Source organism: Octopus bimaculoides, chromosome 2 (assembly GCF_046866305.1).
Source record: "Octopus bimaculoides isolate indiv1 chromosome 2, ASM4686630v1, whole genome shotgun sequence".
Taxonomy (NCBI): Eukaryota; Metazoa; Mollusca; class Cephalopoda; order Octopoda; family Octopodidae; genus Octopus; species Octopus bimaculoides.
The window spans coordinates 52,145,883-52,217,971 of NC_142929.1; the positions used below are offsets into that span (position 1 = coordinate 52,145,883).

Here is a 72,089-nt window from a genome sequence, read left to right on the forward strand (position 1 = left end):
TGTCTGCTCAGCATCAATGTAAGAAGCACTGTTGGCTCAGTTGAGATCTTCCGCTATCTCTTCACAATCTGCCATGCTGCGGTCACATGACTTTGTTGTATCTCTAGCAGGGTGGCTGAATAGGTTCTATACCTTGCCAAAGGGCAGCCCATAACTATGCAGGGCATAGTTGTCACTCCATGAGGTATTTTCAAAATACCTACATACCATACTGAAAAATAAGTATTAACATCATTATAAATTCATTGAAGGGTGGTGGGTTGGCAGATTCATTATTATGCTGGACAAAATGCTAAGCAGTGTTTTGTCCATTTTTATGTTCTGAATTCAAATTCCAATGAGGTTTGTTTTGCTTTTCATTCCTTTGGAGTCAATAAAACAAATACTTGTTGAGCACTGAGGTCAATATAATCAATTGCACCCCTGCCTGAAATTTCAGCCCTTCTGCCTGAGTAGAAAGAATTATAGATCAGTTGTTGTTATAATGAGCATTTAGCTGTAAATTTTCTATTTTAAAACCTTGAATTTTTGTTAAATTAAGATATTCATTATTTATATAACTTCAAAGGGGGAAAAAAAAAAAAAAGCTTCACAGAGTGGTTACAAAATTAGCATATGAGGTCCAGATTTATTGTGTTTGTGATGTAACGAAAATAAAATTTGAATTAAATTAAGTTTAAGTAAATACAAATTGTAGAAAAAAATTAATATCTAAATATTTTCCAAAAATTGTGTTTACTTATGTATTTATTTAAGTTCAGACAAAACATTCTTTCCCAGATGTAGCTTATTATAACTATCATATGGTTTTAGGGTATATTGAAAAAGATTTCATATTGTTGTTTTTTTTAATGTAGTAAGCACAATGTCTTTAGTCCTTCAATCTTACTTCTGTTTGAAGACAATCTTTTAATTCCTTTTTTATTCTTAAACTAAAAACTTTGTGTTTTTGTTTGCTTTCCATAGATATTTTTAGAATCATTTTATACACCTGTGACAGCTTTCACAGTGGGACTGAACCTGGAACGATGTGGTTGGGAAGCAAGCTTCGTACCACGCAGCCATGCCTGCACCTATATACTGGATTAAAGTTTTCATAAAACTCTGCTTGTGAAGACCTGTTGAGGCAAGGGAAATCGAAATCGATGACTGGCATCCGTGCTAGTGGAGCGCTAAGAGCACCATCCGAGCGTTGACTGGCCTCCATGCCGGTGGCACATAAAAAGCACTATTCAAGTGTGATCGTTACCAGCATTGCCTTACTGGCACATGAAAAAATATTTGAGCGGGGTTGTTGCCAGTGCCGTTGGACTGGCTCCTGTGCAGGTGGCACGTAAAAAACACCATTTGAGTGTGGCCGTTGCCAGTACAGCCTGACTGGCCCTTGTGCCAGTGGCACGTAAAAGCACCTACTACACTCTCGGAATGGTTGACATTAGGAAGGGCATTGAGCTGTAGAAACTCTGCCAGATCAGATTGGATCCTGGTGCAGCCGCCAGTCCTCAGCCAAATCGTCCAACCCATGCTAGCATGGAAAGCAGATGTTAAACGTCGATATGATGATGGTTTGTATTAAAAACAATAAGAAAGGGCCCTAGACTACCTTTGAATTAACAGACTCTAAGTATTAATAGCTACACCTATTAGTCCATTAAAACATAAATTTATGCTTATGAATATTATCAGGTAGTAGGGCGGTGAGCAGAGAGAATCGTTAGCATTTAGTCTGTCTTTACATTCTAAGTTTTACCAGTTGAGCACTGGAATCGATGTAATTAATTTACCCCCCCCCCCTACAAAAAAAAAACAAAAAAAAATTGCTGGCCATGTACCAAAATTTGAAACCAATATTAGTAGTAGGTAGTCAAAAGACCCATTTTCCAAAGTGATATTGCATCAATATTCAGTATCATTACAGTTCATTGAATTGCTTCTTGGATCGACTCTAATATCTGTTTATCTTAGATAACTGGAAGATATGTGGTAGACCTGCTGAAAAGAGTAACTCAGAAATGTGTCTCCACTGTAGAATTTGAGATAAAAAATACTTGTTCCACGATCAAAGTGTTAAATTTATATTTTTGTTCTTTAATAATATATAACGAATATATTTCTTATCACTAACTCAAGTAACTCATTCGTTTAATTTGTTCTTGTTGATTCTGTGAAATCTGTCTGTAAAGCAACATTCATTTATCATGAAAACTTATTCAAATAAATTGTAAGTGTTGGCTAATTATCTCCCTTTACTAAGCTATCTCAATAAATTTTAATTGTTATCTCCCTTCAAAAATACACCAGACGTAATTCTGTGACGAACAGGTCGTTGAGTGTGGAAGTTCTGAGAACTAGCTCCAAAGGTGTGTGAAAATTAGACAGCTCCATTCTGACAACTAAATGCTATATCTGCAGCAGAAACAGAGAAAAATGAACGGTAATATTCTATGCAACAATATCATAAATTGCCAACAGATTTAAAGTTGAAGTGTCTGAGATACTTCAAATTTACATCCTAATAACTGCACATTTACTAAATGTGACAATTTATTCATTGTTCTTTAATTATTAAACAGTTCACATGAATGTTAGTTCTTGTTCAATTGTTCATAATACAATTTCATTTTATGTATTGGCAATTTTGTACAGGAGAGAGAAAAGATACCCCATACTTTTTCCGTCTTACAAAGTAAAGTAATCTCAGTTAATTTGTTGTTCAATTTTTGTGGCGGAAGGTAAAGAATACGCACACCACCCGTTTTCGGCGTAACAAAAATCCTAACCCTAAACACTAGGTGTGCATATTCTGTACTTTCGCCCAATTTAGTTGTTTCTGGGAGGTGGATGCAGTACTTCTGTACTTATTTATCGTTAGTAGAGTGCATTCCAGCAGAGTTTAGTGGGCTTTAAAAAGGTTAGTAATGCTGCTAATAGTTAAATCTATATGCAAATTTTCTTAAAACTTGTTTTGTCCTTCTCAAAACTAAGACATAGGCACACTAAACACACACACCCAGGGTCCAACTCTATGTAAGATGATGCTTGTTGTCAAGAAATAAATGTAGAGGCTCCAGTGCAATGCTTTGCTAAGGAGTCTATTATGCTGCTAAAACAGTTCAGATGGCAAGCCTACCAAATAAAAAGGGAAATTGTTTGCCTCTCCATTTTTTATTAATAAGAAGTCAAATTAGAGTTTGCATCCACATAATTCTTTCTTATATCATGAACAATTTTAAAACCATTTTAAATTTTATTAAATGTGGCAATATATCCACCCACTTTTTAATTCTTTACTGGCCCCATAAAATATTTCCCTCACACATCCATATCATCTTTCATTATTAGTATTTTGATTTCATTGTACTGTTGGGTTGTGCAACATGTGATGTATGTGATTTATAGTTTATTATGGAAGAGAAGTCTTTGAGATTGATAGCAAGACTGATATCCAGCATAGATCTTGTATATTATTTGTTTGCATCATTAACATTTAAAAATTCCAAGAGGTATGAAATAAATCATTTTTAACAGTAGAATAATTCAAAGTAGATAAAGCTATAGATAATAGCATGTTGTAAGAATATCAGGTTAAAAAACCCGTTCAATTAGAAAAAAGTCAATGGAAAGACTTCACCTGTTTTCTGTCCAAGGGTTTTTAAAACCTACATGATATTATTTATGGCTATATAAACGCTACAAGCTGGCAGAATTGTTAGCTTTGTGGCATTTCGTCCACCTTTACATTCTGAGTTCAAATTCTGCTTAGGTTAACTTTGCCTTTCATCTTTTCAGGTTTGATAAATTAAGTATCAGTGAAACACTGGGGTCAATATAATCAACTAGCCCCCTCCACCCTCCAGATTTCAGGCCTTGTGCCTATAGCAGAAATGCTTTGTCTACTTTGAGTTCTATAGTTAAAAGACAATTTATTTGTTTAGTTTTGAACACTCAGACTAGTATTTAAAGAGTAGATATGGCAAAGGATGTTCTGTAGAGTAGTAGTTTCGTATTCATATGAAATAATATTTAGCACATTGATGGTAAAGGGGCCATTACTGTTTTCCTCACTAGTACAGCTTTATGAAATATATTTTTTACTTAATAATTTATTATTGAACTACTGACTAATATGTTGTCTGCATAGTTGTCATGTTGTGTTCAAATTAATTTATATAGGTTAGAAAAGCTGTTGCAATGCCATCTGTTTTACTTTGAATATGAATAATGACAAAATGTACTAAAAAAAGCATTTTGTTATTGTTGAGTACTCTTGGAAATTTTGTTCCTTGTTTCTTCTACTAATTCTCCACAAAAATCATTTCCATTCCATTCACATTTTAATTCCTAAGTGTCCTTAGTGTCAATTCAGTTGACACAGCTAATATATCATTCTCTCATCTATAACTGCTTACTGCATTTATTTCAGAGCCATTCAAGAGTTGATTAATAATGATAAGATACTCTCTTTGTCAAATCTTCAACAAAGTGGTCCAACAGCTTATCTAGTCAGTCATCTATCATCTCTTTGGATTAATTGCCATTATTTAGTTAAGAGGAAATATGCTTAATTTAGGTTTTGAAACTTTTTTGATTTTCTTTTTTTTACTTTAAAAAGTTTGACTTAATCTTATCAAAACATTTCAGGTTTGAAATCTAGTACTTGTCAACTCCTTTTTACATAAATAATTAGAATTATTTATTTTCCAAACTATTGTAGGTCTAAATTATACAGATTTATATTGAACAAGTCCCCCACCCCCAGAAATTCTTATTAATTCTATAAATATTCTCTAACATTTTCAACAAAATTTCTTTTAGCAGTTCTCATGTAAGTTTTTAATAGATTTACAATCAGTTACCCCCAATTAATTTCCTGTTGACCTAATCATATATTAATGTATCTGCAGGCTGTATTAAGAGTTATTGATTTTATATGCCTTATACATATGCAAGTGATTAATCGAATATTTGTTTCAGAAAAGAATTTTTTTCTGAATCTATATTATGTATTTTAATCTTTTTTTTTTTAAATATTATTTGTATTCCGTTTTCATTTTAACTGACATTTTCCCATATAATCTGAGTTACATAATTCCGTCCAGCTTGCACATGAAATGATACAATCTTATATATTTTGGCACCAATTCAGTCTGCAGTAAATGATTCAGTGTTTTTGTTTTTTTTTCCTTTCCTTCCTTTCCCCTGTCAACACAATGCCAAAGAACAACTGCCTGAAGGTATCCATTAAATAATAAGCTGGTTTGTTCATTCATTATCATTGTAATTTCTCTGTAAATGAAAAAAAAAAATATCATCCATGTAAAAAAACAAAAAAAAAGATTTAAAAAAAAAAAGGATAGAATGTTGTATCCATCAGCCCAGAATTTTATGGAACCAGTTACATTTTCACTTATAAGAATTTCTTTTTTGTAAAATAACTATGTAAACAAAATGAACAAAGATGTTTTTAAAAATTTATGAATGCAAACTGTAATTTTAAACATTTCATCAGTCATTTATATGTCCTTAAAATAGTTTAATGTTTCTAAAAAAAAACAAAAACAAAAAAAATGTTAAGATTTTAGTAATTCCCACCTCCCTACCATTGTCACTTTTTTTCTATTAGAGAAATGAATTCTTGCAGGCAAAATTCCCAAAACAAAAACAATTATTCTCACTTTTCCATTATTCTCACTTTTGTTCATATTTTTGTAAAATGTTTTAAATGTCTATTTACAATTTTTTAAGCCTAAATATTAAAAAAAATACTCTTTGTATCATACTTCCTCTATCGGTTTAAATATCCAATCTCTAAATTTTTCTCATTAAGAAATATGGTTTCTAAGATACTAATTGTTTCTTTTCTGACAAATAGTTTTTCCCCCTCAAAATGAATAAATGTTGAACAAATTCTAACAGTAGTTCAAAAAGTTTTCCTTTCAACAATGTATAATTTATCTATATCTTAATGCTTTCATCTTTCACTGTCAAGTTATTAATGCAGATTGATTCCATTTTAAGACCCTTGTTCGTATTAAACCAAAAATGAGTTTTTTCCTAATTGTCAGTAGCTCATGAACATTTTGCAACTAAAAGCATCAGAATCTTTATAATTACCAGACATTTTGTAAGTACAGTAATCTCTTATCATATCATGGTTCATTATTTAAGCTTAATTCGATTCCTCTGTGGTGTTGTTTTGCATTTATAGATTAAATACACACAAATTATAAAATAGCCAGTTTAAATGCTGAAGGGTTAAGTTTCTCTTTCTGCTAATGTTATTTTACTATCAAAATCATACAATTAATATTTATAAGAAAGAAATTACGTTATGCTATATTCATGCATTCTTTCAGATATTAAAGTTTTGGTAAAGTAGCAATTAAGAATAAAAAATGAAATTACTAACTCAGCTCTGTGCATGCTTACTTTTCTCTACCTGACTTTAGTTGCTTCATACAAATTATAATGTAATAATTTTAACTATTTATAAATTGCTATACTCAAATGTTTTACTCTTTTTATGTAGAACAGCAGGTCTTGAAACCTGTAGTATATTCATTTAGTAATTGAAATAATAAAAATAGCCTTGTAGTCAGAAGTCCTTTCCCTACCCACTGTCTTTGGTGCTTGACATTTTAATAGAGAACTCATTTCTCGTCACTATTTGATCCAAAGCTTCTCTGCTAGTTACTATGGGATTTTGCTCCACAAGGGTTTGCAGGACATCCTCATCGAGCTCTACAGATCTTCTAGGCTGTAGTTTCGGGCTCAGACTTTCTGGAACCACTGTTCACACTGGCTTATACTTATTGTCTGATTCCCCGTACTTTCTGTTGCGTTGTTGCCTTTATTGAACTCATAAAGCAAAATATGCCCCTTTGTCACCTCCATTATAGCTTAATGCCTAATATCAATAAAAAATTATGCATGCAATAAAATAAAAACATAACTTGGTTATTATTTTAACATGATCCTTAGCAAGCATGGTGACACTTCCAGACTCCCTTTGCAAGGCATTGCCAGACGTATTGTTAGAGTACTACTAGTATAGATGTGACTGATGGAAATTACCCAAGGGCGTCAATCTGCATGAAAGTATAATTCAGGACTTGTATAATGTGCAGAAAAGAAAAAAATTAAATGATCATTACCGTTAAAAGTAAACACTAGTTGAATAAATACAGTAATACCTCACTTTACAAGACCCCAGGTTTACGAGTTATATTTTTCAAGCACAATATCCAAATTTTGACCGAAGTGCAAAAGTTTCTACTAACATAACAAATGCTTCAGCATATCACCGAGAAATTTATAAAGAGCGGGGGGGTGGGGGTGGAGAAGCTTCTAAGCTAACAACTATAAGTTTTATAGGCAAAATATTTTTCTGGGAACGAACATTGCTACTAGGGGAAATTGCTCTGCTTTACGACCAACCTCCGGGGAATGAATTAACTCGTATACCCGAGGCACAACTGTTATTAAATCCGTCACGGGAAAGGGGCGGTTACTCAAATCTTAAAGATTACACATGCAGTGAAGTGACGGTTACTTCCCTTGTAATTAGAACCTAAAAAGTCTAATATAAAGACAAATTGTAATGTTTGGTGCCCAATGGAAGCCATTCATATTATGACAAAACTGTCAAAAAAAAAAAAAAAAAAAATTTGTTAGGACAAATTATTTGCTTCAATATTAATTAGTTCACTGATCTATTGAAAACAAACTAACACACACGATATATTTTACTCTTTATGTAAACCCCATTAGGCTATTAAATCTGAGCAATACCAGTTTCAAATTCTAAGCTGTATCATTAATTACTCTAACAATGAATGTAAGAATTTTCTCAAAGACAGACAGCAAAATAAAAATCAAATAAATTATGAATACATTTTATTTTCGGACAATATATCTTAGTTTGTAAAATTACATTCATTAGAATAATTGGTCTCCAACATAAATTTTAAAGAATTAGTAAGGTTTATTTATTTTTCTTTAACGTCCTTTGTTTTTCTGCATGTTCTACAATTTTTTCATTAACCTTTAAACCTTTTCGTTTACGCACTGCATTCATATATGACCGAGCCAAATTCTCTGAATCAGCCTTTTCTCCAAAATGTAGATATTCCTCCTCGGTTTGAGGTTCCCAGAAGGGATCCATGTCAACAACCTAAAAATACAAAAGAACATTAGCTATCATCAATTACTTTTACAAGACATTGTCTACAAGAAATGACTTGAATCCCACAGGCAGACTTCAATATTTTCTACCCAAAAGGGATTTTCCACCCACTATTAACATTTATATACATAGGAGTGACTGTGTGGTAAGTAGCTTGCTTACCAATTACGTGGTCCGGGTTCAGTCCTACTGCGTGGCACCTTGGACAAGTGTCTTCCACTATAGCCTCGGGCCGACCCAAGCCTTGAGTGGATTTGGTAGACAAACTGGAAGAAGTCCATCGTGTATGTATGTTTGTTTGTTTGTTTGTTTGTCCCTCAGCATCGCTTGACAACCAATGCTGATGTGTTTGCGTCCCCGTAACTTAGCAGTTCAGCAAAAAGACCAATAGAATAAGTACTAGGCTTACAAATGACAAACGAGAGTAAAAGTATATATATATATATTTAGATCCCCATATACTGCATTAATATTCCCCACACTTTCCATTGCATTGTTACCTTTATTGAACTTATAAAGTAAAATATGCCCCTTTCTCACATCCATTATAGCTTTGAAAACGTAAATGTTTAATTCATGCAATTGAAAAAAAAAAAAAAAAACACATTTATGGGATAACCCACTACACACACACACATGTATGTGTGTAACTTCATGTGCTTCAAGATCTACAGGTCCCAAAAGAATTATTACAAAGTCATTTAAGAGTATTTGTCAGCTGGAGTTGACCTTCTATCAAGGCTGGGGCAAGTTTTATTTTTTTGAGTGTGGAAGACTGACAGTTGTCCATGCATGAAAGGCTCTTCTTCATGCCACAGATGTTGTCCAAGGCCATTGCTTTAGCACTAGTGTTGTTGCCATAAGAACACAAAGGGCCAATCTACCATTTGGGGTGGTTTTATTTATCCAGAAAGGATCAACGACAAAGTTAATCTCAGTGAAATCTGAACTTAGAGCAGGTACCAATTAAGGCCCTCTATTGCATATGATAGTTCTGCTGGCCATAAAAGAAGTTTAAGAGACTAACCACCCAAAAGGAACTTCTGTATGTTGATAATTATCAAAAAAAAAAGTCTTAGCATGAAATTAAGTCCTTAAAGTAAACCTAGTAGAAAAAAAATAAATAAAACAGGACTTTGCTACCATTGGGAAGTTTCTCTGCTCAGTATGCAAAAAAAAAAAAGTGTACAAGAGGGGTAATGGGTTCATAGGCAGGTTATCAGAAAAGGAAGCCTTCATCTGTAATAGAAAGAGCATCCAGGTAATAAATATTTTCAACTGCAGAGAAGTTTCTCTAGAAATAGTTGATAGTTTCTGTTACGTATGTAATATAATTAACAGTGGTGATAGAGTTTTGAAAGTATAGTAGCTAGAGTAAGAACTGGAGCTATAAGAATGAAGGGCAGATTGCATGATATGTATGAAGTACAGTAACAAAACACTGGGCATTAAATGCAGAAGAATTGCAAAGGCTGAACATTAAAATGAGACAAATATGCTCTGCTGAGTATGCAATGTTAATGTGCACGAATTATGAAGCATGAATGATCTGGGTGAAATCAGATGTAAAGAGCAAAAGAGATGAACTGCACAGGTATAATCATGTGACGCATATACAGGATTACAGTTGAGTAAAGACATACCAAGCAATTCAAGTTAAAACACCTTATAGAAGCTAAAGATCATGGAAGATATAGGAGAAATTACAAAAGCTGGTCTGTAAAGTGGTTGTCATTAGGAAGGACATCCTGCTGTAGAAACCAAGCCAAAACATCTGGCCTTACCAGTTCTTGTCAATCCACCCAACCCATGCCAGGATGGAAAATGTTGTTGATGATGATCAGAGAAGGTGGAACCTCACAAAAGAATTGACAAAGAAACACATCAAGTGGTGTGATGCCCATGCTGGAGATAACCTATTCAAGGCATGCGAGCAGGAATGAGTGGATATCATGATCATAATAAAGTAATGAAGTGACAGTACCAGCAGAGTACTAGACAAAATACCTTAGTGTTTAGTAACCAAATCCAAAACTCACTGGCTTTGATCAAAAAGGATTAAGTCAACATAGTTTGGCTATGTTAGAAATCACTACATATAATCAGTTCTTTTAATTTATCCTTAATTAATCAAAATTTTTCCTTACCTCCCAATGACTAAAACGGAGTTGTGGACTGGCCAAACCACTTGTTTTTTTCCTGATATCTTCAGCAAAACCAAAGCTTTCAATAATTGGTAGAGCTGCTTCAATATTAAATACCCGAGTACCTTCTCTCATATCTTCATGAAGTACCTTACCATTGCGCTTTCCAAGTACAGCATAGAGTTTACCTGAAATAAGTGAATATGAACAAGGATTAACAACTACAATCTTTTTCAAATTAGTGTAGGTAGGATAGCAGTTACAAGTAATCTGACATTTTAAAAAGTACATTCTAAGATTTGCAATTGTAAGTATTTTTTTTTATCTTTGTTTCTTTTTTCTTGTGTCAGAATGAAGAAGTGTTTGAAACTAATATTTTCTTACTGCCAGAGCCATTGTTTAGACAGCAAAGTATTCTAACTGTTTGGCCGGTTGAAAGTTAAATGTGTTAATGAAACAAGCAAAATTATGTTTATCATGTACCTTTCGCATGAAGACAATACACTAGTTGTTGAAAATGCTGAATCAATGTGCAATCCAGTAATTTTACTGTCAGCAAAGTGTATGAGATTGCATGAAACACTTTTCACTTAACATTAGTGAACCAATAATTGAAATTTATACATGGTTTAAAACTGAGTTAGCAAGAGCATATTTTCTGACTTAAAAATTCCCAACTAGGAAAAGCTCATATCTATATTACAGAGTAATATTTTTTTATAAATCTATCTTGAATTAAAGAGTAACTATTTCATAAACATATGAATGCAAAAATTTGGAGATTTACTTTCAAAAGAAATTCGACTTACCAAGTACATCAGCAGTAGCTTGAATATCACATTTGTACATAGCAACCATTAAACGCATTGACTGAGTTAAGAATACCTTTCTACAACCATCTTTTATAGTCGACATTAACTGCCCTGAAAATGGGCCATATGCAACCTCATTAGTGTATGTTAGGTCTTGTTTTCTCTCCTCTGATGCACCATTTGTATCACCTATACAACATGATGATGTACCATTAAGACTGTCCAAGTAATCCCACTGTTCAATAATAAAACAGACACCATGCATTGGTTCTTCACAAAGAGGGCCCGACAAAGTAGCCATTTGAAAACCACTGATAATGCTATCATCATAACTACGCAGAATGCCAGTGGTATCATCTGTAATGTTCCATAACGAAGGTCTTTGGTAATTAGGGATTTTATTCACGAGTACATTTGGTCCAACATGCCGAGGCCCAAAGGACCATATATGATCAGTGAACCCCTGCCATTCTTTACCTGCTTGTGAAAAAGCATCATTTAACTGTTTCTTTAGATTTCGGACACCTTCATCCATAACATGATTTATTTCAGTACAATTTAATTGGTCTCCTTTAGAAGTTCGGATTTTTATTTGAACCTGGAAATATTTTAAGACCTCTGTACTTTTTTCCAAAATGTTTGTGACTTCTTCCGGGAGAGGTTTTGCACTGAGGTGAATTGTGCATTTTCGATTTGGTGTTTGTATTTCAATAAGACCGGGTCTAATCTCCTCTATATCATTCTCTATATTCTTCATACGTAAATATTTTGTATCAGTCATTTGAACAATAGCTTCATTGACCATATCAGTTTTTGGAGGAGTAATTATTGTTTCACGGAATGGCACAATCGGTGAGGAAGCAATGATCTGTACGTTAGCATACCTGCAATGAAAAAAAAAAAAAAAAAAAAAGTTTGAAACTGTTTTTGATCAATTTTCCATAATTTCTGTAATAAAGGCAAGAAGCCATATATACAAAGTCTAGTAATTACCTATCTGTTAAATCTTCAAGGCAACGCTGTAAATGAACTTCTCCTGCTGCAACAATAACATGCTCACCAGTTTCTTGGACAAGGACTTCTACACAGGGATCAGCTTGATTTAACAAACGAAGTCCTTTCACCAAATTAGGCATATCACCTAACAACAAAAAAAGTTACATTTCATATAAAGATTTTTGTAACATAAGACTCAAGCACATTCAAAACAATACTGATTTCAAATTTTGGCACAAGTCCTGCAATACCAAGGGAAGGAGTAAGTTGATCACATTGATCCCAGTACTCAACTGGTACTTAATTTATCGTTCCTGAAAGGATGAAAGACAAAGTAGACCATGACAGAATTTGAACTCAGAGCGTAAAAATGCTAAGCATTTTGCCTGGCATGCTAATGATTCAGCAAGCTCACTGCCTTTAACTTTAAAATAATACTGAAAAAAAATAAAATAGACTTACAGATATTTTGTGGCTCAATAGCAACACGTACAATGGGAGCAGCCTCGAAGTGCATGTCAGTGAAAGCAGGACATGCTATGGTTTCACATAACGTTGCTGTCTTCAGAACATATTCTTCTAAACTTCCAATTCCTGCAAATTTAACCAATACCACAAAAGTAAAAAAACATGTTGTTTAATAACCTTACATATTAAATCTCAGATTGAGGAAATTAAGTAACAACATAGGAGAAATTCCTTAGATAACTCTTATTCATACAGTAACTTCAACTACATACCTAACTTGAAAATAATACATCACTACCACCGAAATAAATTCATTATCGTAGTATTTATTCTATTGGTCTCTTTTGCTGAACCAGTAGATTATGGTAAACTATCTAAACTCACCAAGAACATTTCCTGCAGGTACTTCATCCATAATTTCCAGCTCTCTTCCCATGAATAAATATAAATCTTGTACTGTGAATGACATGATGTGTTGACTACTTGAAAGTTCATTAACAGTAAGGTCAGAATTTTCAAGTAAAGTTGATTGTTCATTCTGTATGGAAATAGAAAATTCATAATGAAAATGAGGAGAAAGCAAAAGCAATAAACTACAATAACAAATTAAACAAACAATTCAGATAACAGTATTATAAATTATTTACTTTAAACAAAAGAACAGCAATTCTACATGGTAGTGACACATGGGCCCTGAATGCAGAGGACATGCAAGGCTAGTATGTTCCCCTGGATTTGCAATATAAGCGTGCATGTATGACAGAGCACTGATGTGCTGAGAGAAAAGTTAGGCATGAGAGGAATTAGATGCAGTGTGCAAGAGAAAAGACTGCAGTGGTTTGGTCAAGTGATGCACCATAAAGAAGTGCCGATTATTCAAAATGGAAGAGGGAGTCTCAAGAAGGCCTGGGACAAAGTACGACCTCAGGACACAAACATATGAAGGACCAAGATATCTGGCACCTTATTGTACTCAAGAAGACCCATCCTCCACAGCAGAAGTGTTAGGGCTGCTCCCACTGCTGAAGAGGATTGGCCTGCAAGAGCTCTGTGCCAGAGCCATGTTAAATGCATCCAGTACACTCTGTAAAGTGGTTGGCATTAGGAAAGACAACTAGCCACAGAAACCAAGCCAAATCACGCTGGAACCTGGTGCAGCTTACCTGCTTGCCAGCTCTGGTCAAACCATCCAATCCATGCCAGCACAGAAAATGAACGTTAAAGGATGATGATGATGGTGAATAATTTTAACATCCACTTTTCAATGCTTGCATGGGTCAGATGGAACTGATGCTGGAAGAAAAGGCTTAATAGATTACACTGACCCTATCACTTGACTGGTACTTAATTGAACTTGGTGGGATTTCAGTTCAGAATGTAAAACACTAGAACATATACTGAAAGGCATTTTCTCAGACAAACAAATGATTCTGCCAACCCAACACCTTTGTTCACTGTATTTATAACAACATTCATTACAACTAAACCAAAACTGTATAAACACTAAGTAGTAATTAGTGTCACAATGGAAATCTAATTAAATCTAAGTAGAATGCTAGATTAAACTTGATAATTAATGTGTAAAGTGACTGACTGCTTACAAGATCAGTTTACATTTTTGCCTCCTGTGGTTGGAAAATTAACAATCAGTACCATTTGCATGAAACAAATTGAAGACCTGAAGTTGTAGCGCCTTGATCTCAGTGCCATGGGTTTGGAAAGTGTGGAATAACATCACCACCAGAGTCCATCATCTGACTAACCCAGTCTGGTTGCCAGACTTTCTATATGGATAGCATACAAAAATCCAACATGTACGTTACAACTGGCTTATATACAATTGATTTACAACTACAGAATCCTCAGTTTCTTAACATTCTATGTAATTTGTTTAGAACACAAAATATACTTATAGCTAATTCATTTATGTAATTACCAAAGAGCTGACTTTTAATATAGACAGTAATCTATTGATGATTACAGAACTCAGAACCACACCCCAAGTCGAGATCTCACTTGAATCAAGGAAATAAGATTGAATAACATAATGAAGTCAGATGTGGTTGTATGGTAAGTTTGCTTTCCAACCACATGGTTCCAGGAAAGTGTCTTCTATTAGAGCCTTACACCAACCAAATCCTTCTGAGTGCATTCAGTAAATGGAAATTGAAAGAAGCTCATCATATATATATGTGTATGTGTGCCACTGTCTCCTTGCCTTGATACTGGAAACTAAAAGAAGCCTCTGTGTGTGTGCGTGCACGCATGCATACATGCACATGCTTGTATGTGTTTGTTTACATCTGCACGTCTCTGGAAATCAGCAAGCTAGAAACAGTGATTTACCAACAACTTATCTTGGCTGACTACATGAGATCATTTGGAAAACAGATAAGGGCAACAATACATTCATCTAACCCTTGCTAACATGCTTAAAACTGGGCATAAAAAATAAGCAGAACAAAAATTCAAATTACCCCAAGGACTTCCAGAGAGCCCAAACAGACTACCCTCAATAATAATCATTTAAAAAAAAAAAAGTTAAGTAAAAAGATTATGCAATTTTGATTTGATAAAAAGAAAAAGAAAAACTTACTTGAAGAGCTTTTTCTGGGTCATGCTTTGGTCCAAGAACAAACACTTTACATCCTTTTCTCACTGTACCACTAAATATACGTGCAAAGGCAATAAATACATGCTCGGATTGAGGTTCTACGGCCCCATTTAAATCAGTGTCATTATTAACAGGATCACCAGCTAAAACAAATAAATAAATAAATAAATAAAATACAGAAATGACATAAAAATATGGACATTATAATATTCTGATGCAAGCATGCTGAGAACTTTGCTTTCCAACTACGTGATCCTGGGTCCAGGCTGACCAAAGTCTGTGAGTGGATCTGGTAAACAGAAACTGAAAGAAGCCTGTTGTATATGTGCAGGAATGTTGTTCACTGTGACTTTGAAGTCACTGTCAACAACATTCTTGTATAAGAAAAATAAATCCATACTCTACAAAAGTATAGAGCACTCTTGTATATGAAAAATAAATTCACTCTACAAAAGTATACAATAACCTATCAGACAAACGTAAAATTGTCTTTATTATAACTGAACATAAAAACAAACTATATATATATGCATATGTCTATGTGTCTTTCTGTTTGTCTCCCACAAGTTTGACAACTAGTGTTGGTTATGTCCCCATAACATCCAAGTTCAGCAAAAGAGACAGATAGAATAAGCACTAGGTCTTAAGAACTAAAACCTTTCAAGGCAGTGCCTCAGTATGGCTACAAATGATTCAAATAAGTAATAGATGACAGAACCACAAGGTTTCAGGTTCAGTCCCACTACTTGACACTTTGGGCAAGTGCCTTCTACTAAAGACCATACACAAACAAAGCTTTGTGAATAGATATGGTAGATGTAAACTGGAAGATATCCATCTTGTGTGAGTGTGTGTGTACACATGTTATTGACTGTGTCTTTGCCTTAATATCACATGATAATTGTAAATATGAGGGTGAGTCAAAAAGTAATGCCATTTTGTTTAGGACAGGTATAATTACCAACACAGGAACATGTATCATACATCAAAATGAAGCTGGTCTTCTGTGGATTACATCCCTACTTCTCAAAATAGTCACCTTCAAATGAGAACATGTATCTCAGCCCTGTAAAATTCTGTTGACTGTTCTTTGATTCACTTCTTCACTACAGTTTTCACTTCCTCGTCACTGAACTATCATCTCTTCGGCCCCATGAAAGAGGGTTTGAGAGGCAAACATTATTCCAGTGATGAGGAAGTGAAAACTATTGTGAAGAAATGGCTCAAAGAACAGTCAACAGAATTTTACGGGGCAGGGATACATGCTCTCATTTGAAGGTGGAACATTGCTTTTGAGAGAAACGGTGACTGTGTTGAGAAGTAGGGATGTGATCCACAGAGGACCAGCTTCATTTTGATGTATGATACAAGTTCCTGTGTTGGTAATTATACCTGTCCTAAGCAAAATGGCATTACTTTTTGACTCAACCTCGTAAGTACTCTGCCATGCAAGCCATGTCCTTCATTTCCAAACATCCATGAAAACACATCTAATCACAGGGAAATGCTGATTTCAAACTTTTATGCCAGGCCAGCAATTTTGGGGGAGTGGGGAAGTCGATTGCATCGACCCCACCCCACCCCACCCCCACCCACTTATTTTATTGCCCCCAAAAGGATAAAAGGCAAAGTCGACTGTAGCAGAATTTGAACCCAGAATGTGAAGACAGACGAAATGCCACTAAGCATTTTGCCCAGTGTGCTAACGATTCTGCCAGCTCGCCACCATAATCACAGGGTAATATTATCTTACGAGGAAAAATGATGATGACAGGAAGAAAATCCGGCTCACCAAATTCCATCCAACCCATGCAAGCATGTAAAAGATGTTAAAATGATGACGACGATGTTTTTCTCTTACTTCCAATGCTCACTTTTCTAAAATTGAACATAAATTTTAACTGCAATGTGAAATTGACCCAATAAAGTATGTAATGGATTAAACTGAAGTTTCTTTAAAATAAAATAAATGCTATCAGACTGACTTACATAAATTTTCTTTGGATTTTTGCTTGTCTTCTGCATTCTCAGTATTTTCTGTAGCTTTTGCAGCTAACCTTTCTGCCCTCTTTTGTAAAGCAATTCTTCTTTTCTCTTGCAAATCAGCTTCAGTCAAAGGCCTGAAAAATATACAGAAAATGTCAGAGTCAACATATTCAAACTGTACCAGTAAATATATTGTAGGAGTAAAAAAATTAGAAAAAAAACAAACGGTGGGGCGGCTCATTTTTTTTTCCTCACAATTAAAAATAGGCAGATATTGCCACTATCACTGACATTTAGTGTATTTTCACATATTTGTATGTGGGACTTAATGGGGAGAAAAGGTAGAAGTGTTACTTTATTCCAAAGAATTAAGGAGGAATTGCAGAACTAGTAAGTAACCAAATTGATATTCTTATGATCCCTTACATTTCATACCCTCTTGAGTTGATAAAATAAGCTATCAGTAATGTACCAGAGAAGATACAAATGACTACAATCCTTTGTAACAAATAAGTGAGCTTGTGCCAAAGTAACTTTATTCTAAATGCTTTTCTATAAGTCTTAGATTATCTCATGTAGGTTTATTCTAAATGGTTTTCTATTCATGTATTGTAATTCTCCTCAGCTCATGTTACGGATATGCTCCAAATATTACAAGCATTTTCATTTACAGAACATTTAATATAGTGAAATTGACACAAATATTTTCAGATTCCAAAAACATAAGTACCTTGCTTTATGCTGAGGAAGTGATTTTCTTTCAATTGCTACCATCTTTGAAACAAATATAATTACAGGAGCATCTTCTGATGAACTGCAAGCCAGAAAATCTAATAAATATGGAACAGAGTAAAATACTTAAGAAAATATTACAAACACAAAGAGACAAGAGTTAACTCATACAGAAAAAGAAGAAAAAAAAATGACAACAGTGCACTCTCACAATGGATCCAATAAGAAACAATATTATTTTGTTAAGGAATAATTATTCTTCTATTCTAATGTGTTGTTTCAGAACTTGTTCTGTGCTTGCCAATTAACAAGGAAATGCCAGTGAAACCATCATCATCATTTAACATCTGCTTTCCATGCTGTCAAAGGTTGAACAGTTTGACAGGAACTGGCAAGCTGAAGAGCTGCCCGTGTCTGTTTTGGCATGGTTTCCATGGCTGGATGCCCTTCCTAACACCAACCACTTTAGAGTGTACTGGGTGCTTTTACACAGCCCTGGCATGGCTGCATTTTATGTGGCACCAGCACCCATGAGCCCTCAAAAGCAATCAACCATCAAAAGTATGGTTTTACTTGAAATAAATTCAAGAAGCCCACATTGCAAGAGCCAAAGCAATATCTGAACCACACAGTCGTTTTTCGAGAAAAATTTCAATACCTTTTATTCGTTTCCCATTTTATATCAGATTTTGACCAATGTTACTGAAGTGTGTATTTTCTATCACTCTAAGTTCCATTACTTTTATAATAAAGTTGTTATAGCTCAGAGGAAGAACAGAAGAATTTCAATATCTTCAAAGAAGATGAATTTTGAAAGACCTCTAGACTATTCATAATGTTTGTAAGGCACTACATAATACCAAAACCAAAAGCTTTGGCACCATCTAGTGCCTTGAACAACTAAAGATAATTGTGATGATTTATTCAATGGCAGAGCTAAAAGTCTCTCTGCTTATGCCATGAATGGATGACAAACTCGACTGTACAGAATATATGGGTAATTAATAAAAGAAAGACACCAAGTAGACAATTTCCTGACAAGGCAGGTGAGAATAACAGAAGAGTTAAGTAACATTCCATGATTCCTTATTTAGAAAAAGAACAATTAAATGAAACAAGAAAGAATGATGATAAAATCTCATACCATTTCTTAAATCTTGGCTCTTCTGTGGAAGTGATTCAAAACTACGCGAGTTGCTGGACATGAGTTTCTCAATGCGAGCTTTTGACATATTTGTTGGAGCAGGGATTTTCTTGGCTACAATTGCTACAAAAAGAAAATATAAACATCAACACATTAAAAAAAGGTTCCATGTTAAAAATATATTTCATTTTTGGTTTGTTTGTTTTTGTACATGCTATTTCTCAAAGCAATATTTATAGACTTTATATGAGATAGAGAAAGTCTGTTCTGTTGCATGGTAAGACTACTAAAGTAAAAGTATAACAAATAATGTTTGAAGTCATACAAAAAGAAATTTTTAATGTAGTAATAATAGCTATGATGATAATCTTATTAACTAGTGTCTACTAAATTATGGAGCTGCAGAGAGAATTGTATAGCAATTAACAGTATACAAAACTAGTTCAGGCACTTGAATTTACATAAATTAGTAAAATTTAGGAGAAATTATCAATTGACAATGTGCTGCTGCCTCGTTAAAAGTACTGGTACAAGTATCACATCAAAAAATAACCAGTACATTCTGTGGAGTGGTTGGAGCTAGGAAGGGCATCCAGCTGTAGAACCCATGCCAAAACAAACAACAGAGTCTAGTGTAGCCCCTGGCCTTGCCAGCTCTGGTCAAACCATCCAACCAGCATGGAAAACAGATATTAAACAATGATGATGATGATGATAAAAAGTAATCTATCACAAGAAATAAGAAGCTAGCATCAAATATATCTTTCCTTTTCATTACAGTAGCAATATTCTGTTGCAATATAAGATGTTATTTCATTTTGGAACCAAGTATCAAGAAAATAGAATGGCATCTTGCAACATAGTAATTGTCTGTCTGGTTAATGTATCATTTGTTATATATCTAAATGATGATGCATGTTGAACCGATTGGACCTTTACATTTCCATCCCTGTTAATACTATTGTTACTACAAAACTTGCACTAAGAGTAAGGTCAAAGTAAAATTACTACCAGCTTTTATAGCAAGTTGATGCAGGTAGTTTATCCTGTCACTCTCCAACTTTTAGTTCATGCAATTGAAAAAATGGCATTATTTATGGGACGACTCAATATTTATAAAATGATAATCTTGTTATTCTGTTTATATAAAGCAACTTTAGAAGTACAGTAATTTATAGAAATTTCATTTTGAAATCTATTTATTTTTTGTTATTTTGCTGTCTGAATCCAAGAAGGCAAAACCCATAACACTGAAATAGTTACAGGAGCAACATATAACAGATTCAAAAAGAGGTAAAGAATAAAGTGATTAAGAGCTTACAAAGAACTGCATTTGAAAGAGGGAGCCATTGACTGCAAATAGCTTGTAAATGAACTTTAGGATCAGACCGAGAGTCTCTTGCAGAAATTTTCAGATTTAATGAATTTACAATCTTTGCAATCATTTCTTTGTCTCTGAAGAGAAAAAATAGATAGAATATACTTCATTATTTAATTGAATGCCTGAAGATAAAAAAAAAAATAACTAAAGATTTTAATAATGATATTGCACCCCAAATTTTCCAGCTAAATGCTTTATTATAAAAGAGTTGGGAGAATACTAGTAATAACTAAATAAGTAGCTAAATAACTAAGTAAGCTTGATCAAAATTTGTCATTCTTTTCAACAGTATGACTACCCACTGAATCCAATGAATTTAAATTTTAGGAGTTAGAAGAAATTAATAACTAAGATAAAGAATTCTTGTATCATATAGCTCAATGATAATAATGGTAGACGAAACTTAGAAAATGTGTTAAACTTCAAGAAAGAAGACACTTGAATATGAAAATCTTTTCTCTTTTAGGAATATGGAATTTTATTTAAGAAACACTTAAACATTTGTACATTATTTTGTTCATGCTAACAGCTGCATAAAAAGCACCAAGTACACACTGTAAGGTGGTTGGCATAAGGAAGGCCATCCAGCCATAGAAACCATGCTAAAGCAGATATTAGAGCCTGTTCCAGTTTTTTGGTTTGCCAGCTCCTGTCAAACCATCCAACCCTTGCCAGCATGGAAAATAGATGTTAAATGATGATGAGTTACGCATCTCTGAAAATTTGCACAAAGTGTGAATTAGTGCAGGATATTTTATCTAATATTGATTTCAAATTCTGGCACAAGGCCAACAATTTTGGGAAAGAAGTAAATCAATTACATTGACTCCAGTGTTGAACTGGTACTTATTTTTACGACCCCCTAAAGGATGAAATGCAAAGTTGACATCAGTGGAATTTGAACTCAGAAAGTAAAGATAAACGAAAGCATTTTGCCTGGTATGCTAACAATTCTGCCAGCTTGCCTATGTTACTTTATCTAATATTAATTACAATGAAGTGAATACGATATATACATACTTCAATATAATGACATATAAGTAGAATATAAAAATTAAAAGCAGGAGTGGCTGTGTGGTAAGTAGCTTGCTTACCAACCACATGGTTCCGGGTTCAGTCCCACTGCGTGGCACTTTGGGCAAGTGTCTTCTACTATAGCCTCGGGCCAACCAAAGCCTTCTGAGTGGATTTGGTAGACGGAAACTGAAAGAAGACCGTCGTATATATATGTATGTGTGTGTGTTTATGTGTCTGCGTTTGTTCCCCCAACATCGCTTGACAACCGATACTGGTGAGTTTACATCCCCGTAACTTAGCGGTTCGGCAAAAGAGACCGATAGAATAAGTACTACTAGGCTTACAAAGAATAAGTCCTGGAGTCGATTTGCTCAACTAAAGGCGGTGCTCCAGCATGGCCACAGTCACATGACTGAAACAAGTAAAAGAGAGAGCAATAGCAAACTGTTAACTAAACCACATTCATTAGCACGAGTTGATAATATTACCCTCCACCCAAGCTGCTCTAAACATATCACTTGTGAAAGTTCACTGAAACACTTTCATTGTCAGAGTAATTGTAAATGCTTCACTAAGCATGAAAAATATTATGCGATTTATTAACAGGTAAAACTTACTTTTTAATCATTACAGCTTGATACACAGCCCAGATGTTGTCGAGGACAAACTGAACAAATAAGGGTTTTTTATTTTTAGCCTGAAGAAAAAAAAAACGCATTTTTATAAATTTTTACCAAACCAACAACTCTTTCATATAGAATCATATATAAAAAGAAAAAAAAAAGCCAAAATAGGAATCTATGATATTAAAACTTTGCTTAAGATATCAAAGCAACTAACGTTCACCTTTGTCCTTCACACTAACCTCTTGTTTTCGATCGAGATTTTATCCCAATTACCACATACATACACTCATAACATCAATTCCCATTCTCCTCCAACTACATGAGCGGATGCTGAAAAGTTCCTGGCATCGGATAAAAGAAAATACAGGAGAATCAGTTAATTATGATTTTTTATACGACATAGTCCTGTCTCAGATTCACACACTTTATCGCAGCAGTCCTTCAGGTTTTCTAAGTCTTGTAAAAGAACTCAGAAGATTGGGCCTTCAAGCAGGTCTTTCACAATACCCTTAAAGCCAGGAATTTTTCAGCACCCCTTCATAAATATTAATAGTTAACAAATATGCACTATATCTTCTAGTGTTAAAAACATATTGTTTTGAATTAATAATACATTATCTCATAGCTTCAAGATTTAGATGTGATTGTATGTTTTTAGAATGACATAGCAGGATAGGTGAGAGAGACTGGATCTGGCCAGTTGGAACATAAAACAAGGTAGATTATTTGGACCAGATACAGCCAGTTTAAATGCTGAACAACAATCACTTTCCATTGTTCTCATTCAATAAGCATCCCAAGTAGACATTGAAATCCCACCATTCCAATTTTGGATAAAAATACTTATAAGAATAAAAAAGGATAGAAGGAATGAATAAAAAGAAAACACTCACTTGTGCGCCTTTCATTATTCTTTTGGCTTTTGAATTAAGATAATAGTTTCCCCACAGTGTCTTGTTTAGAGCTGCAGCACTGATACCTAGCTTCTCTGAATACATATTAACAAAGTGACTGATGCTAGAGAAAAGAGACAAAAAAATAATCATAATAAATTTAACAGCCATACATATTTATATGCAGATACTTCGTATTGGGTTGTTGAATTAGCTATCAAGAAATAAAAATTAACTAATATTCTTTGGGAATGTTACTAACACGGAGTAAAATATGAAATTTAATAATAAAAAATATTTTGATGTCTTTTTTCAATGAGAGAGATAGTAAGAAACTCTAAGGAGAGCTGAACAGCAGAATTCTTCAGAGAAGAAGTCCCCCACCCTCATGCAAGTGTTTCAGCCTTTAACACTTTAAAGGGACTGGGCTGCATCCAGATCATGGCTCCTGGAAACCACTCAGCTGCAACCTTCTGTGCCACAGTCTGCATTGCAACCGTACTAGGTGGTTAAAGTACCCCACAAACAAGGTACCTTGGGTGTTGTAACGAGTTCAGTCAAAGACACAAGTTGAGTGTAGGGTAAATCATACTTTTTGAAATTCTATGAGTGAATGTTGAGAAAACTTACCTGAAACCCCAGCCATCCAAGGCACTAGCAAATATCACATTGCCTTGGTCTGGGGAAAAGTAGATGTTGGAGTCATCACCTTCCTCCTCTAATACCATGTTCAAGTCAGCTGACCAACTCTATAATGTATATAATGTATTCAAAAATAAAAAGAGAAATATGCGACAACCAAGTAGTTTTTGCAGTCAAATGAAAATTGCCATTGCTGCAGCTAACATTGTTTTAAATCAGCTTAAGGATAAAATGCTCAATTTAATTTCTTCCATCTCTTTATGTTCTGAGTTCAAATCCCACCGAGGTTAACATTGCCTTTCATCCTTATGGGGTTGATAAAATTAAATACCAGAGAAGTACTAAGGTCAGTGATATTGACTACCGCCGCCCCTACAATTCTACCTCTGTGCCAAAAATTGAAACCATTATTTTACATCTACTTTTTATGCTGGTTTAGGTTGGATAGGTCATCACAATCCAAGTAAATTCATATTTGGAGTCACTAACCTCTTAAATGGGTCAGAGGACCTCATGTCATTTGTACAATATCATTTTTGGTTTAGTTTCAACCCCATTCTTAGAGGCACTACTTTACTGAAGCATTGGGTACATTTTATCATTGTACCAGCACTAAAGAGGTTGCCATGTTCTCAGCAACACTAAAAGGGTCCACTTGGCTAAGTTATCTCAGCTTGTTCACTAACCACTTTACAGAGTAGTTAGATCAATGGTTAGAAACCATTAAAATTAGTATTACCTTGATACAATTTTAGGCCTTTCATCTGTAAAACTTAGATTTCTAAAAATAATACAAGCTGTTACACTGTAGTAGAATGTTGACTAAATGTTTTGTGGTGTCTAATACCTCCTCTTACACCAAGTTCAAATCCTGCTAAGACTGATTTATTTTCCCTCCACCTGAATCTCTATTTAATTAAGTATTAATAATAAATTGAGTTGACTATAGCACTCACATAGATTTCATACCATTATTGGTTCCAGTCACTGGACTGTGACCATGCTGGCAATGCTTGATTGCATCAGACTCAGTACTAATCTTATCAGCCATGGAAGGATAAAAGGTAAATAGGTCTAGGTGGAATTTCAACTCAGAAAGTAAAAACATAATCATGCACTTCAAGGTATTTTATCCAACACTTACTTTTTCTGCCAACTAACCATCATATATCCTTTACTTTTAGTTTATGTATTTCTTTGGCTTCATTTAAATATTTGAAATACTTTCCCCCTTATTTGCAGATATACTTCAACCCTACACCTAAAAATGGAAAATTTTGAAAGTATTATATTTACCTCCAAGTCTTCACTTGCATTAGGTGGCATCTACAAAATTTTAAAATATGGTAGAAGTTATTTTCTCTTTCTTGTTTTCAGAAAATTTCCCTAACTTTTATTTAAAGCCAATCCATTAAAAAAAAAGTTAATATTTATGACATTATTGGGAAGCTGTGAGACGTCTAGATCAAGCCAGTTTGTAAAACAGTTTGGGCTAGATATGGCTGGTTTAAATGCTAAAGGGTTAAATAAAAGGAGTCCTTAGTAGTGAAAAGATTGGAAACCAACGAATTACAGTTATTCTGTTCAAGAAAAACAGATCAATACTCTGTAATTAATTTAGTTATTGAAGCTTCATTAATAATTTCAGCTCTGTGTAAGCCAAACATATAGAATTTGAACAGCATTACAAGTTAAAGAAATTCACATTTACTAATACTAAAAGCACATGCTGTTGATGATTAACCCTAATTAGCTACAATTAGGTAGATTAATCTGGGATTCACACTCAACATGCAGCATATACTCTAATCTGCAATTGGAGTGTGTCATGGATACTTATAGATATTTTACCTGCAGTAATAACAGAAGGCTATGTTATATTGCAGGGGGATGGTAACATTTGCATAATGATTTCATTAAAGCATCAATGGCTGATATCTAGTAACCAATTTAGAAAATTTCAGAGGTATACTTGCCAAGCAAGTTATTTGATCTGAGATCGTGAGTCAAAACTATTTTGAAAACATTTTCTAAAATATTCAAACAAATGATATTTCATATAAGTATATATCAAAAAATAAACTGAACTAATATAAATATATTGAAGACAATCTTAAATGCTAATTTCAAAATTAAAACACATTCTTAAAGTTTATAAAAATTACTTGCATTGGAACTTTTCTCCATCCATTCAGAAGTAAACAATTCACTGGTTAAAACATTGATCTAGATAAAAAAAATAATAAGTTTCTTTAGAAGCAAAACCAAGAACAGAAATTTTCTAAATTGTTAATTGTATTCCCATAAATAATTTTTGGATATTTTCAATTCCAAACAGTAATTACGCCTGTAGAGTGAATAACCGTCATGTCCCGTACGTGTCTTGTAGAATTTCCCTGGGGAACCGTTTGATGCAAAGAAAAACGATTGGGTTATTTCCCTTGGCTACGAAAATGAACGGGTTATTCCCCTTGGTTGTTAAAGGAATATATATATATATATATATATGTTGTTGTACTTGGGGATGGTCATATTGCCAGTTTAGCCAATAAAAACACACACACTGTATATTTGGTGTTAAATTGCTTCAGCTTTATATTACATTAATCTTAATCTTATTTCGGCCAGAGTTCTTTCATCACACTTCTGTGACCTCATCAGTGGTCCTTTGTTTCCTTCTTTCTTATGTGTGTCTCACCTTGCTAACTATCAGCCATTTTGTATATATATATATATATATATATATATATATATATATATATATATATATATGGGTTATATATGTGGACCCTTTTAGGGGCCCTATCCATCCAATTATAGACTTTTATTAAACTTCAATGAGTCTAGTAACAAACTGGATATTACTTCAACATGTTTGCAAAGTTTCACGAAAATTCGTTAACGGGCGTAGGCGGCAACTTGACACAAACAGACAACTTGCATTTATATATGTATAGATATGATGGGCTTCTTTCAGTTTCTGTCTACCAAATCCACTCACAAGGCTTTGGACAGACCAGAGCAGAAGACACTTGCCTAAGGTAACCCACAGTAGGACTGAACCCAGAACTACGTGGTTGAGATACAAGCATCTTACCACACCACCACACCTGCACCTATTTGAAACATTTCAGATATGAATTCTATCAGGAGTTAGAGCAGTTATTAAAAGCGGAGAAACTTACCTGTTCCAGAATTTGCCGAAGATGTAAATATGCCTCTTGAGGTTCCATGTGGAGTTCAAGTATCAGTCGATCAATTTTATTGAGCAACAACACTGGTTTAATACCTTCCAGCCAGGCTTGCCGTAACACAGCATGAGTCTAAAGAAGTAAATTAGAGCAACAACACAATGAGTAACAATTTCATAATGAAAAGTAGCAAAGACAATATTCTAACTTGTTCAGAGCTTCATTTATATAACTTCTGAAACTAATTTAAATAAAACTAACTAAATGTAGTTTTTTTCAGCTTTAACCCTTTAGCATTCAGATAATTGTCAAATGTAATGCATATTTATTCACATTGTTTTAAATTAATCATGCATTATCTCATTGATTTGAGATTTTGATGACAGTTTTTTTTTATTTTTAGAACATTGTAGGGTTAGTGTGAGAGGTCAGATCTGACAAGTTTGAACAAAAATAGAATATTTGGATTGGATATGGCAAGTTTAAATGCTATGGAGTTTATAGTTACTGTTAAAGCAAGAATGAGAGATATATACATAGACTGAACATCATCCAAAGTACAGTTATTGCTTGTAAAAAATCATAACCTTAGATAGCAAAGATTAAATTTATATTTAGAATATCATTCCTTCTATTTATCCACTCTACAACCATACCATGTTATATTGGTTTCAAATTTTGGTGCCAGACCAGCAAATTTAGAAGAGGGGACAAGTTGATTACATCAACCCCAGTGTCCTATAGTTACATATATTACTGATCCCAAAAGGATGGAAGGCAAATTTGACCTCAGCATGTACAGTCTGAAGAAATGCTGTTAGGCATTTTGTCCAACATGCAAACAATTCTGCCAGCTCACCACCTTTAACTTCTATGTAATAAAGTTTCCTTACAAAATCTATCAACTGTTTAAACCATTTGAATATTACTCATGATTTTATTTACTTTATATAGCAATTAGTGTAAAGAGCTTGTTGGTTACAGATCTTCAAGAAATCAACCACAAATTCTCTGGATTTCTAATAGTGAGAGTGATAAGGAACTATTTGTTAACTTGATGCAGAACAAATATCTCAAAGGGCTTCATTTGTAAAGCACCAGCTTTTCAGTTTCTCACTGATTTGTATATTCTTCACTGGTATACATGACCAAAAGATATATATGAGCTTCAGCACAGAATTCCACTCAGAAATTATTAATCAACACAAATACATGGTAGAAATGGAGATGTGCCCAAAGTAACATGCAGCAGGTTTGAGCGTGAAATTACTTGGTTGCAAAGAAAACATCTTAACCAAACAGCCAAGCCTGCACCTGTAAATTTTATAAAGCAGAAAACCACAGAAATGTTTCAATATTTTTGAAATAGAAAGAAAAATGAAAAGATACTGACCTGTGGGCTGACTCCTTCAATGACATCAACAATAATAATAGCACCATCACAAAGACGTACAGCTGTCGACACTTCACTAGAAAAGTCAACATGTCCAGGAGAGTCAATTAGATTTATCAAATAATCCTCTTGTTCTGAAATAAAAGAGAACCCATTTAGTGACTTAATTAAAATGAAAACTTTGTCAAGATAAAGAAAAATGATTATCAAATACTTGTGGACAAATCGTCTCCACAATGCCTGGCTCTCCATCGGTTATGATAACAAGTGTTCTAGTTGATATAATCAACCGAACAGCCAGCTCATGAAATTAATGTGCAAGTGGCTGAGCATTCCAGACACACACACACACACACACCTTTTCAGAGAATTCAGCATGATAAGGCTGGCCCTTTGAATTACAGATACAACTCATTTTTGCCAGTTGAGTAACTGGAGCAACAAGAATTCACAACTTTACTATTGTGAGCCAAGCCTCCACAAGGAGAAAAAATGTGACGAACATAGAATGGTGGTCAATGTGCTTAGACTGAATGCAAGGAAGGTTAAATGAAAAATCATAACTTGGATAAAGAAGATGTGGAAGCCAAAAGGTATTTTGTTCAATAAATATTCCTTGAGGATGATGATGAAAGGAAAACTATGGCAGAGGAAAACTAGTTTGATCTCTTTTCAGTTTGTTACACTACGACCACAGCCTGTATGCACACCAGTATTTTCCATTGGATATGTTACTGTAAGAGGTTGTTAAAAGCAGAATATAAACTAGATTGGAAGAACCTTGCCCTAACAGAACCAAATAGTGGGGTAACAGTAGAAGTGTTGGGGCAAGTCGATTACATCCACCCTAGTGTTTCTCTGGCACTCATTTTATTAAACCCTGAAAGGATGAAAGGCAAAGTCAATCTCAATGGAATTTGAAGTTAGTAAAAATATTAATGAGGAAACTAAGGATATGAAGGCAAAGAAATAACAAATACGTTACAGATTATTGATGCTAAAAATCTAATGCTGTTACATGTAGTGATTTGATAAGAATTTACTAGTGTATTAAATGCAGGAGGATCTATCATACTGACAGGGAACTAGGAGTGTAGATGTGATAGATGATGAATATTTGAGAGCATTCAGGAAATACCAACCATGGATAGCTCAGCAAATAGTTTCTAGAAACTAGGAGATAATTAGTTTTCTAAGTGAAGACATGTGGCTTAGTGGCTAGGCTTGTGATCACAAGGTTGTGGGTTCAATTTCCAGCAGAGCATTGTGTCCTCGAGAAAAACACTTTATTTCACATTGCTACAGTCCGCTTAGTTGGCAAAAATGAGTTATACCTGTAATTCAAAGGGCCAATCTTGTCACATTTTGTATCGTGCTGAATCTCCCTGAAAACTACTACACGTCTGTGGAGTGTTCAGCCACTCGCACAATTTCACGAGCAGGCTGCTCCGTTGATCAAATCAACTGGAACCCTTGTCATCATAACCAAAGGAGTGCCAGTTAAAGTTCTGGAATTATTGTAATAAACTTTATTTTTACAACATTTTGTTTTTGTAGTGTATGAAAAGAAAATTAAGTTAACATACCATGTACATAATGTAAAGAAATTGCACTGGACTTCATAGTAATCCCTCGTAACTGTTCATCTTCTCTGCTGTCCATGTAACGGATCTACAAATTTCAAAACAAAGTCTTATTACTACAATACAGTGATATTTCTAAAACAAAAATTGTTTTACTGTCACCAAACGCATTAAATAGTTTGATACAAAAACTAATTAAATGCAGGATAAAGAAATGCATTTTGGATATTGTGAACTTATTTGTAAGCTAGTTCTTTATTACATTCAGAATATATAAATAAATGTAAGACCTGAAGAGAATAGATAATTTCAAAAATAAAAAGACTTGTGATTATATTTTTTTTTTAAATTCAAACACAATCTATAGATGCAGACATGGCCATGTGGTTGCTTCTCAACTATGTGTTTTCAGGTTCAGTCCTACTGTACACTACCTTAGGTACTTCTACTATAGCCCTGGCCAATGCCTTGTGAGTAGGTTTGGTAGAAATATACCCATGTGTATATACTGAAATGCAACATGAATGTAGCTGCCCTGTGTGGCTTATGGCAGGAGTGGTACAGTTTGTTAGTTCAGTTGATGGATTACGAGCAACAACATAAAACAGAAGATAAAATTCATTAAAAAAAAAAAAAAACAGAAATGATTACCTTTCCAGACATCCTCTGGGAAATGATGCCATTACTAGCCACAAGAGAATCAGCCAAGGTAGTCTTTCCTATAAAAAAAATTATACATAATATAGATGGGAAAATGAAGCTACATAACGCAAATATATTTTGCTAATATAAAATAACTGTAAAATTATTATATATATATATATATATATATAATATTATTAGGGACAAAATCCAAAATTACAGGTAAAAAACTCAATTAAAATCAATTTATAAAAAATTAAAATTAAATTGAGCCTTATAGATAAAGTATATATAAAATATATATAGTTTTAGGGAAAATAACCAATTTTCAATTTAATCGATTTAAATTTCTTTTCTATTTGAAAATTGGTTATGAAACACGTGTAATCTTTTTATTATATTTATCTTATGATATTTACTTTACTTTATATTATACTCATTTATTGTGCTTTTAATTATTAATTTTTCTATATGTGATAGTGGATTTTCATCGATGAGTTCTTGAAAATTGGTTATTTTCCCTAAAACTATATATATATATATATATATATATATGTATATATATATATATACACACACACAAAAATATTATATTGCATGGCTATTGGGTTTTTCCTTCATATTCAAATCTAACAAAGCTTAAAAGAAATGTTTTTAATACATATTTGTGTATGTATGTGTGTGCACACGCACAGAAGTCAAACTTACAATAAAAAAGAAATAATACTAAGAGCCCATTTTAGAGCTCTAACACATAGGTATATATATAACTATTTAATTATCCAGATACAATCATCTCTCTTCTTACAACACAATATAGATTTTGACTAAACTATATTATAATGTATATCTGAAACAGACATAACAACTACGGTCAAACATCCAGTTAGAGAGCAGTCTCTCAATATGAATAATAATCAACACTTATATTCAATGTCCATTGTGCTGTAGGACAATTAGGTTATGGACATTAAGACCTTTTAGCCTAACTTTTTTTTTTGTATGGTTGAAATCAGTGTTCTTTAAAGGCACGTGTTTGGTGTTCATCTCTGTAAGTATACTGAAGAACTTATGAAAGCATATGGATGGGTTCTTGGTCTTATTTTTCAGTGTTGTTTCATAGCACATATGGACGAGGACAGCTGCATTAAGAAGAGCCGATCGCTAACTGTGGAGGGCACCTGTGGAAGAGGTAGACCCAGGAAGATGAGGGACAAGATGATGAGGTATGATCTTTGGATGTTGAGTCTCACAGAGGTGATGACAAGTGATTTGCTGTACTTAAGACATGTCAAGCTAAGTGAAATCATAGTCGTGGCCAGTGCTGGTGACATGTAAAAGGCACCCAGTACATTCTGTAGAGTGAGTGTTTGGCATTAGGAAGGGCATCCAGCCATAAGAACCAAGCCAAAACAGACTAGAGCAGCTCTGCAGCTTACCATCCTCAGTCAAATAGTCTTACCCATGCTAGCATGGAAAATGGATGCTAAATGATGATGTCTTGGCTCATAGAAGGCTAGATCACTTCCTTTTCCTCCCAACAAATTATCATCATCATCATCAACCCTTGGACATTACTATTTCAAGTCCCAGGATTAATAGGATGGGTAGGCCTGATTTCCATGGTATATAAGTGACTGAGATCACAACATTCCCCCTGAATGGTAAGCTAGTTTGTCGCAGAGTTACTCATTTACAGCTTAGTGGACTGGAGCAATGTGAAGTTAAGTGTCTTGCTCAAAAACATGATGCATCACCCAGTCAGTGAATCGAAAACACAATCGTGTGATCATGAGTGCGACTGCCTAACCACATAGCCATGTGCCTTCACAAATAATCAGCCATGCCTAATTTTTTCCCCATCACAGATTAATTTCATGCTGCTCCTCCAGTTTTACTTTCAGAAGGCAGCTGGTCTTGCCCTTATATTCACTGCCATGACTGCATAAGATGGAATACACACAGTTGTTGATCATGTTTTCTTCTGATGGTAAAAATGTTTAGGAAAATTGTCCCTGAGGATAAACTGCTTTTGAATATTGTTTCAAGGAACATCATCATCGTTATTTAAAGTCTGCTTTCCATGCTGGCATAGGTTGGATGGCTTGACAAACTGGTATGGCCAAGGGCTGCACCAGGTTCCATATTTTGTTTTGACTTGGTTTCTAGGGCTGGATGCCTTTCCTAATGCCAACCACTCCACAGAGGGTACTGGATGCTTTTTATGTGGTACCATCACCAGTGCTTTTTAAGTGGCATGAGCACCCACACCAATGCTTTGGGGGGGGGGGGGGGGGGGGGGGGGAGAAAAACAATAAGGCATAGCTGATCATTTATGGAGGGAAAAGGAAAGTTGCCAACTCATGTGAAACAAAGTCAAAATAATAGATAAGTAACAACATTCAGAGATAAAATGGCTCAAAGAGATAGATTGTGAACTAGGCTTTGATAAGTTCTTCAGGAGGGCTAGCATAGAAATGAACACCATATTGGTATCTTTAATGAAAAGAGGAAGAACATTAAACGTTTGACTATAAAAAGTAAAAAGGAGTTAGGTTTAAAGTTCCTAATTTACATCTCATAATTGTTCTGCAGTACATGACATAGTGAATACAATCAATGCTTATATTTACTATCGGTATTGACTAAGTGTTAAGTACTTTAGTTTACTCAGTGGATGGATATTCAATTGCTGATGTTCTGTCTTTCTCCCCATACATATACACACACACACACACACACACACACAAAGATGCACACATACACATTCATATATATATCATCATCATCATCATCGTTTAACGTCCGCTTTCCATGCTAGCATGGGTTGGACGATTTGACTGAGGACTGGTGCAACCGGATGGCAACACCAGGCTCCAATCTAATTTGGAAGAGTTTCTACAGCTGGATGCCCTTCCTAACACCAACCACTCAGAGAGTGTAGTGGGTGCTTTTACGTGTCACCTCCACGAAAACGGCCACGCTCAAAATGGTGTCTTTTATGTGCCACCCGCACAAGAGCCAGTCCAGGGGCACTGGCAGCAATCTCGCTCGAAAACCCTACAAGGCCAGTCAGGCGGTACTGGCAATGGTCACGCTCAGGATGGTACATCTTATGTGCCACCTGCACAAGAACCAGTCCAGGGGCCCTGGCAACGATCTCACTTGGCTTGCCGGGTCTTCTCACGCACAGCACATTTTCAAAGGTCTCGGTCAATGCACATCTATGCATACATGCTTTGGTTCAAGTGAATTAAGCAAACAATATCTCAAACAGGAAAATATCTAATATAAGAGCATCTGTGGCATGGACAACAATCTAAACCCCATGGATTAAATAAACAGTAAGAACATTATTGAATACAACAGGCATCTAAGTACACCAGACGGCACAACAGCCAGAATATTGTGACTATAACAACTAAGACAATAACACTGTCCAGATATATCAGTGCATAATACTAAATATTACACACTCAATGACTTTAAACACAGTTCAGTGGCTTTAAGTAATTTATCAGCAATACTTACCATGATCAACATGAGCTAAAATACAAATGTTACGGATGTTTTGAGGTGTCTTTTGAAGTTTAGCCAATTTTTCAGCAGTGGTGGTCCTCATCATTCAAGAATTGCAATCTGAAAAAGAAGTTTTATATTAATAATGTTTATTTCCACAAAAATCAAATAACAGTAGTATTAATGGTATTAGGAAGGGCATCCAGCCATAGAAACCAAGCCAAAACAGACTGTGAAACCTGATGTGGACCACGGCCTTGCCAGTTTCTGTCAAGCTTTTCAATTCATGCCAGGATGGAAAACAGTTATTAAATGCTGATTTTGGTGATGATGATTAAATTGACATGAACAACAAACAAACATTTTTTTTTAGTTGTCTTTAGCTGTATTAGTAAATTTGGATAGGAGACTGTGTTGAGCTTGGTCAATGGGCCACATTGCTTCTTGGGGAGTAAACTTAATCCATCACCTCTTGGTATTGGTGCCTTTACTAGAATCCATTCTATTGCAAGTCTCCACTTTCTTTCAGTCCCAGGGGCTCTTCAAAAGGTTCATGGGTGCTGCCCAGAACCAAGAATTTGGTACACAAAATTAAACTCCTATTCCAACTCCTCGATTTGTTTTAACACCAACTCCTACTTTTACTCATCAATATATGGCTCAGCTGACTCATTAATCCACACACAGGACATCTTAAGGTTATAACTTTGAGAATAGTGAGGTAGACCAGAAAAAAGTCATTCTAAGATTGTTTTTTTAACGTAAGCATGCCCAAACAAGGCGAATGCTTACACAGAGCAGGTTTTACAGCCAGCCACATCATCCAAACCAACCAGGTGAAACCGGGCTTAGCTGCTAGTATACACACACACACACACACATGTGTGTGTGTGTGTGTGGTAAGTAGCTTGCTTACCAACCACATGGTTCCGGGTTCAGTCCCACAGCGTCACACCTTGGGCAAGTGTCTTCTACTATAGCTTTGGGCCGACCAAAGCCTTGTGAGTGGATTTGGTAGACGGAAACTGAAAGAAGCCTGTCGTATATATGTATATATGTTGTGTATCTGTGTCTGTCCCCCCCAACATCGCTTGACAACCGATGCTGGTGTGTTTAGGTTCCCGTAACTTAGCAGTTCGGCAAAAGAGAACGATAGAATAAGTACTAGGCTTACAAAGAATAAGTCTTGGGGTCGATTTGATTCGACTAAAGGCGGTGCTCCAGCATGGCCGCAGTCAAATGACTGAAACAAGTAAAAGAGCATATATAATGTGCACACACATGTATATACTTGTGTGTGTGTGTGTGTGTGTAGACAAGAGTATATACGTGTGTGCATATAATATATATTTATATATATATATATATATATATATATATATACACACACACACACACACATCCCATATATAGTGAACTGAATTCAGGATTCGGCATTCTTGCCCAGGATTCCATAGAAACTCACATTGTTTCAATCATTAGACTGTGGCCATGTTGGAGCACCCTCTTGAAGGTTTTAGTCGAAGAAATCAACCCCAGCACTTAGTTTTTAAACCTGATACCTTTTCTGCTGGACCACTAAATTATGGGGAGGCAAACACATCCACGATGGGCTTCTTTCAGTTTCTGTCTACCAAGTCCACTCAGTAGAAGACACTTGACCAAGGTGCCGCACAATGGGACTGAACCCAAGGCCACATGGTTGGGAAGCAAGCTTCTTAATCAAACAACCACGCTTGCACCTATAGATCTTGAAAATGACTTCATACCATATGGTTAACTCAAACAAATGTAACACAACAAACTATTGTCTATTGTTCTATTTAAAATGATTCAACTAAATTAGATCATAACTAAAAGAAAACAAGTGATAAAATGTACATTTAAAATCGACATCTTCCTCACCACCCCTACAATACGTAGATAACATTAATAGGCGGAGTTATGATGTAAGCACATGTTGAAATCCCTCATAACATTTTTTTTTAAACAATTGCAGCGTGGAAGGTGTTTATAAGCCATTTAAGAAACACAAAAACCGTTAGATTCACTTCAACATTTAAGTTTAATTTGTCAAAATATTTTCCTCGCTTTGAGACCGCGACCTGTCCACTGACAAAATTCCGAGATGCAGCACAGAATTTTGTCAGTGGACAGGTCGCGGTCTCAAAGCGACGAAAATATTTTGACAAATTAAACTTAAATGTTGAAGTGAATCTAACGGGTTTTTTTGTGTTTCTTAAATGGCTTATAAACACCTTCCACGCTGCAATTGTTTTCCTTCCGGCACACGATCTCAGATCAGGTCACTTGCTATGCAAGTACATCTCCATTTTCTTTTATTTTTATGAATTTTCACAAAATGTTTTCAGTCAGGAACAAGTTGCAGGTAACCCTTTTTCACCATTCTTCCAACTTCATTTTCAATCTTAAAAAGGCTTTCGTCTACTTGAACTATATGATTCAGGCCACCTAATTTCTTATCTTTCAATAATTTTTGAGTACATACTTCCCTGCAATGTTCGTACCACTAGACAGTTGTCTGTCTGCTAATATTGTTCATGGACGTGCAGCTTGTCCTTGGTGTTTCACATATGAAGTCCAGGGTTAAGTGAAAAAGTGTGAAGACCAACAATTGACCTTTTTTTCCGTAGATGAAAGCCTTTTTAAGAGGAAAAATGAAGTTGGTGAAGTTTGGGATACTTGGAATATACGATAACACGGTAAAGAAGGGTTACCTGCAACTTGTTCCTAACCGAAAAACAAAGACACTACTAGCGATCATTATTGAAAATGTTGAAGCAGGAGCGATCTTTCGTAGGTTTCACTATTTTTACAGATATGTGGCCCAGCTATAAAAATCTACTTAAGAAGAGTGGACCGGAAGCAAGTCAGTGGCACCCACGATAAAAAAAAAAAAAATCTTTTAAACTTCACATGTATAAGCTGTAAATCGGGGGATGGGGTACTCCCATCATACTCTTGAATCTGCGTTTGTTCCTGGTTTTATATACTTTCTGATAAAGAGAAGCAGAATTTCGGAGGGACGATCGTTCACAAACACAGAAAGTCCTATTTTGTCTTTTCTGTCTATCTATCTATCTATCTATTTGCTTTCATTCATTCAGTCGGTTGTTTGTTTTATTAGATAGACAGACAGACAGACAAAATTCACCCCCGATTTAAAGTTTACACATATTTATACATGTGGAGGGGTTTTCTTTATCGAGGGTGCCACTGACTTGCGCGTGTGCGTGCGTCCGTCTACTGGCTAACGCGGGTGCGTGCCAGGTCCACTATTCTTAAGTAGTATCTACAAACAACATGGAATCATACTATGCACGAGCTAAACGAAGACTGAAGTATATATGTGGATCTAGTGGAAGGACATGGACCGCACCCCCTTTCGGTTATTTTTTTTCTACAGAAACCCGCCGGTCACATGTCGATCTACAGGGATTATTATGGCATGAAATGTGACAATTCCTAGAAGAATTACAATACGTTTATAAAGCACATAGCGGAAATTTATCCGCAACACTAGGTTAATGGGCACTGTCATGGTATCAGAAATGAAAGTAGAAAAATCCAAACAAGGAATGTTACTGCTGGTTTGAGTTGAAATCAGTTTCTTTGGCTACTGACTGGCCGGAGCTATCTGTCTCTTTCTCTCTCTCTCTATCTATCTATCACTCGTCCACCTTCGTTTGTTTCCGTAGAATTTATCAAATTAGAAAATGCATTTCCGTAGAATTTAAACAAATGAAATTCAGTTTAAACTTTATAAATAAATATATTTCATTTCATGTTCAGTTTAAACTTTATAAATAAATATATGTTTGCATTATTCATTATTGTTTTTAAAAACAAATCACATACACCAATCAGCACCACCACCACCACGCGTAATCCAAAGTTGGAATTAATCACCGCGATATTGCCATCGCCACCGCTACAACAGAAAATAGTATTAATTGGCTTAAGAGACATGGACTTTTAAATACCCCAAAAATATGCCCCTCGTGTGGAGCTAGCATGATGGAAGTAGCCAAAAAGTTTTTTTTTTTGTTTAGATTTTTCTACTTTCGCTTCTGACAGCTAATACCATGACAGTGCCGGTTAATGTTTACATTACCCGGAAAACCCAATAATTTAAAGGTATGTTATAGATAGTTTATTTTAATAACAAAATTTTCTGTTAGTAAATGATTTTCTCTTACGGGCGCATGCGCGATTGTTTAAAACTTTTTCACTTTTGATTTCGATGTATTTAAAAAAAATTATTTGGAAATTATAAAGAGAAACGAATGACAGAATCGGACTCAATTTTAAAACCAAGAATTAAAAAAAAATAGAAAAATTGTGGAAAGTAATGGGGGGGAGGTGAAATTTTCTTTTTTTTGCATAATCATATTAATTTCATTATACAGAAGACAGAATCGAAGCAAATTTGTGAAAATTCGTAAAAAAAAAAATCTAGAAAACTAGATAAGAGATTTTTTTAATTTCAATCTTTTATGTACTAACACTGACTATTATTTTATTTGTACAGGATACTTGTACATTAGAGATGTATAAACAGTAATTTACTCCTTTTTTCGAATATACCGTTATTCAAACCAAACATCTTTTGTGACGGACTTCTAAGAATAAGAAGTCTAAGGGTACCCTATCGTGATTGGATTTCATAATAAAAAAAAAAACTTATTACAAAATGAAAAGATATCGGTTTTAACTGCTCAAAATAGAAACTCATTTGAAATAAAATAATACGTAAAAGATCTTGAAGTTATTACGTTTATATAAATGACTATCTTGAAGTTAATTATTCACTTGTAAAAGACTTGAGGAAGAGAAGATTGACTTATTTTTGTGATTTTAAACTAATAACATTTCAAAAACATACAACACAGAAACTGATAATGTGAGCAAGTACGTTAAAGTGTATGGAATTAACGAAATCTCTGAGGAGAACCTCTAAGTGGTCACTCAAGCTACAAGAAACAGCAACCTAGTAATCTCTCTCTCTCTTTCTTTCTCAAATTACTCCATACTGTCTTGAAGGAAGAAAAGCACATGGAATAATGCGCTCTTGGATATACCAAACGACGGGACAGTCACAGCTGGACTGACTTTAATGTCCTCGGATTAAACTACATTAGGTAGAATGAAAGATAAAACCTGGGAAATGATTAATAAATCAATACGAAATCAAATATACCAACCGGTAATAAGTAAACTAAATACCTGAAACAAAAAAAAAAGTATGACTAACATAAAAAAGTGACTAACAGTATGTTTCATTACAAGGAACTAATTTCATTTTATAAACAGATCGAAATAGGAAAGGCGAATCAGGCATTTTACTAACGTGACTATTGAAATAGTGGTTAAATATACTTAAACAGCAAGTAAATATACAATAATATAGAACTTACCAGTATTGTAAACTTAGACTATTTCAGGAATAAACATACCACAAAAGATTAACGTTCAAATAGTTTTCTTTTCAGATGTAATATAAATATATTTGATAGCATTGCACAACATGTGAGCAATCGCCAACCATATTGACATTAACTGACACCTGGTGGGATAACTGCGAGTTATCTCCCTCGTTTAAGAGGTACGCTATTGCTTGGTTACAGATGATGACTCTCTTTTACTCTTTTATTTGTTTCAGTCATGTGACTGTGGCCATGCTGGAGCACCGCCTTTAGTCGAGCTAATCGACCCCAGGACTTATTCTTTGTAAGACTAGTACTTATTCTTTCGATCACTTTTGCCGAACCACTAAGTTACATGGACCTAAACACACCAGCATCGGTTGTCAAGCGATGGTGGGGGGACAAACACAGACACGCAAACATATACACACACATACATATATATATACATATACATATATACGATGGGCTTCTTTCAGTTTCTTCTACCAAATCCACTCACAAGGCTTTGGTCGGCCCGAGGCTATAGTAGAAGACACTTGCCCAAGGTGCCACGCAGTAGGAATGAACCCGGAACCATGTGGTTGGTAAGCAAGCTACTTACCACACAGCCACTCGTTAAACTTTTAATATATTATCTTCCAAAAAGTTATTTTAGGACTGCACCGTTTTCATTGTTTATTTATTTAGTTATTTCATTTTAAAATCAAAATTAGAAACTATCTTCGCAAAATACTTCGGCGGAGGTAAAGTTTTTTTTTTTTTTGCGATTTTTTTTCTTTTTTTTTTTTACAGGAACACACTATATCGATCGCGGAGATTCCGAATCTGCAAAAAATCTGCATTTCAAAATTTAAATCCCTCCCTTCACCCCCATAAATTTCTTAAATTTCCCCTTAAAAAAAATTGGGGCGAAATACATAGAAAGATACAGAGATTATGATTCTGGATAAAAAATTCTGTAAAATTTCAATTTTTCAAAAACAAAAATAAAATAAACAACCCCCGTCCCCTCGGCCCTATGACAAGAAGTGAAATTAAAGTGTTTACTCTAATGTTTCCTGACGAACATGTGGTTAGGGTCTTTTGGAATTAAGAGAGGTATGTAAAAATTACATTTTTTGCACACACACACACAACAAAATGACATTAAAATTTTTTTTTTCCTCTTTTGATAATTCGTATTTAGAAAGTTGATCGTCGGTTTGGCTGTTGTTTCTAGCTTGTCAGACTTCCGTTTGGGGTGGGTCTAAATTTTGAAATTTTTTCTTCTTTGGTAACTTGTATTAAAATTTTGAAAACGCGTTTCTAGCATGTCAGGTTTCCTGTTTAGATACTTTTTGCGTCTGCTATTTTATAATTCTATGCATGCGTGAAATATTAGTAGAGAAAACACTTTAATTTCACTTCTTGTCATAGGGCAGAGGGGAGGGGTTTTTATTATTTCTTTTTGAAAAATTGAAATTTTTACAAAATTTTTTTTTCAGAATCATAATCTCCGTATTTTTCTACGTATTTCGCCTAAATTTTTTTTTCTTAATGAAAATTTAAGAAATTTAGGGGTGAGGGGATTTAAATTTTGGGTACTACTAAAGCAGAGTGGTCCCGAACGCGCAGTCACGCGTCCGCGCTAGCTAGTTGTTAGTGGTCGATCCTAACCCTAACCCTATCCCTAAACACATGTATTCATTTGCACACGCGCACTCACACACGCGTGCACGCACACTTTTTGTAGGATCGACCACTCACGACTAGCTAGTGCGGGTGCGCGTTCGGTACCACTCTGCTTTAGTAGTACCTAAATTTTGAAATGCAGATTTTTTTGCTCATTCAGAATCTCCGCCCTCGATATAGTGTGTTCATATAAAAATACCCCCCCACAAATCCCAAAGAGGGTGCGGTCCATGATCTTAACCTCCGCTAATACTTCTTACACTTCGAGTTGCTATGAGATAATGTATTTTCTTTCTTTTTTTATGCCTATGACGGAATTAAATCTAAATCTGAGTTTCTAATGTTCATAATGAGGTTCAGGTTGAAATTAAAGTATTTCAAGTGTATTGTTCAGAGATCGTTTTTCATATTTAACACATAAAGCGCGACGGGCCACGATCGTGGTCATCAGGCACAGGTTGGCAGGCCCCGATCGTGGCCCAGATAGCTGCATTTAATTTATGGGCGTTTGTTGGGGTCTAATGTCACTCAAACGCTCCGATACCCCCCCCCCCCCCACAGAATGCAAGAAGACTAATAGTTCAACTTATGACATTTCAGATGATGTAAAACCATTATATACTAAGAAGATATTTTAACTTTTTTTTTTTTGTTTTTTATGTGCGCATGGTAGTTTCATTTTCATAAAATGTGCTCAGCAGTCCATGCTATGCAAGTGCAAACACCAGCGCTTTATGGGTTAACTATATGCATGCATCTTTCGATTCCCAGCCCGGGCGTTGTGAGTGTTTATTGAGCGAAAACACCTAAAGCTCCACAAGGCTCCAGCAGGGGATGGTGGCGAATCCTGCTGTACTCTTTCACCACAACTTTCTCTCACTCTTACTGTTGTGCCTGTAATTCAAAGGGTCAGCCTTGTCACACTCAGTGTCACGCTGAATATCCCCGAGGACTACGTGTCTGTGGAGTGCTCAACCACTTGCACGTTAATTTCACGAGCAGGCTGTTCCGTTGACCGGATCAACTGGAACCCTCGACGTCGTAAGCGACGGAGTACCAGTTATATGCATGCATCATGTGCGTAGTATGAACACAGCTGATGGGAGCCAACATGTCGAAACAATCAAGTTCGATAGTTTTATGCTTTTTAAGTATCATTTGTCAGTTTACTTTGATCATCGCATGTACACTATTACCATGTTCGAACACGTCCGCTTTTATTTCAGTTGAAGGTGAACAATCGAGTGTAATATTTAACTTGGGTTTCCCCAAAGTGATAGACTAATTATGTGCTAATGTATTTTCAATTATTTCTGCGCTTAATGCGAAATTCGTAATTTTATTATATACGAATTGCATATTCCCTAAGGTAAGATCCTGATGTCTGAAAGTAGTAAGGAGACTCTAAAGAAAAATGACTCCTAAACAGAAAATTGTAGATCAGTTGGATCTAAATACGGTCTTGGTTAAAGACGAAATTTCTAAAAAATCTTTGTAGCATCTGAGGGATTTAGCTCAGTCAAACCGTTCAAAGTCAGTGTTACGATTTGCGTAATCTCTTATGAAATTTAATTTTATAAAAGGTAAATGATAAGGACCTTTGTGATTTGACGGGCAGCATTTTTTTATGTAGTGTTTTTGGTACCGAAACACTTTCAAACTTCGTATACTTGTATATTTTGTGGTATAGAACAGATAATAAATTTTGTATTCGAAGTTATTTCACGTTAAAAATTGTCTTATTTCGATAATTTCAACTAATCACTGACGTCTATTCAGTTGAATACAGTTTGTGCTGTGACGGTGTATATGGTATTAATCCCCGTTAGTTCTGACATATTCAGCTGAATAGACGTCAGTGCTTGGTTGAAATTACAGAAATACGACAACTTTAACATGAAATAACTTGCGATGTACATTTTTTTGTTAAGAAGGCTAAGAGAAAAAGTTGTTTTGTATAACACATTCTACCAGTGTCCCAAGTTTGAAAGTGTTTCGTTAAGAAAACAAGTGTTGCCTGTCAAATCACAAAGATAAATTAATAAAGATATATAATTTTTTTTTACATACAAGTTCCTTGAGACATGGAATGTATTTCACGTGTCCAACAAAAGTAAAATCGTTAAGAAACACTGGACGAACTGTCTGCGTACTTGAGGAGAATAAAGTTGTACCGTGTAGTTGCTGACTAAAATAACCGCGCTGACAGTGGGCGGTTATGCCTTGCACAGTGATGTTGGGAGTAGCATAAAAAACTATTGTAAGTTTAATATCTTCTAAAAAGCCAAAATGGTGTAGGAAATCAGTTCCTAAAATAGGACTTGGCAATTTAACGATGGCAAAAATCTATAGAAAAACTTGACGCAGGCCTAAGTTAAGAGTAAAAGACTATTTGCCAAAGTTGGAATCGAAGAATGGTTAACTGCCTGTAGAAGAATTGGTGTGGGTTTCCTGATAAATGGTGTAAGGGAAATTGGTATGATGCTTACTTTGGCGCCTATGCCGACAAGGTTGTTTGTGGAACGGTCGAAAAAGTGACTTTGAGATTTTTGATGTAGACAAACTATCAACCATAATACGAACATTTGTCTTTTTTAAAACTCGTTGCAGTTGGTATTTAATAACAATTGAATAAAACCTGAAACAAGCTATTGATTATCTTTCGTGACTTCATTTAATACATGCTGTAATTATTTAGTTTGTTAGAAGCCTGGCAATACTTCTAGAAACAAAAAGATTGAAAAGATCCTTGTAAGATGACATGACAACAGTCTCATTCAACAGCACTAAAACGTAAACAGCTCACAATTAAAAACCTTCGCAGCTTTTCCATGCCAAATCTCACATCTATATAACCTCTGATGGAGACTGCACGTTTATAACAATGTCATAACAAGTACACCGAAGGACCTTTTTTTCGTGAAGTCAGAAACTTACTGGGAAGGTGAGACTAATATATATGCAAACAAAGACTGCATCAAAGAAAAGTGGTTAGGGTCTGATTAATAGGCAAATTTCCTATCACTAACACACTGCACCAATACACTGTATTTTCTCTCGGTTCTTTTATTGCTATCTTTACTTCTTTAAATAAGTATTCAACATATCACCTTCTACATGAGCTCATTGAGTCACCTGCTTCTTCTCGCAGCATCTTTAATGCGTCAGATAAAATGTTTGGAGACTTTAGTTACGACTTTTTATGTTCTAACTTCAAATCCTACAGAGGTCAACTTTGTCTTTCATATTTTCGGGGAGGATTCACCCAATCTTTTATTCCCCAAAATTGTAGCTCTCTGAGACTTTCTCATTGCTTATTGGGTCAGTTGTTTCTTTGATAGCACAAAAATTGAAGAGCTTACGAAAATTATGCGTATGTTTTTCTCAAAGGAAGTATTTTTGAAAATCAAGAAAAATTGATCTGAACAAGTATTGAAACCATGCCACAGACTATCAGACTCTAATCTTAAGTTTAACAAATTATTGGTTTGACTGTAAAAGGAACTATAGAAATTAAAGACACGGATTTCATAAGTGGGCATTTAAAAATACATTTTCCATGCCAAGAAAGAATTTTAAAATGAATAACAATATTTTACTGTCAAAATTGTATTGAGTTCGGTGTTATACCTCACTATGTAAGTTCATATGCCATTAACATCAACTTCAACGCTGTTTCTTTAAAACATTATTTAGTAAAGGTTTTCCTGCACCACTGAAGACTAGCCATGTGGATTCACTTGAGCCACATTCTTTGTGAATAAACTCTGCTCATTCCAACGCGACGTTATTAAGTACTTCTGTCTACAAATTGGCTTTCGTATATTTCAATTAGCCGTGCGGAAAAATCTCTGTTGTTACGGTTTTTGTACATTCTCCCTGAAAAAAGATTTAATTATTTTTAATTTTTGTTCACTCAGTGTGTTTAAATTCAGTTTTGCCACATCTGCCTAAAAATTGACTTCAATGTATTTCAATTTTGTCGTGCGTAAATATTTTTGTCTTTACGGTATTTGTACGTTCTCTCTACAACATTACTTTACTTATTTTTAATTTTTTGCACTCTGTCTATTTAAATACACTATTTACATTTCTTCCTCTATCGAAAAACGTGCATGCGTACGTATGACCGCTATGGGCCACATTACAGCCGATAAGCCTTTATTACTAACCAATGAGATTTCAACCACGCCACTCAGTGGTCATGCGTTAGAAAAAGTTATCCTAAAGCAACTCAAGTTAATTCCATTCAAGCTATTTTCTTCTAGAGGTTTATACGCTCAAATAGTGTTTGAAAGTTCTGTCTACAAATTGACTTCCTTGTCTATATATATATATATATAATTCTTTGTCTGTTTATTTATCTGTCTGTTCCCTATGCATTCCCACACAGCTTGACCAAATCAAATCAAATTTTACAAAGTAATAGTATCATACCCTGTGAGTGTCAACATGTAATTTTTTTCATTTGGATTAAAAACAATATAACATTGGCACTGGTTCGGTATTACGTGCCAAAAGTGAAAGAATAAGATCTATATTGTAATATCATAATATTGTTACACTTTTATTCTTTCACTTTTAATTCTACTGTGATAAATAAATGAATAATTTATATCCTAATGTGAACAACATTATGCATCAGAAACTTTCCATCTTTATCGCCATGACAGTGGAATGGTGTGTCAGTGTATATGTGTTGACTGGCAACGAATGGCTGGAGATGAAACTCTTAACAAAATCCAATTAGGTAGCACGTCCAAGGTACATAAAAATACATATCTACCTTTCAATTACCAATTCATAATTATCGCAGCAGTTGCAAGGTTGCATATTTACCCTTAAATTAATGGAGTCTCAATAGAGAAGGAAGATGAGACTTTCCCAAGATCAGCAAAAGCATGTAGCAGCATATCAAATGGAGTCTCAAGACAGAAGCGAGATGAGACTTTCTCACGATCAGCAAAGGTATGCTGCAGCACATCAGATGGAGTCTGAAGTGAGAAGCAAGATGAGACTTTCTCAAGATCAGCAAAGACATGCACATACCCCCACCCCCAATTTTCCATGACAAGTTAGGGCCTGGAATACACCAAACAGATGCATGACATATCGCTTAGTCGAACTAGCCCATTATTTACTCCACAAATGTTTTGTTGTCAATGCTGCACTTTCCCGTATCACCAGTTTCAACATAACTGTAATATATATACAAACTATGCCATTTTAATCCCAAGCTACGCCGGGTATCTCTGCTAGTATATATATTTTTCGCCGTAGGAAACCAGGTATGCGAATAAGAATACAAGAGTTAAGGAATGGAGTAGATAAGATCCAGGCTACATATGTTTCCGGATCTTATCTACTCCATTCCTTAACTCTCTATATACAGACATACACACACTAGCAGTGCACCCAAGCATTGCCCGGGTTTTATGACCTACAGCCAGATTTGTTCCTTTCTTATGGGCATAATCAGCATGCAAGGTATATGAAGCAAATAACTCTTCTTTATAAACATGTATTTCTGTCATTTTCTGATGAACAATGCTGCAGTTTCCATCGACCGTGTTTCCTCATAACTTTCAGAAAATTTGATATTTCTTCATGAAATTTTCTATAAATACTTTTCAGATGGTGTAGATTATGATTGTATTTTGTAGATATATGTATGAGAAGTGTACACGCCAACTATTTTTGGTATTATTTGATCCTGCACGATTTTCACTAAAAAAAAAAAAATTTTTAAACAGCTCAGATTTTTTGCGTGGAATCAAGTACCCTGACCTCCCAACATGCTACAAACCCCTTATTTTTTATTGTGAAAAAGGGGGGACCGGCTGATGTCAGTGCCGCCGGCACGTAAAAAGCACTATTTGAGTGTGATTGATACCAGTGCCATTTGACTGGCCCCTTTGCCAGTGGCACTTGAAAAGCACCCACTACACTTGCGGAGTGGTTGGCGTTAGGAAGGGCATCCAGCTGTAGAAACCTTACCAGAACAGACTGGAGCCTCATTGCAGCCTCCTGGCTTGCCAGTCCTCAGTCAAACCGTCCAACCCATGCCAGATGATGATGATGATATATAATGATATATATAATTATGATATATTGTTACACCATTCAAAGTTTAGATAAACTTCGTCACCCACTCACTCACTTTCTCTCTTTCTTTCTTTCTCTCTCCCCACACAAAAATGAAACTCATTTCGTCGTCAAAAATTGCAAAAGGAAAATGCTTCAGTTTTTCAAATCTATTCTGCAATCTAGGATTATTATATATATTACTAGCAGAAATACCCGGCTTTGCCCGGGTTAAAGAGAATAATGAAATCTAAAAACGCCGTCTAGACTACGCAACCCTCAACTGTTAGTAGCTACGATACCATATTTCTACATTAATAACTCTCCAATCCATGCCAGCATGGAACATAGATATTAAGTGGAATGCTAGAAGAAAGTTTTCAACTCATATGTATATAAAGTAAGTACACGTAATTCAGAAACACGTTTTGTGTATTTTATTTCGTAACGAAACAAACAGGTACAGATTATAAACAATGAAAGACCAATTTTGGTGATTCATTTGACAGAGGTAGCAGAGAGACAATGCGATGATAAATCTGAGGTTGGATCTTGAAAGTTTGGATGAATGCTGCCTCAGTTAAATCTCTTGTGGTTCCAAATGATGTCATCTGTAGTACAGCATCGTATTGTCTAATTTTGTTTTGCAAATGTTAGGAATCTTGGTCAGTTGATGATAACAGTTTCTTCAATAGCTCTGGAGGTTGGGGATTGTGGAATTGTTGGGAATGTTTTTAACTTTGGTGTTATATGTATTGCTTGAATTTCTTTGACATATGAAATATATGTATTTTCACTGGGTTTGTAAAAGAGAGTTGTGTAGTTCTCGAGTTTTAGGGATTCACACAGACACACAGACAGACAGACACACATTCTCATCTTTATATATAGAGATATATATATATATACACACACACACACACGCACCCAAACACACGTATATATATATGTATATCAATATAAATATATGAAAGTCAATGAAGTTTCGTAAAAGAAGATGATCATGTACATACTTTCTTGTTGTTGTGATTATAACACCTCGTTGTAAACAATGTTCCTTGTTTTCCCTTGTGGAGCATATGCAAATAGGATTTTTTTGCTGCCCACTCTTGAGCAGCCAACATACAGTTGTCCATGTGAGAAGCAGGGCTCTTCCAAGAGAAGACCAGCTACAGACAGTGCTCATCTGTTATGTTCGGGTTAAAATTTCATCATCATCAAAAATATATGAATTTTCATGGGAGTTATGGCCGTTATGCATAGAATATAATTTCCAAATTGCAGACAAAATTTACAATCGATAAATGTCTTAGAACAACCAGTCTCTCATCTGGGAAGGCCTTGAAATCAATGTTACCAACTGGGGACTATGTGTGTCGCAGGGATAATAAAAAGACTCAAAGGAGGTCTGCAACGAAATAATTTTACTCAACACTTTGTAAGTGAATCAGTGGAGGCAAAGATGCGTCTCATTTACTTGACAATTTATGCACCACGTTGCAGAAATCACAATGTAAGTATATCTGAAAGGGTAGTCTTACACTGTTGTACCGTTGAATTACAAATAATGCTCATCTGTTATGTTCAGGTTAAAATTTCATCAACATCAAAAATATATGAATTTTCATGGGAGTTATGGCCGTTATGCATAGAATATAATTTCCAAATTTCATAAAGATCCATTCAGTACTTTTGACGTAGTTTTGGATAAGAAAACAAATGACTAATGTGTGTGCATGTGTATGTGTGTGATGGGTGTATATATGTATAGATATCTGTATGCATGTATATATAAGTATATATGTGTACATATTACATGTACATCTATATATATATATATATACACATCTACACATATGTATACATATACATGTATGCATATAGATCTATATCTATATATATATATATCTATACATATACGTGTACATATACATCTATATGTATACATATACATCTCTCTCTCTCTTTCTCTCTCTCTCTCTTTCTCTCTCTCTCTCTCTTTCTCTCTCTCTGAAAGTATCTGTCATTACAGTATCGAAATGTGATTGTTTCAGTTAGTAGAATAACGTGTACCTATACATCTATATGTATACATATACATCTCTCACTCTCTTTCTTTCTCTTTCTCTCTCTTTCTTTCTCTTTTTCTCTCTTTCTCTCTCTCTGAAAGTATCTGTCATTACAGTATCGAAATGTGAATTGTTTCAGTTAGTGGAATAGTTTCAATTTTAAAGTGAAAGTATTTGACATGAGTGTTTTTGTTTCACTTTTGACACGTAATACTTAAATAGTGGAGGAGATATTATGTTGCCGTGGGCTCGAACTCTGCAAGAAGTTAAAAAAATTTTTTGACTAAAACACAACTGGAACCCTAAGTAAGGCATCTGTAAAATTTGAATGAAATTGGTTGCGTAGTTCTCGAGTTTTAGGGATTCACACAGACAGACAGACAGACACACATTCTCATTTTTATATATATAGATAGACATCCAACGATTTTAAGAGGGAGGAAAAAATATTTTTGTTTTAATATTATACTTTTACTTCGTTTCACACATACATGCAAAAACTCTAACGTGTTTTTTTTTAGATGAATTTATCGTTTGTTGTCTCTTCACACACTTCGTTACCACTAACTTCTATAACTTCCGCATTTTCACTTATTCATTTCAAACTTCTTTGAATTTTCGATCCAATGTAATCCACACTCTCTCGAAAACGTATTTCTGCAAAATGTTATCTAAAATTATGGGTAAAGAAAGAAATAGCAAAAACTATTTGAAAATGGGGGTGGGGGTGAAATTTCCGAGGGTTTCACTCCACCCCACACTGTTTTCTGAACCCAAAAAAGGCTTTTGCAGCATATTAAAAGGTCACCGGAATTCATTCAACGAAAAAAAAAGAAAAATTTCCAATGTTTCCGGGATGGGGTGGGGCGGTTTTCCACTCCACCTTTTTTCCGAAAAAAATAAGGGGTTTACAGCATATTAGGAGGTCAGGGTACTTGATTCCATGCAAAAAATCCGAGTATTTTTTTTTTTTTTTAGTGAAAATCGTGCGGGTGAAAGGATCAAAATTTATCCTTTTTTTTTTTTCCGCAACAAATTCCGGTATAATCGTACTCTGCATCATCTGAGAGTTGTATGCGGAAAATTTCTTTGGTAAATTTTTACCACTAAAATTTACCATTTCTTTATAAAAAGAACTATTTTTCTGAAATCTATGAGGAAACAAAATCGGAAAAACTGCGTTGCCCCCCCCCCCCCCCCCCCCAGAAGCATTTAAAAGGTAAATAAAGGTCGTGATTTATTCGACCAAAAAAGAAAAAAAAAAACATTTCTGTAAAGAAAAAATAAATAGATAAAAAGGTTCTGATTTAAATCATTGTTTCATTGTTCAAAAGACCATAATTTTCAGTCGTGAATTAACCTAAGAACAATTTCTTTTTAGCACGCAATCTTGATAAGTTACATCAAATCTCCGTTAGCACTTCAAAACTACAAATATATAAATATTGTCGGTGTTCGATGATTCTTGCGTTTTAACATGCGTTGCAATTCTATAAACGCTACAGATTGAAAAATCCAACTGTAATGGCAGGTCTTATGTCTTTTATTTGGTAAGTACTACTCGTTCAGAAATGAAACAAGTGTGTGTGTTTCAAAAACTTGCAGGTCTTAGGGGCTCTTTAAAAAAATCCACTCACATTGTGTATTTACAGAGATAACTGTCTATTATTGAATTGTTGTTTAGTGCCAGATCGGTCATGATTAAGCGAACCCACAGTCAAAAGTATTCTGGCCATTGTGATCCCTTCTTTTCAGGTATAGTTTATCTCAGACCACATTATTCAATGTATGCCTTTTAGAGACAGCAGGATGTGATTTGAGATGGATTTGGCTGTTACTTCTTGCGAGTGGAGCGACTACGTAACAGCTCCACATTTGAAGGCTAAATAAAAAAAAAAACAATAGGTTGTTACGTCCTGATCAATGTTAGTAAGGTTCGTTCAGCAATTTCATTAATTCTTATGGTGACCTTAGAATAATGCTGACAAGAAACAAACAAGCATTCGATAGCTGAGAGACAGGGATTGCCAAAAAATTTTTTTTTATTTTCACAACTGTTGATGGCGGACTTTTGGAACAGTTATCACTACTTTTGTCGGAAATAAAAAAAGAACGGGGACTACTAAAGCAGAGTGGTCCCGAACGCGCAGTCGCGCGTCCGCGCTAGCTAGTCGTGCGTGGTCGATCCTACAAAAAGTGCGCGTGCGCAAATAAATACATGTGTTTAGGGTTAGGGTTAGGGTTAGGATCGACCACTCACGACTAGCTAGCGCGGTCGCGCGTTCGGGACCACTCTGCTTTAGTCGTACCAAGAACGGGACTGTAGGACAAAGAAAGATGTAGGTAAAAAACCTAAATTTAAAAAAATTCAGAATCGTAATGCCCGTTGTAAGGAAGAAAGGAATGTCAAAAACACGAAGGTAAAAAAAAAAAAAATGAAATAAAACAAAACAAAAAGGAATAACTACCCAACTTGTCTTTTTCCCTTCCCCCATATAACACTGCTCTACCAGCTTTCTTTCATTCATCACTAAAGGGGTGAAAGCTAAATGTTGCCGTTTTTTTTAATTTTTTGTTCTCTGGTGAATGTGAAAATGCCATTAAGTATTGAAGTTTTCAATGCGAAATTAGCTTTATCTGTATTTGTATTCTGTCTATATGTAATAGTTCTTTGTAGTATAGGCACAAGGCCTGGAATTTTTGTGGGGGTAGGAGACTCGTCGCTTATATCGACCCCAGGCTCAACTGGTACTTATTTTTGTAGTTTCATTTTGCCATACCAGTGTAGGTTTTTTTTCTTCGATTTTTTTTTTTTTGTTAACGAAAATCTTTATTGTCTTTATTGAAAATACTAATCTGATATAATCTAGATAATTTGATATTTACATCTCTCTTTTACTCTCTTTTACTGGTTTCAGTCATTTGACTGTGGCCATGCTGGAGCACCGCCTTTAGTCGAGCAAATCGATCCCAGGACTTATTCTTTGTAAGCCTAGTACATATTCTATCGGTCTGTTTTGCCGAACCGCTAGGTTACGGAGACGTAAACACTCCAGCATAGGTTGTCAAGTGATGTTGGGGGACAAACACAAACACACACACACACACACTCACACACACATATATATATACACATATATACGGCGGGCTTCTTTCAGTTTCCGTCTACCAAATCCACTCACAAGGCTTTGGTCGGCCTGGGGCTATAGTAGAAGACACTTGCCCAAGGTGCCACGCAGTGGGACTGAACCCAGAACCATGTGGTTGGTAAGCAAGCTACTTACCACACAGCCATTCCTGCGCCTATATACATATATAACACGTACGTATATATAATACAAAACCACATTAAAATACAATTCTAAAACCGAAGAAAACAAAAACACAAGCGAAGAAAGCAAAGAAGAAAAAAAGGAAGAAAGGAAAAAGACTTATTCGACCGATTCCAAAAGGATAAAAGACTATGTCAACCTTGGCAAAATTTGAACTCAGAACATAAAGAGAGACAAAATGCTTAGTGGCACTTTTGCAAGACAAGATGCTTAGTGACATTTTGTCCAGCATGCTCATCATTCTGACAGCTCACTGGCTTATAGCCTATATGTAATAAGACAGAAATAAATCTTGTACTCTCACTTACCTGAAGTAGTAATTCAAATTTTAGGGTGGCCTCTATATCTGAAATTGCTAATTAAAATTAGAAATTGTGCTTGTTTTGTAATTTCATTGGCACTGAAAAGTGTCATTGGTTAATAAATAAGAATTTAATCCAACAACCCCAACTGGTTATTATATCATATCTTGAGGTAGAACATGTCAGAATTTATCAGGCACAGACATGGCTGTGTGGTAAGAAGTTTGCTTCCCACCCACACCACATAGTTGTCACATGTGTATGTGTGTGTGTGTTTGTGTCTGAAGATGTTCTCCATCGTCGCTTGACAATTAGTGTTGTGCTTACATCTCCATAGCCTAGCAGTTCAGCAAAAGGGGTCAATAGAATAAGTACTTAACAAAAAAAAATACTGGAATCAATTCATTCAACTATAAATTCTTCAAGGCAGTGCTCCACCATGGCCACAGTCTAATGACTGAAACAAGTAAAAGACAAACACACACACATATATAGATAGATAAATATATGACAGGCTTCTTTCAGTTTCCGTCTACCAAATCCACTCACAAGGCTTTGGTCAGCCTAAGGCTATAGTAGAAGACACATACCCAAGGTGCCATACAGTGGAACTGAACCCAAAACCACGTGGTTGGGAAGCAAGCTTCTTACCACACAGCCATGCCTGCACCTATCAATAGTTCTCAACCATTTCTTACCTACGGGCCACTTTGATTACTACTTTAATCTGGTGGACCCCCATAGTCTCTCGATGTTTAAAAACTAATAACTCAAAGTGGGTGTTGTATTGCTTTTATTGATGTTGTTTAACCTTGAGTCAATTGCAATGAACGAACCTAAGATCTGGGGTCTGAGTTTACATATATGCCCTTATTTACTTTTCATTTGTCTCCTTTCTTCCAGTCATACTTGCTCATTTTTGATGGGCAACATCCTCTCCTTTGCAGCATGGACTTGCTCCAGTTGGGAGATGGGTGAAGCTCATCAACAAATGTGAAAAAGGACTTGGATTGTTAGTTATAGAGCAGAGTAAATCAACTGAGAAAGTTTCGGACAATTTGCAACTGAAATATGTTTTCTACTCTCTTTTTGACTAAGCTCATTAAAATGCAAGTTACTGAGTTCATAGCTGAATGGAATAAAATACTTGAAGTGCTGTAATTTGTCTGTGAATTACATTTTTCAACCCACAACCAACAATTGAGATATTTGGTGAGTGCTGGACATCACTGATGTTTTGTCTCCCTGCTGTATCAGGTGATGCTTATGAAGTTAGCTGATCCAGCACCTCAGTTTCAAAATCACCTGTGATTACGCCATGAATGTTTTGGGTTGCTTCAAAACATTTTGGGGTGGACATGAGTATTCTCTGATGCACTGCATAATTAATGGAGAATGTATACCACATGTATTCTCTACCAGTTTTATAATTAATGAAATTAAGAACACAAGGCAAAGTAGTTCCAGCCATGTCCATCCTGTCTATCAGTCAAATAATGTTCCCTTATTCACTGGTACACCTTTCTCATCAGCTCAGTGAGCAGTAGTGTAATTTGATATTGTGTTTGTTATTCCCATTTGCAACTGCTTCAGTCAAGTCATTGTGCATAAATAATAAATGCCATATTGTTAGCTAACCTTTAATAATTTCCCTAATATGTTTATCCCTAGTGAATTTCACTTGTTGATATCATTGGAAATAATTAGACCCACTTTTTTATTAATCAAATATGTGATCAGTGCTCCTCTACCTTAAACTTATTGAACATTGTACTATAAGCTCTCTTACAACACTGCTATACTAGTACCCTTAAATCTATCTACTCAATATGCTTAGAATCTTTGTTCTCAGAGATATAGGTTGGATTCTTACTGACCACCCTATTTTTATTAACTTTCACTTTTGCTTTGTATAACTACATAAAAAATCCCCATTCTATTTAATCCTTTGATATCAATCTACATGAGACTGTTCCCAGTTTTATAATACAAACTTTCTGTTTTAAAGCGATCTAAATTCAAGCCTTTCATCAAAATTACATGTTAATTTATGTTCCAATCACTAATTTAATAACAAGTTATTTTACTAAATTCTTCATTATTTTCCAAATTGATTGAAACTAAGGTTGTGTATCTCAATAGAAATATGGTAATGAAGAGGTTAAAATAAAACACAAATTTATTGAATTTTAGTTTACTGAAAAGAAATAAAATCTAAATCAGCTGTTGATTCAAAAACAACTAGAATCTAAAAGAATCTGTCTTTCCCTTTCTTACCAGCAACGCTTGAAAATATACAATACGACCAAACATCACACACAACAACATAATCACACTACACATAGAAAACTAAACTACTAAGAGTTACAATATTCATGCAAAAAGAAGAGGTAAAGATAACAAAACAAGGTACAAAGATATTTAGAGCACTTACAGTTATCACATTTGGTCAACAGAAAGAAACAACAACAATGATATAAAAACAATATATTAAATCTACCTGACTATGTCAGGCATACATAAGCCCTCGATCTCTCCACATCAAATTACCATGCTTTAAATAGAACACAAAACAATGCACTACACTTCATGATATGCTTTATTCTATGTACTGTATATATGTTTTTAGCTACCCTTTCTGATGAGTTGTAGTGTACCTGAGCACTGTATACAATGAGCTCATTACATTATAATGGACCACACACATGGACAACCTACACAACAAAACAAAATTGCTGAAAATTAAAGTACATATAGATATACTAAGGACACAGTTTGTTGCCAAATAAATCTTCAGTCCTCATAGTTCCTGACAGTATATGAATCTTCCAAACACCTAAACAGGTGCAATATCACAGAACACTACTACAAAACATAATCTCTACCACTTAGCCCAGACAATAATGGGGAAAAAAACAACACATATACACAGAATTAGCTGCAACTTGACTATCACCACAGGTCCCAAATACTGTGCTGTGATTCACCGTACTAACAATAAGTGCACAGGGCCAGCAACTGTTGCATTCTGACTGAGATCAATTTGGCCACTTTTAGCCAGCACCAGAATCTGCAGATATGCAGCAGTAGACTTGACAGTGCAGACTGTGCAATACATCCAGATTAATAAATTACACCCCATGTGATTTATCACTACATGTTGGATTGTGCATTATGCTACTCGGTTAGACAGAGATAATATAACAAAGAAGGATTTGTGGCTTGTACCATGTCATTGTTCTGACAACTTATGTACAAAGTTATTGCTTTTTCAGAGCTCATCTGGAGCTACATAACAATTACAACAACAACATACTTCATTATAAGAATCATCTGATTAAAAGTTGAAGTGATTGCAATTTGATTCTTCAATTTTGTTGGAAATTGTTCAAAAACAAACATCCCAAAAGACAAATTATATTTTAATTACTAACGAAGATTATATACCATTATAACAGAGAAGAAAATATAGTAACATAATCTTATGGTATGTTGGAATATTATTTGGAACATTTTCTCTGTCGTGATTCAAAACATGTTACACAGCAGTAGTTTCCCCTTACCTGCTTCAAGTCCATGGAATGATTTGAGGTTGGCATACATAGAAAGCTAATTAAATACTTGCCAAATATACAGTTCCCAAACAAACTATAACAATGAACTGTGATCTATTTACAGCTGAGTGGTATCAGTTTTTTTAAATTTAGAAGTTACATTTATGTATTTATTTTGCAATATTTTTGATGTGAAGTCGTATGTTGAAACAGACATTGTTACATTTCAAGACGGTCATTTTTTTTTTTTTGCCAAATAAACACAAGCACTATATATTTGTTCTTCACTTCAGCTTTATTATTATTCTTATTTGAGTGGCCTTTGTCTGAAATCTTTTGTCACACATCTTGTGACCTCTTCAGTGAATCTCCATTCCACATGTCTCCCCTTGTTCTGTTTAGACCATTTCAGACAAAGGACACTAAAATAAGAATAATAATAAAGCTGAAGTGAGAAACGAATGTACAGTGTGTGTTTGTTATTGGGGGAAAAAAAAATTACCATCTAAAATATAACAATAAATTTGAAAGTCTTTTTCATATAAAAATATAATGCTAGTGAAAACATCTGAACAGTGTTGCCAACCTAAATTTCAATTGAAAAAATAGTAAACAAATACTAAAACATGCTAAATATGACAAAAAAATGCTAGACTAATTATATCAAAAAGCTTAATTTTTATTTACTTTCTTTAATTATATTCAGCATTGAGAAATAATTTCTTGGATTTCACTGATTTGATCACTTTCAGCTGCAGTGCCTAAATCTTGACTTCTGTATACATTCAAGGTCCCAATCATGTTAATTATGTGTCTTGGAATATCGAAGTTTTTGCAACATTTGCCATATTTTCTCAGGCCATATTTTATAGACAGTATTGATCTGAGCATAGGTAGATGCATTTTGTTTTTCAAGTTTGATTTAATTACACCCATACTACTGAATAACTGTTGCAACTTCTGCATTTGAGTTTGGCAATGTCAATAGATTAATGGCAAAATTTGCAGCATCTCTAAAAGGATTTCCTCCAGTAGCATCTTTATATTCCAAGACTTCCAGCCAGAATGCCTCAGCATTAGATGTATCTGTCCATTTAACTAAATGAATGCTACTAAACTAAACTGAATTTCAATTGAAGCAATTTTTTCTTCATTTAAATGTATTGCTTCTAAGACAGGTAAAATTGGCTGTTTGAAATGCTGCAAAATATTCTCTACTGAAAAACATTTGAGATTCCTCAGTATATTAATATTTCCTGGCAAACGGTGCTTGAGCTCTTTATAAAGGCAGAGTAAATATTGTTGTGCTCTTTTGCGAATATTATTTTCTTCGGTGGCTGTTACAGTTTTCTTGATAATCATTTCTGCTATCTTTCTCTCAAACCTATTGCCTAAATTTGGTTTAGGATCCAGAAATTTTTCAATAGAAGCATCCGGACCAAGAGGATAAATTCTACATGTTGGCAACACTATCATATTAGCAACAGATTTGATCAAATTTGAAAGATCTTCAAGTAATTTTGTTTTGTCGACAGTGTTTGATTCAAACAGTTTATTCACTTCCTGAGCATGTTTTAAAATTGGATGCAAAAATAAAAGGTAAAGTTCATTCCTAGAATCACAAGACATTTCATGTAACGTTTGTACTGTAAAGCACTTTTCTTTTGTAGTTGTAGTTTGGAAGTGAGTTTGCAATTCAAACCATTGGCATAAAATTCTATTTACTGCTGGTTCTATTGACAGCCACCTAGTTGTGCAAGAATTCACGATCTTCAAAGGCTCTTTATCATTGATAGCAAGGTAAAGTTGCTTGTAGGCACTTTGTCTTGTTGAAGAATGAGAGGACCATTTATAGGTTTCGGATACTAAAAATTCTAAATTCATGGGCTAGCATACACATCTAAATAAAGATAATGATGGAACTTCTTTTAATTTCTGGAAAACACTATTGTTGACTCCTATCATTACTCTAGCATTGTCAGTTCCTATAGCCAGTAAATTATTTATATCTAATTTCTTTTTCACTAATTCAATTTTTAAGGTATCTATAATGCCATCTGCATCACATGTTTCTAAAGATACCATACTGAGATATGTATGTACCACTTTTTTGTGAGTGTCACTATTATATATGATAGCAATTCCTAACAACTTGTTTATTGATATATCATTGGATTCATCTAATAACAGGCTAAATTTTCTATCTCCTATATCAGAAATCAAATCTCCATCAAAATATGGAGCTAGAACATTTCTCACAATATTTGCACATTTTGTACATCACTACAGAATAAAGCTTTGTTAGGACGAATTTCCATGCTTTCATTTCAACATATTTACATTACTGTGTAGTGAGTTCAGGCGCTGACATGAGTTATCTTCTACCCCCCCCCCCCCCCGCCCACACCACCACCAGTCTGTATCCAAGCCGGTGGGAGCTGAAAAAGTTCATAACTTACTCTTTTACTTGTTTCAGTCATTTGACTGAGGCCATGCTGGAGCACCACCTTTAGTCGAGCAAATCGACCCCTGGACTTATTCTTTGTAAGCCTACTACTTATTCTATTGGTCTCTTTTGCCAAACCGCTAAGTTACGGGGATGTAAACACACCAGCATCAGTTGTCAAGCGATGTTGGGGAGACAAACACAGACACACAAACATATACACACACATACATATATATATATATATATATATATATATATATATACATATATACGACAGGCTCCTTTCAGTTTCCGTCCACCAAATCCACTCACAAGGCTTTGGTCGGCCCGAGGCTATAGTAGAAGACATGTGTGCAAGGTGCTATGCAGTGGGAATGAACCCGGAACCATGTGGTTGGTAAGCAAACTACTTACCACACAGCCACTCCTGCGCCTTAGAAAGTTGTGGTGAAAGAGTACAGCAGGGTTCTCCACCACTCCCTACCGGAGCCTTGTGCAGCTTTAGATGTTTTCGCTCAATAAACACTCACAACACTTGGTCTGGGAATCGAAACTGCCATCCTATGACTGCGAGTCCACTACTCTAACCACTGGGCCATTGCCCAATCTGAACAGATCAGTCTAATTGGCTTAAAACCAACTTTACTCTGATGAGATTCCATATAGTCTCCGCCATCTAAATTCTAACCACAAGGCTTTGGTCAGTCTGAAACTGTGGTAGAAGACATGCCCAAGATGTCATGTAGTGAGACTGAATTTGAAACCATGTAATTGCAAAGCAAACATTTTAATCACAGACAACTCTGTGGCAGTAGTGAATGTAACAACAACAGATTAAAGGTTGGGTTTAAAGGCAAGAAAGAGGTGAAGAGTGTTATATATGATGTAATTGTTTAAGATAATAGTGGTGTTGGCACATACCCATTAAGGCTGCTTTATCTTTGCAGTTTAGAAGTATTTCCAGTATTGCCTTGGAGAAATGAAAGACAAATAAACTTTGAAATACGTATGTGAAGTACAAATGGCTGAAACAACTGAAAAGAAGGAAGCTGAACAGAAAGCTGCTCTCCCAGGGTATGCTCTTGTCAAATATTCAGACATGGTCCCGGAAATGAAAACAGAAACACTGGAACTTGTCATTGTTGCCTGTGAGAAGTTTGTAGACAATAATGAATTGGCTGCTCGATCAATTAAAGAAGCCATGGATAAAAAATTCAAGGGACGTTGGCATGTAGTTGTTGGTGAAGGATTTGGTTTTGAAATAACATATGAACTACACAAATTATTGTATCTGTTCTTTGGAGGTAACTTAGCCATTTTAATTTGGAATATGTAACCAATGTTACTGGGATAGAATTCTTAATTATTCATACTTGGTTATGCTTTCCTGGCTTTTAAGAACTATCATAATTTTTGAAAATAATAATATTTAACAATATATATATATATGTTACACATTCCAAATATGTTTTTCTCCTCTATCCCATTCCTTTATCATATTTGTGTTCTCTCTTTGGAGCATACACACACACACACACACACACACGTATATATATGTTCCAAAGAAAGAACATGAATATACCACTGAAGGTGGGGAGAGAAAAACATACAAAACTATTTCAGTTATATTAATTCTTCATTTTATATGTTTGATTTTTTCAAAAACTTAATTTAACTGAAAATTTAATAAAATATTAAATAATTTAAAAGCCATTCGCAAAATCTAAATTACTACTACTTACCGAGTCTTCAATATATCTATTTAAACCTATCCCTATGAAAAATGGTATTTTTTCTTGCAGTTATTGCTTCTTGTTTTCCTTTTATGATTATTACCTTGTGTCTTTTAACAGACCTGGTGCTTAAGCATCAAGATTACTGTGTCAAATGTAATATTTATTTTTATTCAAGGTGGCAAACTGGCAGAATCATTAGCATGTTGAGTAAAATGCTTAGCAGTATTTTGTCCATCTTTATGTTCTGCGTTCAAATTCTACTGAGTCAACTTTGCCTTTCATCCATTCGAGATCAATTAAATAAGTACCACTTGAACACTGGGATCAAATTAATCAACTTATCCCTTCCCTGAAATTGCTGGCCTTATGCCAAAATTTGTGAGGGCATTGAGGATGATACCAAACAAGTAAGGAGTTGATGATAGAAAGCAGCACAGGGAGGGGAGAGAAAGCACAGAAAGGGGGTGATTGGTGAAGACTGTAGGCTGGGAAAGAAGGTAATTGGGTGGGTGGGGGAATAAAGGTAACTGGGATAGCCAGAGGTGCAGGTGTAGTGTGTGCCTATTCTGTGCTCTCGGGTAATAGAAGTGATAGGTGTTAGGGGATGGAATATAGGTGGTGGGAGGAAGTTGACAAAGCAGAGCTCCTCGTGGACAAGCACTACCAAATTGGTTTTAGGATATCAATTCTGTTGTAGTGGGGGAGTCTTCTTGAATACGACAATGCAACATATATCTTGATCTTTGTCATCTTCTTCATAAGTCTCAGCATTTTGAAACTGGCCTTCAATACTTCACCCCATGTTTTCCAGGATCTCTCTCTCTTCCACAAGTTTCATCCACTTTAAGTGATTGACATGTTTTTATGCACCATATGACCAAACCAGCACAGTTTTCTTTCTTGTACACTGCATTTAATTTCTCTCATACCTAACTTTTCTCTCAATACATTAGCACTCTGTCGCACATGCACACTGACATTGCACATCCAGTAGAGCACACCTGATTCATTCCTCTCTAGTCTTCACATGTCTTCTGCATTCAAGGTCTAAATCTCACTACCATGTAGCATTGCATTTCATACACATACATCATAAAATTAATTAAAATTTCAAGAAATTTTAATTAATTATAATAATTACACCTTTAGTGATGAGAAAAATAAGTTCTTAATGACTAATTTAGATCAACAAAGCCAGGGAAGTTAACTCCCAGAATTTGAACTAATAATTCTTTCTAATTTTTGCACAAGACCAGCAATTTTAGGGGAGGGGTTAGTGAATTACATTGACCCCCAGTGTTTGACTGGTACTTATTCATCTGTTTTCCAATCAAGATAATATTTTCCTAGAGCCAAACATTTTCTGACAGAATATTAGAACTGAATGTCAGTGACACTCATTTACAGCTGTCACACAATGTTAAGACAAAGACACACACACATACACAGATGCAACAGGCTTCTTACTACCAAATCTACTCACAAAGTTTTGGTTGCCCTGGGGCTGTAGCAGAAAATACCTTCCCCAAAGAGTTATGCTGTGGGACTGAACCTGAAACCATGTGGTTGGAAAGTAAACATCTTAACCACATAGCCACACCTGTGCCTAATATTCTGTTCAGTTTTATATAGAGAATGTAGGAGAGTATTGTAGTTCGCTTGAAGCATTGTGTATTGTTTGTAAAGAATAAAAAGTTTTGAATGGTACAACAATGCACTATAATACAAAAACTGGACTATATACCTGTTGTAATTTAGTTATCTATAGTCCGATGATATTTTATTCTTTACACAGAGAATGTAGTATATTTAAGATTTCAAGATATCTTCATTTCTGTTCTATGCCGAGATTCTATCATGAGTTAACTTCACCTTTCAATCTGACCTTCCAATGAGAGGGAGTCTACAGCCATTTGTCTGACTTGCTAGAAATAGCAACTGAATTCCCTCAAATCACACAATCTCACTTTTACTAAGAAAGAACACATTGGACAGTGTTGTAGATAAACGAAAAGATAGGATGGTCACAGCTGGAATGCTGTTCATCAAACGTCTAATATGGGACTAAACAACAACTTGAGCTCTTCATAAAGTATGTACCAGAAATAATGTTAAATCCATTCAATCAAGTCTTTCCTACAAATTTCTTGACTTATACCAAAGGTAATTATCAATCAGCATCTTTGTTGTTAATGACTCAATGTGAAGACATTCTATGGTTATTTATTTACATCCATCCAGATAAAAATTTTTTGAATTTTGGTGGCAGTAAATATAAATTGCAGTTACACCTTGTGTGTGGTAATCACAAATATTTGAATGTGTCTTTAGACACTTTCTTTCAATTTATTTACTCAATATTCTTTGAATAGTACAAATAAGGGGATGGAATGCCTTTTTAAATGTAAATTGTAATTCAGTGGTTCTTAACCATTGTTTTTCTAGCAGTCCCCTTTTAAGTAGTTGTTAGTCTTAGCACCCACCTAAGTGGCAAGTGAGATATGACAACTTCATCATCATCATCATCGTTTAACGTCCGCTTTCCATGCTAGCATGGGTTGGACGATTTGACTGAGGACTGGTGAAACCGGATGGCAACACCAGGCTCCAATCTAATTTGGCAGAGTTTCTACAGCTGGATGCCCTTCCTAACGCCAACCACTCAGAGAGTGTAGTGGGTGCTTTTACGTGTCACCCGCACGAAAACGGCCACGCTCGAAATGGTGTCTTTTATGTGCCACCCGCACAAGCCAGTCCGGGGGCACTGGCAACGATCTCACTCGAAAATCCTACGGGAGCCAGTCAGGCGGTACTGGCAACGGCCACGCTCAAAATGGTGCATCTCATGTGCCACCCGCACAAGAGCCAGTCCAGGGGCACTGGCAACGATCTTACTTGGCTTGCCGGGTCTTCTCACGCACAGCACATTTCCAAAGGTCTCGGTCAGTAGTCATCGCCTCGGTGAGGCCCAATGTACGAAGGTCTTGCCTCACCACCTCAGCCCAGGTCTTCCTGGGCCTACCTCTTCCACGGGTTCCCTCAACTGTTAGGGTGTGGCACTTTTTCACGCAGCTATCCTCATCCATTCTCACATGTCCATACCAGCGCAATCGTCTCTCTTGCACACCACAACTGATGCTTCTTATGTTCAGCTTTTCTCTCAAGATACTTACACTCTGACGGGTATTCACATTGACATTACACATCCAACGGAGCATACTGGCTTCATTCTTTGCGAGCTTACGTATGTCCTCAGCATTTACAGCCCATGTTTCACTGCCATGTAGCATGGCTGTTCGTACGCATGCGTCATACAGTCTGCCTTTTACTCTGAGTGAGAGTCCCTTTGTCGCCAGCAGGGGTAAGAGCTCTCTAAACTTTGCCCAGGCTATTCTTATTCTAGCAGCTACACTTTCAGCGCACCCACCCCCACTACTAACTTGGTCGCCCAGATAGCGGAAGCTATCGACTACCTCTAGTTTTTCACCCTGGAATGAGATAGAAGTTGTTTCCTGTTTGTTTACAGTCTTTATTGCACCTGAACATCTGCCACAAACAAAAACTAACTTGCTAGTTAACCTGCCTTTGATGTTGCTGCACCTCTTATGTGTCCATAGCTTGCACCGGGTACATCTTATAGAGTTACTACCTACTCCTTTTCTACATACTGAGCAGGGCCATCTACCTGAAGGGGTTTGTGTTTTATCTACCTTCCTACTTATTAGGATTTTGGTTTTAGCTAGGTTGACTCTAAGGCCCTTCAATTCTAGACCTTGCTTCCACACCTGAAACTTCTCCTCTAGTTCTGATAGTGACTCCGCAATTAGGGCAAGGTCATCAGCATAGAGGAGCTCCCAGGGGCAACCTGTCTTGAACTCCTCTGTGATTGCCTGGAGGACTATGATAAATAAGAGGGGGCTGAGGACGGAACCTTGGTGGACCCCTACCTCTACCCAGAATTCATTGCTGTACTCATTTCCAACCCTCACCTTACTGGCAGCATCTCTGTACATGGCTCGCACAGCTCTCACTAACCATTCTTCTATCCCAAGTTTCCTCATTGACCACCAGATAAGGGATCGGGGGACCCTGTCAAAGGCTTTCTCCATGTCAACGAAAGCCAGGTACAGAGGTTTATCCTTAGCTAGGTATTTCTCCTGCAACTGTCTCACTAGAAATAAGGCATCAGTAGTGCTTTTACCTGGCACGAACCCAAACTGCATCTCATCTAAATTGATTCGCTCCCTAATTAGTTGGGCTATGACCCTCTCTGTAACTTTCATAACCTGATCTAACAGCTTGATGCCTCTGTAATTATTTGTATCTACAGCGTCACCTTTACCTTTGTAGCAGTTGACTATGATGCTGCTACACCAGTCATTGGGTATGACTCCTTCGTGTATCACCTGGTTCGTAATACGGGTGACTAGGCTATAGCCAACACTGCCAGATATTTTGAGCATCTCTGCAGTGATTCCTGATGGGCCGGGGGCTTTCCCGGTCTTCATACTCTTAATTGCTTTATCTAACTTAACATGGATGATAATTCATAACTTTTACCCTAAAAATGGACTGTATGAGCTTTTAACAGTGAAATGATAAAAAAATTAATGAAGACAAAAGTTGTAAATTTACTTTATATATTGCAAGTCAACGACTTGCCTGTTTCTGATGAGTTCACATTTTATCTTTAAAATTATTACGAATTTTATCATGTGTAACATAATTACTACTATAAGTAAAATTTAGTATGTTGTTACCTCACCGTCCCCTAAAGCCTAACACTACCTTCAGCATGCCCAGAGTTCCCTAAGGGGCGGTACTGTTCACGTTGAGAACCTCTGTTGTAACTGAATCTGGAACTGAGAAGTTTGTAACCTTCCTGGACTGGTAAACGTTATCTGCTACGTACGAGTCGACCGAGTGCAATCTTGACATTTAAAGTTTATTCACAGTGCTCTCCCTTAATACATATCTTAGAACAACCAAAACGCAGCAGGACTGTCACTTGAAATAGAATGCTAAGTTCACAGATAATCAAGGAACAAACTGCATGCCTAACTTAAATTGTGAAAAATAATGTATGGGTAGTTTTACCAAAATATACAAAATATGGGAGTGAAAGGAAATAGATATACAGTTTCATGATGTATGATTCTGTTGTTGTTGGCACTCCGTCGCTTACGACGTTGAGGGTTCTAGTTGATCAGATCAACGGAACAGCCTGCTCGTGAAATTAACGTGCAAGTGGCTGAGCACTCCACAGACACTAGTACCCTTAATGTAGTTCTCGGGGATATACAGCGTGACACAGTGTGACAAGGCTGGCCCTTTGAAATACAGGTACAACAGAAACAGGAAGAAAGAATGAGAGAAAGTTGTGGTGAAAGAGTACAGCAGGGTTCGTCACCATCCCCTGCCGGAGCCTCGTGGAGCTTTAGATGTTTTCGCTCAATAAACACTCACAACGCCCGGTCTGGGAATCGAAACCGCGAGTCCGCTGCCCTAACCACTGGGCCATTGCGCCTCCACTGTATGATTCTAAACAGAGTATTAAATAACATCAGAAGAAATATAAGTAGAAGACATACTTTATCATCATCACCACTTTCATCATTTTACATACAATCCTTAGTGAACTCCTACATCCACACTAAATTCAGTGCTATACACATTGTTGATTTTCACCTTACTAATAGCAACCCTGGACGTTTTGGACAGCTCTCACCATCCATTCATCTAACCCTAGCTTCTACAATGACCACAAGATGAAGAAAAGAAGAGCCCTATAAAAGTCTTTTTCCTTGGCAACAAATGCCAAGTACAGTAGTTTATTTTCACTAAATGCTTCTCCAGTAGTTGCTTTACTAAGACGGTAGCATTAGTAGTATTTCTCCCTGGCACAAAACTAAACTGCACCTCATCTAGGTTAACTTCCTTCACAACTAGTCAAGCTATGACCCCTTTCTACAACTTTTATGACCTGGTCCCGACAATTTGGTACCTCTGTAATTATCTCTGTCTGAGGCATCTCCTTTACCTTTGTAGCAGTTGACTATAATGCAACTACAGTAGTGTATGACCTCTTCCTGGACAACCTGATTAACTAAGCCATATTCCCTTCCACCAGTTTTAAGCCTCTCAGTGGTCATCATGCTACTGTTAACTCGGATAGCTGTTCCAACTGTTGGGTCTATATTAGGTGGACTTTCCTCCCATGCATTCTCTACATTCTGCTGCTTTTCATAGTGACACTTCCATGCTTCTTTATATGCAGAATCACTAAGTACAAGTGTACCATAAACTACCCGAACACACTTCTCTCCTACAGCATCATGATTTTTCTCTGACACACTGTCTTGTAACCCAGAACACCTCAAACCTTTGATCCTCATGCTACAGAACATTAGAAAACTTTTTCCTTTCAGCTTCTCCCCTAGCTACTTGCTACTTCCAAAGAAGGGAGCACATCCTAGCCACATAGAACTGATAATTTGAGTCATGAAATGAAGGATGCAAAAAATTGAAGCTGTTGGAGAGAATTTCACATATCAATAGGAGTTGGAAAGTAGATGGTGACAGCCTTTGATCTACAGACACACCAACAGAAAGTAATAGAGAAGCAGTAAATATTTTTTCTTAAGTATTCAAAGCAGTGAGCTAGCAGAATCATTAGCATGCTGAGCAAGATGCTTCACAGCATTTTGTCTGTCTTTACAGTCTGAGTTCAACTTTGCCTTTCATCCTTTATGGAAGCCTGTCATGTGTGTGTGTGTGTGTGTGTGTGTGTGTGCATGCCTGCATGTATTTGTGTTTGTCCACTCATCCACTTACAACTTACATTGGTTTGTTTATGTCCATGTAACCTAGTGGCTCAGCAAAACAGACCAATAGAATAAGTTCCAGACTTAGAAAAATAAAGTACTTGAGTTGATTTGTTCAACTGAAAAACCTATGAAGAATTTTGTGAAATAACTTATTATCAAGCTCGAGTTTGGAACAAATTAACATGAAATTTTGGAGAAAAGATTTTACATGGCAGTGAAATATGGGCTTTGACTGCAGAGGACTTGCACAGGCTTGAAAGAAATGAAGGTAGCATGTTCTGCTGGATGGGTAATATCAGTGTACACACACAACATGATGTGTAAATGATTTAAGAGGCATCAGATATATACAAGAGGGAAGTCTACGCTGGTTTGGTCATGTGATGTGTAGAGATGAGGACAGCTGTGTAAAGAATTGCTGAACTCTAATTGTGGAGGGTACCTGTGGAAGGGGTAGACTCGGAAATGATAAGGGATGGGGAGATGTGATAATTTGCTGTACTTGATATGTCAAGCTAAGTAAAATCGCTGTCTTCCACACATGCACGCTTGTCCTTTCAGGTGCCAGTGCCGCATGAAAAGCACCAATGCTGGTGGCATGTAAAAGGCACCCAGCACACTCTGTTAAGTGGTTGGCATTAGAAAGGGCATCTAGCCATAGAAACCTTGCTACAACAGACAAATGGAGTTTGGACAGCTCCATGCCAAACCACCCAACCCAGCATGGAAAGCAGACATTAAACAATGTCTGTACCAAGAGCTGGCAAACCAAAAGACTACTTTGGTATGGTTTCTATGGTTGGATGTCCTTCCTTATGCCAACCACTTCAGAGAGTGTACTGGGTACTTATTTGGTACCAGCACCAGTGAGATTACCAAGTGACTTTCAAGAGAAAAGCTCCTCAACAGAGAGGAGGTAGTTTTGTGTCAGGTGATGAGAGGTTAAAGTATCTGAGACAGAAACAGGTGTTTTGCTGTAGAGGGGATACATGACTACCCCTGTTGGAAAAGAGAAGAGAGAGAAGATGGTGGTGAAATATTTTGGGGTGTGCCCTCAAATCAAGGCACATAGCTCTGGTTGGAGTATCTATTAACAAAAGGTAAGGTGGCAGAATCATTACCATGCCAGGCAAAACGCCTTGTGGCAGTTTGTCTGTCTTTACATTCTGCCGATGTTGACTTTGCCTTTCATCCTTTTGGGGTTGATAAAATAAGTACCAGTTGAATACTGGAGCTAATTTAATTGACTTACCCTGTCCCCTGAAATTGCTGGCCTTGTGCCAAAATTTGAAATCAATATTAACAAAAGGTATAATTCTCTACTCATAGTTTCTCCTACTTTTTTTTATAAACATCTAAAATGTTTGAATTGAAACAATGTCAATAGAGGATACAAGTTTTAAAGCTAAATAATATATTTTAACATTTCTTGACTTCATAGTAACTGAAATTTTAAAATATTACCACTACAAGTATAAAAATTTGTGAATAAATGCTATAATGTGAAAGGTGAGAGAGGACAAGAGAGAAAGAATGTTTATACACCGATTCATTTTACAATACTAAATCTTATAACATAAATTGAATTGCCTTTTTGTTTGGTAAACTATCAGCATGCCATAGGTCTATTCAACCAGATCTGACCTGAGGGCTACACAATAAGAACATGACTGAATTCCAAAAATATTAGAATTTCAAGTTTGGAATGAGAGCTCTAATGAACAATAATAACAAGGAAATAAAATTCTGCTTTGAGCCCATGTGCTTACCTGGGTTTGAAGATATTTAGATTACAAGTACAAGACTTGTCTTTGAATGGAAGCCAATCGACTAGAGTTAACCTCCAGGTGCCACTCATACTCATTTTCAGCTGAGTGTGCTAAAGTAACATAAAATTAAGTACCTTGCTCAAAGACACAAATGAGCTAACCTGTGTGAGAACTGAACCCCTGATCTAGCAACTATTAACCACCAGGCCATGAACAGTATAATTATCTTGATATAAGTCAATATCTTCTGACATGAATATTACTAAAATATAAATAATACTCTCAGAGAGATTTATACAGTAGTAACATGATAATGTGGTGGCATGTTGTCAACTTAATGCGACAGTCCCATGAAAGAGAATAATACTACTGCTATTTAGCCCTAGGAAGCACCGCTTCCTGTCGGCCTTGACACATTTTCTGTGTTTTTATGTTTACAAAAGGGGAGATAAGCATCTCCACCCAGCAAAGCCAGCATCCAGAGACTAGTTTCTGAGTCATTGCTATTCATGCTACTCCAGACTGATGATGAGCAATAACTCAGAAACTAGTCTCTGAATGCTGGCTTTGCTGGGTGGAGATGCTTATCTCCCCCTTTGTAAACATAAAGACACAGAAAATGTGTCAAGGCCGACAGGAGGCGGTGCTTCCTAGGGCTAAATAGCAGTAGTAGTATTCCCTTTCATGGGACTGCCGCATTAAGTTGACAATATGCCACCACTTTATGAATATTACTGTAATGAAACTTGCTCTAAAAATGAGATTTACATAAAGTAGTTCTAAGTTTTAATGTAAAAAATATTTCTAATTTAGGTGTGAAGCCAGCTATTTTGATGGGAGGGCATTGGTCCCGGTATTTGACTGGTATTTCATTTTATTGATCCTGGAAGAATGAAAGGCAAAGTTGGCCTTGGCAAGATTTGAATTCAAAACATAAGAGCCAGAACAAATACCATAAGGCATTTTAGCCAGTGATTTGACTTTCAGAGCTAGCAAGTTGTCTTTAGCAAATTTGGACATTCGTATATTGTTAGAACAGCTTTTTTTTTCCTTACAGTTGCAAGTCCTTCTTATTGTTAACACTCAGTTGTAACATACTGTATTTTCCAACATACATGTCAAGTTTTACAGACCAAAATTCATAGCCAAAAAATAAGGTATGTTGACTTACACACCAAGACAACTTAGGAAGACCAAAAATTCCATGATATCATCGTCATCGTTTAACGTTTGCTTTCCATGCTAGCATGGGTTGGACGATTTGACTGAGGACTAGCGAACCAGATGGCTACACCAGACTCCAATCTGATTTGGCAGAGTTTCTACAGCTGGATGCCCTTCCTAATGCCAACCATTACGAGAGTGTAGTGGGTGCTTTTACATGCCACCGGCACGAAGGCCAGTCAGGCGGTACTGGCAATGGCTACGCTCAAAATGGTGTATTTTACGTGCCACCTGCACAGGAGCCAGTTCAGCGATATGGAAAAATAATAGTAATGATGTTTGAATATTTACACTAGATGTTTACATTATTTACTATGCTGACTTGCATGCCAGAAAATATCGTAAAATATGCCTATTGACAGCAGGTAACTGGAGTAAGTAAAATTACATGCCTTGCCCAGATGCAAAACACAATGGATCATGTTATGTTTCAGTTCATGACCATCTATTTTACTTGTATGTGTATCACTCAATTTCACAACTTTTTTTCTTCATGACAATGTTCTTTTATAAACAAAACCAGAGCATATGTTACTAATTTATTTAAATAAACATTTTATTCCAAAACTTACTTTGCATTCCTTAACGAAAATGATGAAAATAATTACACAGAACAACAAAAACCGTTTTTTTTAATGAATACAATTTACACAACATGGTGAGTTTTTTTATTTTTTATTTTTATTGCAAGAATGAATGGAAATGTTGGTTATCCATGGATTTGTTAGATTCACAAAATCCATGAATGTAAGTTAAGATTTAATGTGACATTGGAGCGAAAAAAGCTATACATATAATAGACACAGGCTACAATTAACTGATCAGTTATTCAATTCAAAATAAATTATAGAAAAATGTATATCTGATCACAGTCTATAGTAAATAAATAAATAAGTGGTTTTCAAAATGCATACAATTACAAAGTAAGACATTAAGAAATGAAATGCTTGCATGAAGCTGGATGATTAAATTCTTGATGAACAGAAAGCAAGATAATTTATGCACCTATACTTCAACTGTTCAAAGTGCATAAATTTAATACAAATATTTATGCAAACATACATAAATATATAAATACATATAAATAATTCTTTTTATCATTTCAGTCTTTTTAATTACTGTAAGAGTCATTGACAAGGAATAAATTTAGTAAAGTTTTTGTATCGAAAATATTCCCTTTTGATAATTTGAGCACAGTTACAGTTCCTTGATTGGAGTGAAAACACTGAATTTCATTCTGCAGATTCCTACATAATGATGGGAGTTTTTTTTTTTTTTGTGGGGGTGAGTGGGTATAAGAACCCTTGCACTTTGCCAAGTACTTAAGCAGTGAATTTTGTAATTTAAAACTGCTTTTTTATTTCCTTTTGAATTAGACATGACTTCTATCTAGTAATCCATAATTTCTCCTATGTATTACTTTTAGACATTTTTGAGATGTTGTTTATGGTTACCTGTGCCTCTATCTTACCAAAATTATCAATTTGTTCTAATAGAAAGTCTATATTTGAATGGAAGGATAAATTAGTTTGGAGACCGTCATCTATCTCCCTTACATGGATTGGGTTTTTAGCTTTTGCCTTGAGATTTTCATGCAGATTAAACATTTCTTCTATATTGCTGTCAGATAAAGCTTCTCGGAGTTTTGAACATT

At 35.6% G+C, this 72,089-nt stretch overlaps 2 protein-coding genes and 1 pseudogene across 19 annotated transcripts in view; 1 reads left to right on the plus strand and 2 right to left on the minus strand.

The window, feature by feature from the left end:
* Positions 1-7,879: 7,879 nt before the first annotated feature.
* Positions 7,880-39,550, minus strand: LOC106867407 (elongation factor-like GTPase 1). 2 transcript variants are annotated; one of them, XM_014912273.3, is made up of 22 exons: positions 39,407-39,550; positions 33,981-34,088; positions 30,459-30,526; positions 29,811-29,895; positions 28,225-28,358; positions 26,826-26,963; positions 25,810-25,866; positions 24,937-24,966; positions 23,629-23,747; positions 22,999-23,122; positions 22,097-22,176; positions 20,403-20,536; positions 19,082-19,204; positions 17,936-18,035; positions 17,209-17,339; positions 15,202-15,362; positions 12,990-13,143; positions 12,600-12,731; positions 12,135-12,282; positions 11,139-12,025; positions 10,333-10,517; positions 7,880-8,173 (listed from the first exon to the last, which is right to left on the minus strand). In XM_014912273.3, the coding sequence occupies exons 2-22, from the start codon at positions 34,072-34,074 to the stop codon at positions 7,985-7,987; spliced, it is 3,273 nt and encodes a 1,090-aa protein (XP_014767759.2). In that variant the 5' UTR covers positions 34,075-34,088; positions 39,407-39,550; the 3' UTR covers positions 7,880-7,984. The 2 variants fall into 2 exon arrangements, with proteins under 2 accessions (XP_014767759.2, XP_089201547.1); XM_089345421.1 differs by lacking the exon at positions 24,937-24,966.
* An 11,096-nt stretch (positions 39,551-50,646) lies between these two features.
* Positions 50,647-60,607, plus strand: LOC106867403 (dynein axonemal light chain 4 pseudogene; annotated as a pseudogene). 2 transcript variants are annotated; one of them, XR_016238973.1, is made up of 3 exons: positions 50,656-50,792; positions 57,837-58,029; positions 59,827-60,607. The product of XR_016238973.1 is annotated as a dynein axonemal light chain 4 pseudogene, transcript variant X2 (transcript). The 2 variants fall into 2 exon arrangements; XR_016238971.1 differs by lacking the exon at positions 57,837-58,029 and having other exon boundaries at positions 50,647-50,792.
* A 10,487-nt stretch (positions 60,608-71,094) lies between these two features.
* LOC106867406 (tripartite motif-containing protein 2) overlaps positions 71,095-72,089 on the minus strand; it is a 147,303-nt gene continuing 146,308 nt past the window's right edge. For all 15 annotated transcript variants that reach the window (XM_014912271.3, XM_089345440.1, XM_014912270.3 and 12 more), the window contains one exon: positions 71,095-72,089. This exon is cut by the window's right edge and continues 825 nt beyond it. In XM_014912271.3, the coding sequence (XP_014767757.1) occupies positions 71,845-72,089 (245 nt within the window). In that variant the 3' untranslated portion in view covers positions 71,095-71,844.

Coding starts and splice junctions, on each gene's coding strand:
- LOC106867407 (XM_014912273.3), bottom strand. CDS start 34,074: ATGATGAGGACCACCACTGCTGAAAAATTGGCTAAACTTCAAAAGACA. Junction 26,964..28,224: donor TTGAAGGAGTCAGCCCACAG/GTCAGTATCTTT, acceptor TTACTTCTTTAG/ACTCATGCTGTGTTACGGCA. Junction 15,363..17,208: donor AAAATCCAAAGAAAATTTAT/GTAAGTCAGTCT, acceptor TATTTGTTTTAG/CTGGTGATCCTGTTAATAAT.